At 59.3% G+C, this 67,913-nt stretch overlaps 4 protein-coding genes across 5 annotated transcripts in view; 2 read left to right on the top strand and 2 right to left on the bottom strand.

Moving 5' to 3' along the window:
• Nucleotides 1-2,821, top strand: part of CD72 (CD72 molecule) — a 21,666-nt gene extending 18,845 nt beyond the window's left edge. The window contains exon 8 of the mRNA XM_070743687.1: nt 2,763-2,821. The gene's annotated coding sequence lies outside the window, so the exon portion shown is untranslated. The remainder of the gene's footprint in view (nt 1-2,762) is intronic.
• Nucleotides 2,822-7,539: 4,718 nt separating this feature from the next.
• TESK1 (testis associated actin remodelling kinase 1) lies at nt 7,540-21,863 on the bottom strand. Its single transcript, XM_070743684.1, has 10 exons — nt 21,579-21,863; nt 12,791-12,912; nt 12,414-12,462; nt 12,177-12,323; nt 11,843-11,925; nt 11,665-11,755; nt 11,460-11,543; nt 10,072-10,161; nt 9,535-9,676; nt 7,540-9,129 (listed from the first exon to the last, which is right to left on the bottom strand). The coding sequence occupies exons 1-10, from the start codon at nt 21,804-21,806 to the stop codon at nt 8,174-8,176; spliced, it is 1,992 nt and encodes a 663-aa protein (XP_070599785.1). The 5' UTR covers nt 21,807-21,863; the 3' UTR covers nt 7,540-8,173.
• Nucleotides 21,864-31,023: 9,160 nt separating this feature from the next.
• CIMIP2B (ciliary microtubule inner protein 2B) lies at nt 31,024-35,826 on the top strand. Of its 2 annotated transcripts, none has more exons than XR_011558385.1 (7): nt 31,024-31,154; nt 31,634-31,833; nt 32,153-32,298; nt 32,820-32,995; nt 34,103-34,306; nt 34,455-34,556; nt 34,778-35,826. XR_011558385.1 is itself a non-coding variant. In XM_070743682.1 (7 exons), the coding sequence occupies exons 1-6, from the start codon at nt 31,084-31,086 to the stop codon at nt 34,550-34,552; spliced, it is 819 nt and encodes a 272-aa protein (XP_070599783.1). In that variant the 5' UTR covers nt 31,024-31,083; the 3' UTR covers nt 34,553-34,556; nt 34,778-35,826. The 2 variants fall into 2 exon arrangements, 1 of the variants encoding a protein (XP_070599783.1); XM_070743682.1 differs by having other exon boundaries at nt 32,896-32,995.
• RUSC2 (RUN and SH3 domain containing 2) lies at nt 35,752-55,725 on the bottom strand. Its single transcript, XM_070743683.1, is given in 29 exon segments — nt 35,752-36,690; nt 37,147-37,305; nt 37,673-37,770; nt 37,772-37,900; nt 37,902-38,285; nt 38,287-38,316; nt 38,318-38,478; nt 38,878-38,924; nt 39,726-39,831; nt 39,995-40,169; nt 41,171-41,203; nt 41,205-41,248; nt 41,773-41,916; nt 42,159-42,300; nt 42,303-42,345; nt 43,159-43,217; nt 43,220-43,267; nt 43,269-43,346; nt 43,348-43,410; nt 43,412-43,516; nt 43,519-43,554; nt 43,556-43,627; nt 43,630-43,769; nt 43,772-43,939; nt 48,814-48,871; nt 48,873-49,103; nt 49,105-49,500; nt 49,503-50,791; nt 55,638-55,725. Coding segments are annotated over 28 exon segments (4,551 nt in total). The 5' UTR covers nt 50,718-50,791; nt 55,638-55,725; the 3' UTR covers nt 35,752-36,503.
• Between the last annotated feature and the right edge of the window lie 12,188 nt (nt 55,726-67,913).

The following is a 67,913-nucleotide window of genomic DNA, read 5'->3' as shown; positions in this document are numbered from 1 at the left end:
TGGTTGATGCTTTCTCCAAATGGTTGGAAATAATAGCAATGAACAACATAACCACAAGTGCCACTATCAAGGTATTGAGCAGACTGTTTGCATCCCATGGTTGCCCTGATCTATTAGTGTCTGACAATGGACCACAACTAACAGCCAGGCAATTCGAATTATTCCTAGATGGCCTAGGGGTCAGACATGCCCTCATCTCGCCTTACTCGCCCTGGGCTAACGGGTTGGCAGAACGTTACGTAAGGGTGGCAAAGGAGGCATTGCACAGGTCAGGCCCTGGAGATGTGCAACAGAACTTGGACCAATTCTTATTAACCCAGCACATTACCCCTAACTCGCACACACATGTAAGCCCTGCAGAGTTATTGATGGGGAGAAAGTTGAGGTCACCATTAGACAGGTTAAACCCAAGGTTCTGTGTGAATAATAACCAAATGTGCATGAAACCAGAAAGAGAAATGTATTTGGGTCAAAATGTATATGTAAAATGCTTTGATGGAAATGTAAACTGGATGAAGGGAATTATTGTTAAGCAAAACGCACCCAAGACTTATATTGTGAAACTGGAGGATGGTCGTTTGTGGAAACGACACATAGACCACATTCGGAAACGAACTGAAAACCAATTGCAACAACCCGCTGACTCGGACTCTCCCCCTTCAACAGACTTTTGTACATTGCCCGAACTAAGAAACACGCAAAGAGACTTATCGGGCCAGGGGGAACCATCCAGCGACGCCGAGCCATCCTCGTCCTCCGAGGCCTTCGTTGGGCCCGCCAGGCCAAGTCCGCCGCACCGGGAGAGCAGCGGCGAGCCATCCTCCACAGTCAGTGGCGAAGGAGAAAATGGACTGCGCAGGTCAGCGCGAGAGCCTCGAAGGCCTCACCGATTGGACGACTTCGTCACGTGGCTTTCTTGATGGATGAGTCCAACTATGAGGGGAGGGGTGTTGTATCCTGGAATGGCTACCTTGTAACGCTGTAAATAGTTTGTTCCTCTTTTCCAGCGCTGTCTGAGCCCAAGCAGGAAGTCGCTCCTGATTGGCTCAGACGCGGCCGGCTCTCGCTTTGGCGGGAACCGCAAAAGTATAAAAGAAGCGGTTTCTCCCTGCAGAGCCAGTCGGTACTCGCTGAACTGTCACTTTACCTTGCTGAGCTGTCACTTGTTCTCTGAGCTGAATAAAAGTACCGATTGCTCAAAACCCTGTCTCTGGGTCTACTTCAGTTCGTCCGATGCAGAGCCCAGAAGAAGGTGTTTTGACTCTCCCTGCCCTTCTCGGTGGCCTCTCATAGCCCCAGCTTAGGCTCAGCCTGAGACTCACCGAGACCCCAGACCCTTTCCTTTTTAAAAAAAAATAATCTTTGTTAAATATACGTATTTTTAAAAAAGACAAACAAACATACCACAGGACACGCAGAGAATTAAATATGTACATGTCTGTATCAGGAAAAAAATTGAATACAAAGCATTTAACATAAATGTCAACCATCCTGTTGACTATCGTTTCCTATGGCCTTTTTGTGGCATCCCATAATTGTCCCAATTGTCTTGGCATATTCGGGTTTCTTCCCATGTAGGGTTCAGAGATTTCTGACGATGTTTTGACGAGGTCCCACTTGTCCTCTTCAGGCTGGGGCTTCTGTCCTGGTGCTGGAGCGAACACAGCGAGACCTGAGCTGCCTTCTCACTGTGTTTGCCCTAGCACATGGCCAGAAGCCACAGCCTGAAGAGGACGAGTGGGACCTCACCAAAACATCGCCAGAAATCTCTGAACCCTACATGGGAAGAAACCCGAATATGCCAAGACCTTCATACCTGTACCCGTGAAAATCTACCAAAACATATATACATATATATACATATACACAATGTTCCCTTGACTTCCACAGGTCCGACATTCGCGAAAAGTCTATACCACGGTTTTTCAAAAAAATTAATTAAAAAATACTTCGTAGTTTTTTTTCTACACCACGGTTTTTCCCGCCCGTCATTCATGATGTCATACATCATCGCCAAATTATTGTTCAAAAATAATTATGTTAATAAATATCAGGGTCATTAAGTGTCTTCTTCAATGGTGAGTACCAGTGATAATGGTGAGTAATAATCTAAAGGTGGTTAAGGGAATGGGAAATGGTCATTTAGGGGTATTCGTAGCCCAAAATAGTGTAAATATTTCCACATCTCTACTTTGCAGAAATTTGATTTTCGCGGGTGGTCTTGGGACGCATCCCCCGCGAAAGTCAAGGGAACACTCTCTCTGTGTGTGTGTGTGTGTGTGTGTGTGTGTGTGTAAATATTCCTTTACGGTCTGTCTAATGTTCAGTCATTTAAATAAATTTCAGTCTTATTTATCTTTATTTTTAAGTTTATAATATCTATAATCAGTTTCTATTTTCAACCCATTATTCTTCTTCCAGCTCTGTTTTGTTTTAACAACGATTTGTCTGTTGGTTTCCAGTTGTTGACAATTAGACGTGTGAGACCAGGTGTCTTCATCCATCCGTCTGCCGGATTGCGTGTCACGATTAGTCAATTGTTATTATCATTTATTTATTTATAGTTTATGCCATGCCATGGTTATAGGGGTTTTGGAGGGGGGGTTGATTCAGCCAATTGTACCTCCTGTCCCAGGTTCTGTAGAATTCTGCCTCTTCTTTATCTTGGGACCCCAGACTCTTTCCACCAGCAGGGCAGCAGAGTGGTCTCCCTCCCCTCGCTTCCCTCCCACTGAAAAACATCTCTGCTTTCTTCCTTCAAGGGGCTTTTGAGAGACTTTTTGGACCCACAAATGACCGGAGGTGGGAGAACAGACTGAAGCTGACCGATCGGAGCTGCGGCTGGTGCTGGCCACCGGCTCCAGGGCTCAGACGAAGCCCTCTGCCCAAGAGGTGAATGCCTCCATGGCCGGGATCTCCTTCCTCCAGAACTGTCCGTGAGTGGGCAGCAGAGGCATCCATGGGGGGCGCTGACCGCATGGGAATGGCGGGCATCACCGGGGGGGTGGGGTGTCAGAGTCCTCCCGGCCCTTTTAATGGGCTCCCGTATCACCTTGTTCTTGTTCATGGGAACCGGAGGCTGGTCTCTGTGTTGCCCTCTGGCCGTTTTCACCCCCCCGTAGCAAAGCCCACCCCCACTTCCCTTCCCTGGTTCTAAATAGGGCAAACGGCCTTCGTGGTTCCTCTTTCCTGCCCGGATTCTGGCCACTGCCTATGAGTTGCAGGCCTGATCTCCTCCTCCTGGCTGGGGATTATGGGTCCTAGAGTCAGGTGCCTCTGTGAAGAAGGTCTCGCAGCACTGCTGTTTTGCCCCATGGCCCGCCGTGGGCCCCTCTGGGCTGGAGGGAGGGAAGGGTGGGGTAAGACGGGGCAGTGACCTAGGCAGGAGCTGCCTCGTGTGAACCCCTCAAGGGATGCAGGTCAGCAGGGCTCGAGGCCGGCTCCCAGGGCTCAGGCACAGCTGGGCCGATCCTGGGCCTGCCAGGCGCTTCAGAGTCCGGCGTGAAAGGCCCAGGCCCAGCCTTCCGGGTGTGTGTGTGTGTGTGTGAGGCCACGAGAAGGGTGCGTGTATGTATGCGTGCGCACATACACACACACAGGGTGCACTTGGACCTTCCCTTCCCTTGAGTGCTTACCTGAAATCCTCCCCCCTGCTCTGTCTGCCAGACAAGGCCCCATCTTGAGCCCCCAGGAAAGGAAGACCCTCCCCCCCATTGGTGCTGGAAGGGGTCCTTTGACCCAAGGCCAGCAACCGAGGGCACAAATCCTGGCAGCTGCCCTGCCAGTCACTGTACCGCCTCCCCGCCACATGGGAGGGCACTGAGACTCTGTCCTGCGTCAGCTCCAGCACACCTGCGCCCGCTGACCAGCTGATTTTTGGCCTTGGTCAAGAAAGGCCATTTCACTCTCCAGACGCGTCAGGGAACTTTTCCTGAAGCCCCAAAGGCAAAAAAATCCCCCAACGGACAAACCGGAGCTTCAGGAAAATGCACTCCCGGTGTTTGGGCATTTTTTCCACCTACCAGCTGTTGTGAGCGCTCCTGGTCCCCCTCGGGTCAAGTCAGATCCTGAGGAGGATGAGCCAGGCCCCTCTGGACGCCCTGGGCTGGGGGGTCGCCAGCTGGTGCAGAGAGCAAGAGTGAGGGAAACCAGTAGAGTGGGGGAGTGGTCCCAGTCAGAGGATGAGGAAGAGAGGGGAAAGTCGGTGGATAGACCCTCGCTAGAGGAGATTGCTCAGAAGACAAGAGTCCGCACGAATCCCAGCGACCGGTTAGGTCCCACAGAATGGGCCTTCTCCGGGTCCCGTCGACTAAACAATGTCATTTGGTGGGCCCCAGGGGAAGAGCCTTCTCTGTGGCGGCCCCGACCCTCTGGAACCAACTCCCCCCGGAGATTAGAACTGCCCCCACCCTCCTTGCCTTTCGCAAACTCCTTAAAACCCACCTTTGCCGTCAGGCATGGGGGAATTGAATCATCTCCCCCGGGCCTATACAATTTAAGTAGGGTATGTCTGTGTGTATGTATGTTTTAATAACGGGGATTTTAATGTTTTATTTTTTTTAATCGTTAAAATTATTAGATTTGTTATGAACTGTTTCTATTGTGAGCTGCCCCGAGTCTACGGAGAGGGGCGGCATACAAATCTAATGAATAAATAAATAAATAAATAAATAAATAAATAAAAGGTATTAGTGTGCAGCCTTAGCCTCTCTGGGGTGGGATGTCCCTTCCAGGCAGTATAAAGGCAAAGGATTTTGGGAATTTGGGTGTGGGGTTTCAACGTCCTTCAATGGAGGAGGTTTTAGAGTGGGGGGGTGCTTGAACAAGGCTTCAAAACCAGGACTTCTGCCTCACTGAAAGACATTCTCTGCTGGAGGGAGTTTGCTCGGGACTTTGGTCAGCTTATTCGTGCGCTTCAATGATAAATGGACGTTGCTCTCTACGGAATTCCAATGAGGCCGAGTTTGGCCCCTTTCCCAGCCTTTGTTGATGCTCAGCTCCGGAGAGAGAACTGACCCCCTTTCCCTTGCGGCTCCAGTCTCTGCTTTTCGCTGTCTCTGCTTTTATCCATAAAGAGTTTGGCTTTACCATGAAATGAGGGGTTTTGGAGTCGGTGGGCTCGCTCCGAGGGCCGCGCACAGAACGCCAGCATACTTCATAGTGGTGAGGTCCAGAGAGCCGCATGGGTAGGAACCCACTGATTTTCCCCGGCGTCTCCGTGTGGAAGAAGCCCTCAACTGTGCTTCGGACGAAGAATAAAGGTCAGCATTAAGACCAGGACGGGCAGACGGGCAGACGGGCTTCTTCCACAAGGAGGCGCTGTAAGAAACACCACTGAAAATCAGCGGGTTCATATTCGTGCAGCTCTCTGCACCACATCGGTAGGAAAACCACCGCTGCCCACTAGGCTTCAGGAAGGCCTGGACACGTGCGCAGGGGGCAGCGAGGGTGTGTGTGTGTGTGTGTGTGTGTGTGCATGGGGGGAGGAAGGGAAGGAAGAGTGTGGTCACAAAAGGGTCTTAATAATGTCTGGTCAGATTCGGAGTTGCTGGCCCTCCAACGCTGCTCCAGATGTCTCTTCTGGGACTTCATCTCCAAGGTAAACCAAGGACCTTTCCTGGATCCACTGCCGGGGAGGGGCCACAAAGGCGTCATCCGGTCCAGAGCCCCCATTGAGGCCCTAGTCCAGGCCATTAGCAGGGACTCTGCCGGATTGTGTGCAAGCGAGTCAGGTATTCCCCCAAACGCCCCCTGGGACCCTTCTGGGCCCACCAGGCACTTGGGGTGGAACCACAGACCCTGGGGTGGAGGACTGGGGTCTTAAAGTCAAGCCATAACAGGAAGTGACCTGACCATGACAAGGGCGAGCAGTCTACACCCCTTAACCCCAGATTGTGCCCCCAGTGCCCCAGAGAAACACCAAGTCAAGGGTGTGTCCCCCCCCTCGTGAGTCGGACCCTGCACTACCTGGGTCAGGTCCCTGGCTGTCATGGAAGCCATGAACTCCTGTGCCACCTCCGAGGACTGGCCGGGTGACGGGGCGTTAAAGTCCCCCAAGACCCTTAGCCCGGGGGACGTGAGTGCCAGCTCAGCTGCCACCTCGAGTAGCGCAAGGCAGCTGGGGGGCAGCGCTCACAGGGGACCTGAACAGGGGGGTGGGGATGGGGGGTGGGTGAAAGAGAGCCATGGGGTGAGAAACCCCAGAGTCCCACCCTATGCCGGGACCCCCACCCCTTTTGTCATCACATGGGGCTTCCCCAGCACTGCTGCCCCCTCGCGGGGGAAAAGGCCCAATTTGCCCAAGCAGAGGCACAACCCCAGGAACAAGGGTCCGCACCGCTGCCCCTCCCCGGCTCCCAATTCTTTCGGGGTCCCTCCTTCTGCTAAATCAGGGGCGCATGGAAGATGCCGGCAGGAGCTACCCTGCCTGGGGAGGAAGCAGGTGCGTCAACAGGGGGGGCCACGGCCTCCCTCTCCTCCCAGGGACCCCTCCCACGGGGAGATGGGGAGGACCCGGGTCCTTAAGGCAAACTAGGCCCCCTGGGCCTGAGCACCTGGAGCCCCCTCCCCGAATCCCATGGAAAGCTGCAACTTGTCAATCACCTTCTCAATGAACAAAAACAACATTTGGGAGGATAAGAGTGGTCCCGCCTCCCCCCCCCTCCGCGTTCTTTGAGCCTCCTTCAGGGGCAGACGTCTCTGCGCCTGGCAGCCGAGTTTGGAAGGGTGGGGACAAGAGTGTGTGTGTGTGTGTGTGTGTGTGTGTGTGTGTGAGAGAGAGAGAGACCACCTCTGTGGTAACTCCTACTGTTTTAACCTGAAGTGGCCTGTGGCTGGCTCTTCTCTGGGGCTGTGAGCGTGAAGGCCCAGAAGGGAAACCCCAGAACATCTGCACAACCCTCCCCCCCAGGCTATGCGCCTCGCTTCTGAGGGCTGGCTGGGGGTCAGCAGCAGCAGCGGCCTCTGCGTCTCCCTATTTCCCTTTGGCCCCCCACCCCCCGGCCCAGCCCTCAACTTCTGCTTTCCAGGCCTCCCTCGTGGCCCCCAAGCGGTCAGCTGCAGTTCCTTCCTCTCTGCCGCCACACACACACACACACACAAGGCTGAGGTTGGAGAGAGTGACCCATGCCGGCCTGCACTTTGCAGGGCGCCCCCTGGAGGAGAGAGCCACCAGCCCTCCCAGCCCTCCACGTCACGCCACACAAACTCCCTCACCTGTCCACCTGTGGCTCGTACTTCAGGTATTTTCCCACCTTCTAATTCCTTTCCATTCTTTCTTCCCCCTTTGGTGTGTGTGTCCCCCAGTCCACAAGTTGCCAGTCACACCAAATGATGCACAATTTCCTCCTTTGGCATCAACCGTCCCATGTTGTAGCCGCTCCCTCCGTTTGGTGGTCCTGGGGCCCTTTTCCACCCAGCAACCCTGAGGATCCAGGCCAAAGCCGCCTCCGAGACCTTTGGGGGCCCAGCCACAGACAGAGACGCCCCCCCCCCCAATTCTTGTCTCCTCAGCAAAGACCACCCAGGCCAGGACGGGTGTCCGTGTGTCTGTCATCAGGTTTTATTTTTTTTCAACACATTAAATAAGCTGAATATATTAACAAGTATTTCCAAGTATTATTAAAAACGCAGCTGCCTTCTCTTCTCCCCTGGGGCCAGAGAGAGAAGGGTCAAGACGCACGGCTGACCCACCCCGGACCAGCCCTGCGCAGGGCGGGAGGGGAGGGCCCAGGAATTATTTATCTCCCTGACCCATCCCTCCGACGACACACCCCATGTGGCACTGGGCCCAGGCTGTGCAAGTGCCCCCCCCAGCGCAGCAGAAGGAACGGGGCCTCCCTTGGCCAGCCTCGCAGGGGCAGCCCAAATTCCCTTCACTCCAGCCCCGCCTCCTCCTGCCGCTCTTCTCCTGGGCACCCAGCCCTGGTCAGGAGGCGAGCGCTCCCCCCCAGCACTACGATGGGGCCAGGCAGGGGGCAGCCGAGACCAGCAGCAGCAGCCGCCCCCTCATCGCGCAGAGCCCGGGCTGGGCACCGGACGGCTCCCTCCTGCCTCCCGCTGCGAGCCCCGTGCCAGCCTGCCCCAAGGCCCCTCTTGACTCACTGGGGGTTGGAAGGGCGGCCAGGACGTCCAAGCGGACCCGAAGTGCTCCTCGAGTGCAGGGCCGGCCTCCTCAAGACTGGGCTTCCGGCAACGTCAGGCCCGGCGCCAGGCCCTTGCAGCGCTGCGGGTGCCTCTCCGGGCACTGCAGGCTCTTGGCCTCGCAGTTCAGGTTCTGGTAGCGGGGGGTGCTGGCGGCCGGCCGGTGGCAGACGGAGGTGAAGCTGAAGCTGAAGGGCCCCAGGCAGCAGGCGGGGCAGGACAGCACCTCCTCCTGCTCCATCACGCCACCGCTGCTGCTGCCGGAGGGGGAGAGGGGCAGGGCCGAGCCCGGGTGCTCCGTTGACGCTCCCTCCACCGCGGGCGGCACGCTCAGCTCCGAGAAGGCCCCGCCCCAGCTGTGGGGCTTGCTGTTGTTGTTCAAGAGCAGTCCGTTGGGGGGCCACGGCCGGGGCGCTGACACGGCCGTACTGATGAAACTGCCATTGGTCAAAGGGGCTGTCGCTGGGCCGGTGGGGACCGGGGCAGGGGCAGGGGCAGGACTGTCTGGGCTGCAGTCCATCTGTTCACTGACTGGGGAAGCAGGCGGCTTGGGGGGTGTCTGGTCCGGGAACAGGAGGGGGCGGTGGGGCGGCTGCTCCCGGCGAGGCAGCTCCGGGGAGGCCGGCAGCGAGCGGCACCTGCGCACAATAACCACAGGCTCGGCAAAGTTGCACTGCATCTCCACAGTCGGCTCCGGCGTGATGGGGGTGCCCGGCGGCAGAGGCGAGGGGGGCGGCAGGTCGAAGGTCAGGGAGATCAGGGACTTGCTGGGCGTGTCAAAGAGCTTGATCCTGCCCCCCTGGAGGTCCTGGCGCTGGGAAAAGGGGTTGACGCGCTGCGGAGTGTCGTGGGCACGGGGCAAGGCGGGCGACCGAGTGCGGAACACGTCTGACTGGCTGCGCGAGAGGGGCTGTTCCGGGGTCAAGAGCCGCTGGCCAAGCCGGCCGGAGGGAGTGCTGGGGAAGGAGAGCGGCTTGGCTGCTTGACCTGCAAAAGGAAGGGAGGGAGGGAGGGAGGGAGGGGCCGTGCATTAGAGGCATCTGAGCAGGGCATCTCAGTCGCCCTGTGTGCCACAAAAGCCAGAAAGCCGGTCAGCTGCCGCTGTTCCAAAGGGCTGGGAGGGAACTTCCGTGGCAGACGTGGAAAACCCGGCACGTCCCTCCCCTCCCCCAATGGCCCAGAGGCCCAGGAGGAAAGCCGTCCTCTGCCCCCAACTCTGCCCCCAAGCGTGCAATGCCTTCCAAGGCTGCCCATTCCCCTCCTGCCCCCCTTCGCCCCTTCCCAGCACCCAAGACGGTCCCTGTGATCTCCCATGGAAAACCATACTTCCGGGGGGGGGGGATCCGCCTCTCCACCCCTTGCCCACCCCCTCCCTCTCCCGAGAGAGGATACCGTTCAGCGCAGCTGCCACGTTGCCTGGGAGAGATGTCCTCTCTTGATTCAGCAGGGCCAGGCCGGGGTCTCCTGCCATCAGCATCATGGCCTCCAGGCGCTGGACGACCTCCAGGAAGGAGGGCCGGGCGGTGGGCTCCATCTGGGGGCAGAAGAAGGGGGCTCATCTCTTTTGGGGCATGCGGGAAGCTGCAGGCCTCTGCGTCTCTCTGTGGTGCCCCTGGACCTGTGGCCCCCATGGTCCCTCTTTGGCCTTTCCCGGTGGGGCAGAGCGGGCCTCCCCTCCTTATGAAAGACCCCCCCCAAGAGAGGCCCTGCCCCCATTGTTCAGCCTGCTCTCTGCAGTTGAGTAGCCCCAACACACACACACACACACTCAGCAGCATCATTCAGGAAGGCAGGAGGGCCCTCCAGGCTGCCCAGGTGGGGATGGGCCGCTTTGCCAGGGAGCTGCTGGGCGTGAGGGTCCCCTTTGAGGGCTCTTCTCTTACCCTGGTTCCAGCCCCTCCCCCTTCCTTGGGGGGCGCCAGGACCCACCTTGCAGGAGTGGAAGGCCAGCTGGAGAAAAGCTGCTGGACAGTCGGCTCCCACCAGGTTGCAGAAGGCAGCCACGTCAAGGCCAAAGTCCTGAGGAGAGGAAGGGTGGAGGGAGGGAGGGGCTGAGGAAGACCCCTCCCCAAAGATGCTCTTTGGGAAGCAGGACCAGGGAGCCAGGGGCCACACTGCCTGGACTCACCCAACGGCAGCCACATCTGTTAGGACTCTCTACACAACTGCTGGGCTTCGCAATATATAAACAAACTATCAATGTTCGTTTAAATGAATTACAATGGTACCTCGTGATACGAACCCCTCGTCTTACGAACAACCCCAGATACGAACCCGGGGTTCAGAAATTTTTTGCCTCTTCTTACGAACTTTTTTCTTCTTACGAACCCGCCGCCGCCACCGCCGAGAAGCCCCACCGCCCGGCTGTCGCTTTTTGAAACAACCGGGAGAGGGGGGGTTCTCAGCATCCTCCTGAACCCGAATGCCAAACCTGAACTTCCGGGTTCGGCGTTCGGGAGGCCGCCGAGAAGCCCCCGGCTGTTTTTAAAGGTAACAGCTGGGCGGGTGGGCTTCTCGGCGGCCTCCTGAACCCCGAACCCAGAGGTTCGGCAAAAGTTCGGGTTCGGGAGGCCACTGAGAAGTCCTGCCGCCCAGCTGTCGTCTTTTAAAACATCCGGGGGCTTCTCGGAGGCCTCCCGAACGCCGAACCCAGAAGTTCAGGTTTGGCGTTCGGGTTCAGAAGGACACTGAGAAGCCCCCCGGCTGTTTCAAAAGGTGACAGCTGGGCGGCGGCATTTTTTTGCGGGTTGGGGGTTTTTTTGGTTGCACGGATTAATTGATTTTACATTGTTTTCTATGGGAAACAATGTTTCGTCTTACGAACTTTTCGTCTTACGAACGTCCCCCGGGAACCAATTAGGTTCGTAAGATGAGGTATGACTGTATAACACTATAGCTTTAAGAGTGTTGCAGTTAGCCACAAGAGGGAGCCAGAAGCGTCTCTCTGACTGGGTCTGTCTCTCTCTCTCTCTCTCTGGTTATTGTCGGCTCTTACTGCTTTGTGCTGCTTTGTGCTAAATGCCGATTTCCCCATTGGTAAGTTGAACAAGTGAGTCGTACAGTTTTGCAGATGTTCTGACTGATTTAACTGTGTATGATACACGGGTTGCCCCATGGCTGTGTTAACTCACACCTGCGCCCCCACCTGCCCCCCTCCTTGAAATCGATCAGCTGCCAGGGACGGGAGGGAGGACCCCCCACAGAGCTCAGCCCCCCTGCTTGGAGGAGCCCCCCGCCCACCCCCATTAAGCTCTTCCCGAGGGGCCCGCCAGCCCCCCTCTTCCTGGGGCTGCAGAGGGAGGTGGGGGGGGTCTTACCTCCGTGCGAGGCAGGTAGTCGGGGTCGGCCGGCACTCGCGCGATGACCTCGCAGAGGATGATGCCGTAGGCAAAGACATCCGCCTGTGGGGAACAGAGTGGGGAGGGGGTGCTGCAGGGCCCGAGGGGGGCAGGAAGGGGGCAAGCAGGCATCCTCCCCGTTCTCCCCCCTCCCCTTCTGACCCCTCCCAGTGGGGGGGCTCACCTTCTCGTTGTACAGCTCCCCACGCAGGACCTCAGGGGCCATCCAGTACGGGGAACCCACCACCGCCAGGGGCTCCTTCTCGGCCCCCTCACTGCAAGGAGTTGGAAAGGCTGAGTAAAGGCAGAGCCCCACGGGGGGGGGCTGGGGGGGGGCAAGCAGCAGCCTCCTCCAGACTCACCTGTACGTGGGGATCTTCTCGGCCAGGCCAAAGTCCCCCACCACAGCCGTGTAGCCGGTCTCCTCACACCTGACCAGGCAGTTCTGGGGGGGGGCAGAGGGGGACATTTGAGGGGCAGCTTCCAAGAAGGGGAATGACCAGACCACCCCCACACACATACAGGGACTAAGGAGAGGGTTTGTGGGGGGAGGGGCTTTGCAGGGGGCCAAGAGGCTCTGCTCCCCCTTCTCTGGAAAAGGAAAGCGGGGGTCCGGGCCTTGTGGGGAGGACCCACAGCAGGAGCCCCTCTTTCTGCCCCCTGGCACGGGGGGGGGGAGGCACAGGGGGGGCGCACCTTGGAGGTCAGGTCCCGGTGGAAGAGGCCCTTGCTGTGCAGGTAGCAGAGCCCCCGGGCGATGTCCAGGGCCAGCTTGAGGCGGACCCCACAGGGCAGAGGGGCGGGGCTGTCGAGCAGCTGCTCCAGGTTGCCCCCATTGATGTACTGCAGGGAGAGAGAGAGGAGCCGGTGGTGGGGCCCTCGGTCCCCCAGGAGAGCCGGGCCCTCAGCAGACCCTTGACCCCCAGCACTCACCTCTGTCAGAGCGTGCAGCTGGCCCTGGTGGACGCAGACCCCCATGAACCTGGCAGAGAGAAAGCAGAGGGGCCACTGGCAGTGAGACCCCCGCTTAGGGCCCCAAAGACCCCCCCCCCATTGTCCCCCTCTGTCGTCACCAGTATCCTGGGGGGGAAAGGAGCAGGACCGCCCCCTGCTCTGCCATGGACACCGGGGGCCATGCTCAGCCCATCCCCCACCTCACCCCCAGGGGGTCCTCTGCGCCTGAGATTTGGGGGGGCTCCGGGGGACCCTTCCAGCCATTCTCCCAGTGGGCCCCTGAATACCTCCGCCCAGCCCTCCTCCCCCCAGCAGACCCTGTTCTTCCAGGCAGGGCCCCCCGAGCCCCCCCTTACCGGAGGATGTTGGGGTGGCAGAGCCGGTTCATCAGCTGCACCTCGCGCAACATGTTCCCTCGGTTGCTGGTCAGCTTGTTCATCTTCAGCACCAGCACCTGTCCTGACTGGCGGTGCCTCACCTGGGGAGACAGCCGGCTGTCACTCAGGCAGCGCCCCCTCCCACCCGGCCCCCCCCCCGGCCCACGGCTGGCCCAGAGCAGAAGCCCCACTGGACGGCTCCTGAGTGGCCGGCAGTCCACGCTCAGAGCTCGGCAGGCTGCCCCCACCCTCTCCAACGGCCACGCAGGCTGGCTGTCCCTAGGCTGGGAATCATGGGAACTGAAGTCCAAGCAGAGCTACAAACCCCGCCGGCATCCCAAGAGACCCAAAGCTCTGCAGCTGCCTGAGATCGACCCCCCCACACCAACGGCCCCTCCCCCAGGGGGTCCCAACCGTGGCCCTTGAGGGAGACCCCCAGGACGCCCCAGCTGGCCCCAGGGCCCCTCAAGGGCCACGCTTGGGGAATGGGCTCTCAAAGAGTTCAGCCAAAGGGTTGGGGGGCACAGTGGTTAGAGCGCAGCCCTGCAGAGTTACTTCAGCTGATGGCTAGATCTGCAGTTCAGCAGTTCAAATCTCGCCACCGGCTCCAGGTTGAGGGGGGTCAAAGGAGGACCCGGATGGTTGGGGGCCAGAGGCTCAGAGGGGGCTGGAAAAGCACCAGGTGCTATTGCCGGTTCCGGTGGACAGCAAGGAGGGGGGTGGAACTGCGGCTCCACCAGACTACGGCCTTTAACCTCAAAAATACAGGACATTGTGGACTTAATTCAGCAACTCACTTGCAGTGTGGAAAAGTGACCACCATCTCCCGCTGCCTATGTGGCCTTTGTGCAGGATACGACTGTCTGCTGAACGTTTTTTATATTGGGGTTCCTTGCTTTTAGATTTCTTAAATGTACTATTGTTATTTTAGAGTCTAATTATTAGATTTGTCATTATGTGTTGTTTTTATCACTGTTGTGAGCCGCCCCGAGTCTGCGGAGAGGGGCAGCATACAAATCTAATAAATAATAATAATAAATAATAATAATAATAATAAATAATTTCCACACACACAGATCACGTCATCATACCTGCCCCCCCCAGTCTTGCTGGAGCCCCTCCCCCCAATTGCCACTGGCCCCCCATTTAGGGAGACCCTCCCTTCACATCTGCTGAGGCCCCAGGCAGCTCGGGAAGCGCCAAGTGCGAAGGCAAAGAGGGGGAGCAGAAGGGAACGGGGGGGGGGTAGAATCTACCCCTCCCACCCGGGCAATGGTTTCTCCTGACCTCCCCCCCTTTCTAGCAGAATTGACCATTTGGCCTGGAAATTGCAGCTGTGTTTTCATTGATTTACGGCCTTTGCCCCCCCTTCACCCCCCCCGTCTGAGAGCCAAGATAGCGACGGGGGGGGGGGCTTCGAGCCCAGAGGGCACAGGGGGAGTGTGCCTGCCAGCCTGCCACCCCCCCACTCCCCCCCCTGCTAGGCCGGGTGGGGCTCCCGGGGCAGGGGAAGGGGGGGCAAGCAGGCCAGCGGCAAGAAGCCCCCTCCCCCAGGGACGCCATCCACGGGGAAGAAGGAGAAGGTGGCGGGCCCAAGTGCCCCCCTGCGCCCCCCCTGCGCCCCTCCTCCCCCTCCTCCCCAGCCCCATTCCCAGCCCCCCCAGTGGCCAAGCATGAGGTGGCCCAGGCGCCCCCAGGGTGGAAGCCCCACAGGCTGCTGCCAGGTTGGGGGGGGCAAAAGGGGCCCCTTTATTTATTTATTTATACCTCCTATTTCCGGAGCTGCCTCTCTCACTCTGGGCAGCCCAGCCGGAAAGCACGAAAGAGCCACCTGGTGCCCTGGGCAAGGCAGCTGCCCGGAGAGCCCCGGCCCGCTCCCCCGCTACCCCCCCCCCCCGCCAGCGGAGCCTCCCTCCCCCCTCCCACATTCCTGGGCTCTGCAGCCAGCGTCCATTCCTGCCCTTTTTAGTCCATGCCTCCCCCCTCAGCTGCGCCTGCTCCTCCCCCTGCCCCCCCACTCCATTATGGGAGGGGCCTGGTTTGTGCCACCTGCTGGGGGGCCCCAAGTGGACTCTCTCTCTCTCTGGGGGGGGCGCAGGGGACACACCCTTTATTGTTTATTTGTTCCTTTATTTATTTCTGAGTCCAAAGGTCTAAAGACAAATAATAAGCAAGGCCGGCAGAGGAAACTGAGGACAAGAGATCAGAAGGACGGGGTCAGTGGTGCACTTACACAGGCCCCCCACAGGCCTCTCAGGGGCCCCCTCTCCATCTCCACCCCCCCTGGCCTGGCACGGCCCTCTGCCCCCCAACCCTGGCTGCCCCAAGGAGGAGCCGAGCCAGCAGGGGAGGCCAGGGGTGGCCCAGATGTGGCCTCCTCCGTCCCTGCCTGCCTGGGAGCTGCCCCTGTGGGACAGAGCTCTGGGGGGGGGAAACGGGGGGGACTTTGCAGGAGGGAGGCCAGCGCCTCCCCCCACCTCCCCTGCCAGCCCTGGAGCCCCTCTGCCCTCAGCAGGCACAGAAGACAGGGCCCCCTCCTCCTCCTTCCGGGCCCCCCAGCCGCCCTGGCTGCCCAGACCCACAGCGGGAGGGAGAAGTGCTGCCTGTCAGGAAGGGGGCGGGGGGGGTGCCTTCTGCTGCACAGAAGCTGCTCCCAGCCCTCCAACTGCCCCCCCAAGGCTTTCTGGGGGTCCATTTAAAGTTTGCAGCCCCCTCCCTGCCTGGCCCTACGGCCCCCTTCAGCCCCCAAGGGTGGCCCTGCAGCCCCCTCAGCCCTGAAGCACCGCTGGCAAGCGACAACGGCCACCACACAACGCAACCCCCTCCCAGCATCCCCACAGGAAGTGAAGGCCCTTTTCTCGGCCCAGGAAGGGGAGGGGGAAGCCCGTGAGGAGGGCCCAGCCGTTCCCACCAATGGTCCCCCCCACCCGCAATTCTCCTCCCACCCACAGCCCCCTCCCCCAGGCCAGTTAGCCAGGAAGCTGGGTGGCTGTAGCCGAAGGGCTCCCGTGCCCAGAGAGGTAGCTGCACGCAGGGCCTCCTCCGCAGGGGCCTCCCCAGTTGCAGTGGGGCTGGGCAGAGGCCCAAGGCAGCCCCTCCATCTCAAAAGTGGCCCTTGCAGTCCAGCCTGGAGGGCTGTCCAAGAGCCGTCCTGGGACCCTCGGACACAGTTGGGCGGCCGAAGCCCTTTAGTGGGGCCGCACTGGATGGAGCCACTCAGAGGAGCCCCCACACTGGGGCTGTGGGAGGCCCAGGGCAGAGACGCTGCCTGCTGCAGTGGGGAGAAGCCAAAGGGGGCACCGGGAGGGCCCAGTTTGGAGACAGAGAACTCCAAAGCCCCCCAGGGCAGGACAAGAAGCAATGGGGGGAAACTAAACAAGGAGAGAAGCAACTTAGAACAAAGGAGAAATTTCCTGACAGTCAGAACAATTGATCAGTGGAACAGAAGTTGCCTCCAGAAGTTGTGACTTTCTCCAACACTGGAAGTTTTTAAGCAGATGTTGAATAACCATCTGTCTGAAGTAGTGGAGGGTCTCCTGCCTAAGCAGGGGGTTGGACTAGAAGACCCCCAAGGTCCCTTCCAGCTCTGCTGTTGTTGTTGTTGTTGTTGTTATTGGGCCTTTGGGGGGGGGTCAACCTGGCCTTCAGCTGCCGGGAGAAGGAAGGAAACAGGCAGATGCCATGGAGGGGGGGCCTGGGCAGCAGCCCCACCACCCACATTGGCCCTTGGTGCCACACAGGCTGGCAGGGCCTCTCGGGTGGCAGCACAGCAGCCATGAGGTCCCCTGACCTCTCTGGTCCCATCGGGGACCCCACGAAAGGGCCATCGGGAGAGAAGCTGGGCAGGCTGTGACCTCCAACGGTCATGGACTCCCCACCCACAGGCTGAGAGCGCCACAAGGACAGCCACAGCCACAGCCACAGCCACAGCCCAGTCGTTTGCCACGGCGGGAGGGAGCGTGAGAGGAAACCGGGGGGGCTTTGGTGGGCAGAAGTGAGAATGCTGGCTACCCCACAACCCCCCTCAAGGCATCCGGGTGCTGGTCACATGGCTCAGGGCCACACTAAATACGGGACCGTCTCCTGCCGGACACCTCCCGGCGACCAACTGGAGCCCACGGGGTCGCCCTTCTCCGGGTCCTGACGGCTAAGCAATGTCGGTTGGGGGGCCTGCAGGGAAGGGCCTTCTCTGTGGTGGCCCCAGCTCCTTGGAATCAACTACTCCCCGAGTCCGTCCTGCCCCCACCCCGCTGGCTTTCCATAAGGCCCTAAAGACCGGGCTCTGCTGATAGGCCTGGGGGGCTGTGAGATTGACACCTTATTCTGGCCAAGATATGATTTGACGGGGATGTAGTGGGTTGTTTGGGGTTTGAGGGACTTTTAATCATTGTATTTTAATTTTTTAAAATTTCTGCTGTGAGCCACGCTGAGTCCCATGGGATTGGGGGGAGGCATGTGAATCAGATCAATCAACCAATCAATCAATCAATCAGACATCAGACCAGGAGAAGGACAGAGACCCTGGCCCAGCACAGGCACTGCTGCAGCCCCCTCTTCCCATAGTGTGACCCCCCTTCTAAGAGACCCCCCCTCGGCCTCTCCTTCTTCTTCTTCTCCCCACCCCCACCGCCCTGTTCCAAGCTCAGCGGTGGCCCCTCCCTCGCCCCCAGGGGGAAACCCCTTCCTCTGAGACCCCAGGCCTCTCAGGGGGAAAGGTCCCCCCCCCAGAAGAAGAGGGTGGAGGAGATGGGCTGATTCCACCCCCTCCGTTTGCCCACTGCCTGAGGAGACCCAGTCCCAAGAGCCTCTCTGCCCCCTGCAAGTCCCCCCCCACTCCAGTCACGGCAAAGCTCAGCCCCCCCCCATGCTTGCCCTACCCCAGCCCCTCCCCAGCACAGAGGCCCTGGGGGGGGCAACTGCTTTGGCCCTGCCTCATAACTCTCAGCTTCCACCCTTGAGGGGCCGGCCCCTGCCCTGGTGCCCCCAACACTGATACGACCCCCCTCTCACCAAGACTGCAGGCCCTCCCATTCAACAGCACGGCCCCCTCAACCTACCCCCCCCCAGGAAAGCCTCTTCCCCAGCTAATCCTACACGGCATCCTCCACGGGGGCCCTGGCCGAAGCCAGAGGGGGGGCACCGTGTCCCTCCCCCACGGGGGCCTCGGCAGGCCGCCAGACCCCGGCACCCGTTCGATGGCAGCAGAGCCTGAGCAGGTTTCAGGCTCTCCTGGTGGCCCCCCTGCCACAGCTCCCAGGAGGGGGTTCACACTTGGGCTCCTGGGCATCACCAGCCCAGCTTCCCAGTCGCACGTTGCCCTAAACTAGAAACTGACCGGACAGGGTGGGATGCAGGCTAAGCAGGGGCGCCAACCCCCGAGGAAAAACCTAGCCGGACCCCCCCCCCTCACGGATGGAACCCACCCACCACGGGGCCTTAACGGAGAAGCCCGAGCAGTGTGGACTCAAGCATGCTGCCTCGAGAGGGCCAGCCAAGCCACACGCCCTGGACCTGCTGATGGCGGCAAAGGGATTCCAAGGCCCATCAGCCCAGCCTGGCTGAGTTCAGGGGCAGCGGACACTTGGTGGCCCAGGACCCAGCAAGGCGTCTCCTAGCAACAGCATCCAGCTGGTCCAGGCCAAGGGGAGACCCAGGGAGGGCCCGGCAGAGCAGCCCGACCCACCTCCCCATCTGGGGGCCTGCCCAGCGGCAGGAGAGGGAGGGGCTGCCCAAAGGAAGAAGGGGGGAGCCCCCTCTCCCCACAAAAGCAGCAGCAGCAGAAGGAGTCAACCTGTTCTCCAAAGCAGGACAAGAAGCAATGGGTGGAAACTAAACAAGGAGAGAAGCAACTTAGAACTAAGGAGAAATTTCCTGACCGTTAGAACAATTAACCAGTGGAACAGCCTGCCTCCAGAAGTTGTGAATGCTCCAACACTGGAAGTTTTTAAGCAGATGCTGGATAACCATCCTGCCTAATCAGGGGGTTGGACTAGAGGACCTCCAAGGTCCCTTCCAACTGTGCTGTTATTATTATTGTCTGCTCTGAAGAGCCACCCATTTCCAGGCTGGGGGAGGGGATTCGGAAAAGCTCGTTCCAGAGAGAGATGGACCCCCCCCATGCTGTGCTCCCCACCAGCCAGGGCAACAGAGCCCCCACCCAGGAGTGTCGGCCAGGCGCCTGCCTGCTCAGCCCTTTGGGGTCCACAAGGCCCAGCAGAGCGGAAGCCAAAGCGGTGGAGGAGACCAGCAGAGACTCCTGAAGAAAGGCCCCACTCGGATATAAACCATCCCAAAAGAGTCCACCCCCCCCCACCAAAGCCTACGAAAGGCTCTGTCAACAAAAGAGACCGGGGTCAGAGAAGGCCCCCTTCCAGGGGAGATGGGGCAGACCCACCAGAAGGGCCCTCTGACCCTCCAGACCTCCTTGGGTGCACCTCTCCCTGCAGCCAGCAGGTGGCGATCCTCCCCAGGGAACGCAGAGAATCAAAGTGAGCCCCCCTCTCCCCCCAAATGACTCCCCACCTCCCCAGCCACAAGGGCCCAAAGGGGCCTGGCCCATCTTCTGCCAAAGCCTCCTGGTCTCCAAAGGGGGCAGGTGGCCCCTTCCCTCCTTCCCTTCCCCACACGTAAACCCCCCCACCCCCCACACACAGCCAGAAACACTTCTGTCTTCTCCACCTGTCAGGTATTCACACCAAACGCAGGACACAGGGACACATTTCAATCAATATTCATAACTTTGGCTTCAATGTATCTTACTGACATCAGCACCTGCCAGTCTGGACTTTCATGATCTCTTCACAAGAAAGAAAGAAAGAAAGAAAGAAAGAAAGAAAGAAAGAAAGAAAGAAAGAAAGAAAGAAAGAAAGAAAGAAAGAAAGAAAGAAAGAAAGAAAGAAAGAAAGAAAGAAAGAAAGAAAGAAAGAGAGAGAGAGAGAGAGAGAGAGAGAGAGGGAGGGAGGGAGGGAGGCTTCCGTCTTGGGCTGCCTCTGTCTGCTCTCCTGCCTTGGCCTGAGTTGGGAGTCACTGCCCCCCCGCTCCAGAGCAGAGGCAGCTCCCCCCCCCCCGGAGAGTTGGAAGGGCTGGCCAGCCAAGCGAGGCCTCTCTGTGCCCCACTCCCGAAGGGAAGAATGTGCCTGGACACCAGAGTTTTTGTGGCCCAACTGGCCAAGCCACCGCCTGTCCTGTCCCCCTCTCCTGCCCTCAGGGCCTGGCCCCCCAGCACCCCCTGCTTTCAGCTCAGTCAATCTGAGGCCATGATGGATGGCAAACCCACGGCACGCCTGCCGTGGGTGGCACGTTGCCTATGTCAGCTCCAGCACACCTGTGCACACGGCCAGCTGGTTTTTGCCCTCCGCAGGCTTCGGGAAGGCCTCCAGAGCCCATGTATGGCAAAAAAAACGGACCGTAAGGGCCATTCTGGGAGGCCTGTTGGGCCTATTTTCCAACCCCACAGACTCTGGAGCCTTCCTGAAGCCCGTGGAGGGTGGAAAATGCTCCAATGGGCCTACGGAACCTGTTGGCACTTTCCAAAAAAGGTTTGCCGTCACTGATCTAAGGGAGAGCCCCTCCCCCTCCTGGCATCACAGACTCCGCCCTGTTCACAGCCCTCCTGGGCCTCTGGCCATTGGGGTCCCCCATGCCACCAAGTATGGCTGTGCCACGCAGGGCAACCTCCAAACCGGTGTGTGTGTGTGTCTTCAGAAGACCCCACCCCAGAACACTGCAAGACCTTCTCCAGGGGGCCTGTGTGAAGCCGGGGGACTTTGGCTGGCTGGCCGAGGCTGGCCCTTTGCCCACCGCTGGCTGGAGGCCAAGGCTTCACCTCTGCCAAGGGCTTCAGCAGCTGCCCGGGGCTGCCGGTCCCTCTTGTTAACTCTGCACGTGGACAGAGGCGCAGGCAGTGGGCAAAGGGCCGGAGGGGCCCGAGGGGACGTCAACAGGGAGCGGAAGCTGACACCGAGAGCACCTGTCCCAGCTGGATCCCAAAGGGGGAAACGAGCCCCTCAGAACTGGGGAAGCCCAGAGGATCTCAGAGGGGCAGAGACGCTCCCTGGCAGGCAGGCAGGCGGCGTCACTTGAGGGTCCTGGGCAGAAGGGGAGCATGGCAGCTCTGGGGGGGCAACTGGGCGGCCCCCAACCCAGGCCAGGCGGAGGCAGAAGGCGTTTGGCCCCCAACCCCTTCCCAGGGGGCTGCCCTGGAGCAGGAGGAGCAGGAGAGCCACGGGCCCTGTGGGCAAAGGACCAACCGGGCATCCCCAGAGTCCTCACAAGGGACACAAAGGGTCAACGCCGGTGGGAGTCTGGGGCTGCTTGGGCCAGGAACCCCCCCACCCTCCCCAGCGCCCCGCCAAAGAGGGAGCCCCCGCCGCCTCTGCCTGGGCCGGATGGGAGTCGCGGCTCTTGACCCGCGGAGCCAACCGGGGCTTCAGCCAAAAGGCTGCGGAACCTTCCGGGGCCACCCGGCACCCCGCTGCCACCCCCGGGCCAGGCCCAGCCACCCGCCCGCAGAGCGCAGAGGGAGCGCGGGGTTCGGGGCCCCGGCCGAGGCAAGGAAGCCGCCGCACTTTGGCGATCCGCCCACAGCTCCTTCGCCAGCCCGGCCCCTCCGGAGCCGCCCGGCCGTCAACCGCGCCGAGGCCCCTTCGGCCCCCGGGGAAGTGGGGGTGGCCCAGCCGGAGCGAGGACTAGGCGCTCCTCCGCTGCCCGCCCGCCCTCTCCGCCTCGCTCCCTCCCTGGCTGCCTCCCTCCGGGCGGGGGCTCTCACCTTGAAGACCTCGGAGAAGAAGCCGGCGCCGATCTTCTCGCAGTAGAAGTCGTCGAGGCGCGCCAGAGTGGAGACGGCGCTGCGCAGCGCCCGGTAGGAGGAAGGCCGCAGCCGCCCACCCGCCTGCCAGCCCCCTGGGCCCGCCGCCGCTGCCGCCTCCCCCGCGCCCTCGGCCTCCTCCAGCCGCAGCGAGAGCCCCGGCCGCCGCGCTGCCTTCTCCCGCTCCATGCCCGCGGCGCCCCGGGGCCAGGCGCCAGGCGGAAGGGCGCAGGCGGGCTGCGCTGCGCTGCGCCCCGGACGCCGCGGGCTTCGGCCTCCGGAGGGCTCGGCTGCTCCACGGCCCGCCAGCGGCCGCCCGTCGGAGGCGGAGCCGCGGCGGGCGGAGCGACTCTTAACTCCTCGGCTGCCGCGGCGGCCTCTGCCAGCGCTCGGCGTCCCGGGGGCGGGAGGCGCGGCCAGGCTCAGCGGCGCTCCATCACCGGCGCTGTCCGAGTCACCGGCGCCGTCCGAGGCCCCGGCAAGCTGCAGGCGGCGGGGAGGCCGGCCCCGGGAGGCCCCGCGGATGGAGGCGCTCTGGCCGGGCCGCCCGCCAGAGGTTGGGCCTCGGCACCGGCGCGCGGCGCATCTGGAGAGCCGCCCTGAGCCGCGGAGCAGCCGGGAAAGAGCCTGTCAGAGCGAGGCCCGCGACATCTGCCGGGCTACTGCCCCGTTCGTGGAGCGGCCGGACAGCCTGGGTCCCTGCTGCTTCGCCCCAGATGTTGCAGGCCGAAACAAAGCGGCTCCTGCTCCCCCAGCTGCCCCGGCCACTGGGGGAGCGGAGCCGCTTGTCTCTGCGGTCACCTGGGGGGGGGGGCTGGTGGGAAAGCGTGGCCGTTCCATGCCAGAGGGCCACGTGTGGCAGCCAGGGGGCTCTTGCCCTCCTCTTTTTATGTATTTTACTTTTTTAACATTTTTATTGAATTTTAAAACAGAAACAAGACAGAACAACAAAGTCAACAAACTTGTTATCAATTTACATTTACATTTCTGTTTCTACTGTACTATTTTCCATTCAACTGCTTGGCCGGAGCTCAAGCAGGTCAACCGAGTGTTGTTGGCCATCGGATCCTCTTGTTTGGCCACCTGGCTGCTCCCTGGGTGACGGACGGAGTAGAATTGAGCCTCCCTAGATCTTCCGGGCACCAATAATCCCTGCAGGGGGTCCTGGCTGATGGGCTCAGAGAATCCCAGAAAAGCTCAGCCCCCTCCCCTGACGGCCTGATCCTGTTCCCGCCCCTTCCCAGATCCATCCCTGGGGGTGGGCACCTCAACCTGGGGGAGTGATGTTCATGCCACAGACGGACATCACCCACCCCCTCGGTTCTGAAGGGTGGATGGTGGACACTGGGGCTGCTTCTCTCTCTGGGAGGCCTTGATGGGGTTCGGGGCAGCAGAGACCCGCCAGAAGCCATCGGCCATCCAGGCCTTGGATGGCTCCACTGGCACCTCGCTTACCTGGGAGCAGGTGAGACTGATGGGGACCGGTTGCTGGTGGACAGCCAGGTGCCTGAAGTGGAGCCACCAGCTCTGCCGAGAGGAGAGGGACTCAGCTGCCAGGCACCCACGTCTCCAGATGGACATGGGAGTCCAGGGAGCCTCCCAGCTTGGATGAACGCCCGCAACCTCTGCAACACGGGCACCGGGCAGGGCCTCCTCGGAGTGGCCGATCCCCAGCCGCCAGTCCCAGGCCGCCCCCTGCGCAGCTCCAGGTCACAAAGGGGTGGGCAATGAAAGACACTGGTGGAACAGCGACACGCCTGCGGACTGCTCAAACCGGCCCAAGAAAGCAGGCGCACACACACACACACACAAACGCTCGGCTCTGTGGCATCAGCAGTGGAGACGTGGGTCTGCCCACCCTGTCTGGCCTTGCGGAAGGCCCAAGAGACCAGGCTTTGCCAGCAGGCCTAGCATCCTCCAGATCCACCCACAAGAGATATGCATGGGGGGGGGGGGGTTATGGGTTTTTAATTGTCTTTTTAAATTGTTTTAATAGGAAAGTGAAGACAAGAACAAGGGGGACCAATCTGAGGTGAGTTGCGGGAAAGATTAGAAGCAATGTGGGGAAATATTATTTTACCGAAAGAGTCGTAGATGCTTGGAACAAACATCAGCAGACATGGTTGGTAAATCCACAGGAACTGAATTGAAACATGCCTGGGATAAACATCGATCCATCCTAAAATAAAACACAGGGAATAGTAGAAGGGCAGACGAGATGGACCATGAGGTCTTCTAGGTCTTCTATGTTCATCTTTAGCTGTTTTCCTTCGTTGTGAATGGCCTGGAGTCCTTCGGGGGGGCTGGGTGGCATATAAATTAAACTAATAAATAAATTAAACTAATAAACGACTGCAATGGCTGAAGGTCAGCCAGATGTCCATCCTTGGAATGGATGGAGCAGAAGAGCTTGTGAGGACAATTACGGCCCTCCGGCTGATTGGTTGGTTTGCTTGTTTGTTTGTTTGTTTATCGGATTTATATGCTGTCCCTCCCTGAGGACTTGGGGCAGCTTACAATATATAAGGGACAGTGTTTATTTTTATTTTATTTTTTTTTGTCCAATACACAATAATACACAATAAAGGTTATAGAGTATATAGTAGAGAAGATATAGGAGATATAGGAGAGACTATAGGACAGCGGACGGAAGGCACTTATGTACACCCTTATGCATTTATGTATCCAAATCCAATTAATTAAAATTAATAGTCTAGCAAACATGAAAAAAACAATTAAAATGCTCTCATACCCATTCAACCAGCAAGCTAAGGATACATTTGTCGGCCAGGGGGGTAGTGTCTAATGATGAGGCCCCCAAGGAAATAGCTCTGAGCGGGACAGGATCCAGGGACCGAGGGAGGAGTCCCCAGGGGGGAGGGGTCCTCCAGGGGCAGGAGAGGTGCGGTCCAGAGACCCTGACATCCCAATTCCATTTGCCACCTTATCCGGTGCTGGGGACACTGAAGAAAGCCCCTCCCCAGGGGGCTTCCCTTGGAAAGCAGCCAGAGATTGCAAGAAGATTTATTTATTTTATTTTATTTATTTATTTTGATGGGGGGGGCTAATAGCCCAAGGAAGCAGCCTGGCACCAGGCTTGCCCCTCCCCCACTCCAGGGCTGCCCTGATGGCCAGTCTGACCCTCCGTGCCATCCAAGGTGCCGGTCGAGGCCCTGGATTCGTTTGTTTGTCTGTTTGATTGATTTATATGGATGCTTAGAAAGGCTGCCTTTGCCAGGGAGACCCCCCCCCACTAAACAAAGTGACCCCCGCCTTCTCCAAAGGCCACAAAGGAATAGGGAGAGGAGAGGGTGGTCTGCTCTGGCAGCTTCAGGCCCCCCCCCTTTGCACTGAAGCCCCCAATTATGCAAATGTTTTCATATCCCAGCTCTATTATTATTTTTGAATACCACCCACACGGTCAGAGGCCTTAATAACACTGATGCCTGTAGAAGATTCGGACCACCAATTAATTCAAAATTATAGACGTATCTCTCTTTCGAATTCAGATTATAAATTATGTATATCAATTACGGCTGAAAGAGTTTTAAAAAATCCTAACCAGCACATAGACCGAGGCCAAAACGGCTTCTTAGGAACAACCTGAGAACAATTGTGGGTGTGCTTGTGTACTATGAGGAACATCCGAGTCCTCGGAGAGGGGCGGCATACAAATCTAATAAATAATAAGAAAATAATATAAATAATAAAATAAAATAATAATAATAATAATAATAATAATAATAATAATAATACTGAAAAGCCAGCAGCACTGGTTATCCTTGATGCCCAAAACGCTTTTGACAATGGTAACTGGAAATTTAGGATTTGGCAATTTGACATCATGAAATTTGGGATGAAATTTATAAAAATTATAGAAACAACTTATACAAAACAAAAAAGTTAGAGTTATTGTGAACGGGGAATATATGAAATTACACGACATTGAAAAGCGGGTAAGACAGGGATGTCCACTATCTCCTCTTCTGGCTACATTAACTTTGGAAAGTTTATTGATAAACATCAGAAAAGATGAGAAAATTAAAGGACTATCTATTAGAAAGTAAGAATATAAAATTCAAGCCTTTGCTGACGATCTAGTGTTTATAATAGAAGAACCACTTGAATCAGGACCTAAATAATTTAAAAGATGGAAGAATTTGAGGAAGTAGCTGGACTTAAAAATCTATAAAAATTAAAACAAAAATTATAATGAAAAATCTCACTAAGAACCAGGACAAACAATTGGAAGAAACAATAAATATGCAAGTGGTTAAAAAAGTGGAATATTTAGGAATTTGGCTAACGGCAAAATGCTCATCAATAAAAGAAGATAATTATAACAGAATATTAATACAAATTAAAAAAGGCCTAGCAAATCAGAACAACTTACAACTGTCATCCGTTGAAAGAATATCCTCAATTAAAATGAATATCCTCCCAAGGTTGTTATTTTTATTTCAAGTAACCCCGGTAAATCCTGGGAAAACCTTTTTTGAAGACAAGAAAAACAACCATAAAGTATATTTGACAAGGGCAAAAACACAGGGTAAGATTTATTTATTTTATATTATTTGTTTTGTCAAGTACATATTGGTGGTATACAAAGAGATAACAATGTTTATATACGTGATGCTAGTAAGAGAGAAACATGAGGACGGGGGACGGAAGGCACTTATGCAGGCCCCTCACTGACCTCTTAGGAATCAGGAGAGGTCAATGGTGGACAGTCTAAGGGTGAAGTTTTGGGGGTTAGGGGATGATACTACAGAGTCAGGAAGTGAGTTCCAGGAATCAACTACTCAGTTACTAAAGTCGTATTTCCTGCAGTCAAGTTTAGTATGGTTTACTTTAAGTTTGTATCTGCTGTGTGCTCTTGTGTTGCTGTGGTTGAAGCTGAAGTAGTCGTTGACAGGAAGGGCGTTGTAGCAGGGGATTTTATGGGCTGTGCTTAGGTCGTGTTTAAGCCAACATAGTTCACCTTAAATGATGGGACCTGTCACCAGATAACAAAGAAAGGGGTGGAGCCCCCATTCTGCTGGGTCTCTGGGGGAACTCCAGGGGGCGTGAGGATGGGTCTTTCTGTCTTTCTGGGTCTTGGCCCCCCAGCCCCCTTTTGTGGACGGGAGGGGCCTCTGCTTTCCCCTGTCCATCTCCAGCAACTCTTGGCCTGATGATCCCCTTTCTTCCCTCCGGCTGTCTTCGGTCACCTGAGAGGGAAGGCTACACCTAGGGAAGCTGCCAGTGCTGACCTTACAGGTAAAGGTCAGCGCTCTCTGTTTCCACAAGCATCGCCCCTCCCCCTCTGCCGCTACCAGGCACATGAACCGAAACTCCTGCAGCCGAACGGGAAGTGCAGCAGAAAGAGCAGCCTCCAGAAACAAGGGGGGGGTCAAATATCCCCCCCGCTGCCCCCACCTCCTGCCATTTGACCTGGACGACCAGACGTTTCTTCGCAGCTTCTTGGGTTTCTGGCCTCAAGGAGCAGAAGGAAGACCCCCCCCCCACTGCCCCCTCTCCGGTCTCACTGCTTCGATGGAAGGGCCGGTCTTCCTTCCTTCCTTCTTTCCTTCCTTCCTTTTTTCCTTCCTTCCTTCTGTTCTGTCTGGGTGCCCCCAGACTTCAACACCAACTGGAAAAAGCAGCCAGACACGCTGGTAAAAGCAAAAGCACTTTATAGTTTGAAAAATAAACACAGAGAAAAACCTGTTCTTCCCAACAGGCAGGCTATGAGACTTCACAGCAAAGTCCTGACGGCCAGACAATACAGCAGACTTCTTGCTGGCACACCCACCACTGTAGAGAATAAGACCCACACCTTTCCCCCCCAAGGTTTCAGTATTCAAAGTCACAAACCAGAATTCCAAGACGCCAAAGAGCACAGCCAGGTCCCAGGACTCCCAAAGATAATACTCCACAAGCCAGGAAGGGTGGGTCTGCCTTTTCAGCCTTTCCAGAGAGCACCACACCCAAACCCAGCTGTTGCCTCTTTAGTGCTGAAAGTACCTGGCTAATTGTCCCCTTCGTTGTATTGCTCTTCTCTGACGGAGATCTATGATTGCTTGTGCATTTTCATCTAAGGAATCCAGGCTACTTGCTGGGGAGAGCTCCCCCGAGGGGGACTCTGGCTGTCCTCCCTCTCCCTCAGCCTGAGATTCCTCCTCCCCGTCTGCCTGAACCTCCTGTTCCTCATCCTCCCCCTCTGAGCAGGAAGCCGGCAGAGGATCAGCCGTTCCCTGAGGGGCCTCAGACGGAATCACAACACCTTCCTTCCTTCCTTTTTTCCTTCCATTTTTCCTTCCTTCCTTTTTTCCTTCCTTCCTTCCTTCCTTCCTTTTTTCCTTCCTTCCTTTTTTCCTTCCTTCCTTCCTTCCTTCCTTCCTTCCTTCCGTGTGGCAGTTTCGGACTTTGGGAGGTTTCTTTTGCAAGAGGAGGCGGATGGAAGGGAGAGCAGGGGTCAGAATGAAGTGAAGGGAGGAAAGAAAACCTCTCTGGGCTCATCAATAATGCAGGGGCTGCTCCCTGGAAACCTCAGCTCTAGTGCCAATGGCAGCTCTGGTACCGGTCACCCTCCGTACAGGCACTGCCAATCACCCCGGGCAGCTCTCCAGTGGCCTCCCTCGCCTGAAGCCCTTCCTCTGGGGCCCAGGACTCCAGTGGGTCACTGAATGGCCCCCAGAACTGTCCTCAGTCCAGTCAGACCGCCTCAGGGGGGGGTGGGTGTGGCAGGGTTAAATCAGACCCCAGTCAGTCTCCTCAGAGAGCCCCGAAGGTGAGTCGGTGGGCCGGTCTTCCTTCGGCCCTCCAAGGAAAAGAAGGGAAAGGGGCCACGGCTGCCCAACGGAGGAGTGGCTCAAATCAGGCTCTTTCCAGCCGGACACAGCAGCCGAGCTCAGGACATTGTTCAAAGCAGAGTACATCTAAGCCCCCCTCCCCGTTCAGTGGGGGTCTCTGTGCTGGCAGCCTCTGGCCCCCCACCTGCAGGTCAGCCCTTCAAGGGGGGAGGGGCAGGGCAGGAAGTGGCTGCTGAGAAATCCCAGGACTTTTCATCTGGGATCCAGAACCAGAATCGGGGAAGCCAGGGTTTCCCTCCCCCTCCCCTCCCCCTTCTTCTAAAGAAAGCGGCTTAGTCCCCTCCGATGCCCCCTCCCTCCCTGGACTTGGCCCGTGTTTTGCCGCTGGGCCTTCTGACCTTCTCCACGGTCCTCTCGGTGGTTCTCTAGCCCACTTGCACCTGGACACCGGCTGTTGCCTCCCTTGTCCCTGGGCAAATACCCCCCGTGTCTCCCCTGCCTCACAGGCAGATGGTCAGCGCCAGCTCAGGAAGCTCCAACTGCCCCAGGAGCTGCTGGTCCAGTTCTTCAGAGGAACCGCTGAGTCGGTTGCCTGTATAACTGTCTGGTTGGGTTCTGCAACCCAACAAGACCGACACGGACTTTGGAGGAGAATCAGAACTGCAGAACAAAACATTGGCTGCCCACCTGCCTCCCATTGAGGACCTGGAGACTGCAGGAGTGTAAAAGAGGGTGGGGAAAATATTGACTGACCACCCCTGGCATCCTGGACACAAACTGCTTCAACTCCCACCCTCGAAACGATGCAATAGGGATGGAGAAGCTTCTTTTTCCTTGGGTGCCAAAAGCGTTTGCACACACACTATTGCACACACACACAAGTGCCCACACCCATCATTCAATGTCAAACACCCCCCTGTGCATGCACATGTGACCGCCCCCCGTGCTGCCACGCCTGCCATGTATGTGTGCATGAGCCCCCCTGCTCCCCCGTTTCCCGACTTCGAGAGGGCCCAGTGGCCCCCTTCCTGCTTGGCATCTCAGGGGGGGGGAGTCCAGCCTTTCCTGCCCGAAGGGAATTCACACCCAGACCCACAGCCAGCAGGGGGCATCAGGGCTGGCAAGGTTTCCCCCCCCCCGAATGGCTGCTCCCTTTATCCCTCTTCCTGGGGGGCGTGTGGCCCCTGGATCTCTGGCCCCCCTGACAGGACTGTGAGCAAAATGAATGAGTGGGTCCAGACACGGGTGGGGGGTGGCATTCATGGGTGAGGGTGGGGGTCTCAACTGCAGGGCAGGGAGAGCAGCAGATCCCGGCCGGGTTAGTGCATGGGGGGGAGGCTGGGCCTGTCGGTTGCAGACCCCCCCCCCCAGGGCAAGTGATGGGCTTCCAAGGGCCGGCAGAAGAAGCCCCCGGTCCCTGTGGAAACGGGGCGGCCCCTTCCTGTGGTCAAGGTTTTCTTTCTGAGGCCTGTTTGCCAAGTGCCGAATGCCTCTCTCGGGCACGGCCGGGGCCCCCGCTTCTCCAAACAACGCCCCCTTCCTCCAGGCAGCCCTTCCCTGGAGCCTGGGAGGAGGCAGAGGGTCCTGGCCGAGAGAGGCCACTGGAGGACCCGCCTCAGACCAGGGGCTGGAGACGAGGAGGCCTCCGGGTGCCCATCCTCATCTTCATCATCATCACAACACCAGAGTGGGAAGGGACCTTGGAGGTCTTCTAGTCCAACCCCCTGCTTGGGCAGGAGACCCTACACTACTTCAGACAGATGGTCATCCAGCATCTGCTTAAAAAGTTCCAGTGTTGGAACATTCACAACTTCTGGAGGCAACTTCTGTTCCCCTGGTTCATTGTTCTGACTGTCAGGAATTTTCTCCTTAGTTCTAAGTTGCTTCTCTCCTTGTTTAGTTTCCACCCGTTGCTTCTTGTTCGACCCTCAGGTGGTTTGGAGAATAGCTTGACTCCCTCTTCTTTGGGGCAACCCCTGAGATGTTGGAAGGCTGCTATCCTGTCACCCCTGGTCCCTCTTTTCTAGACATAAACCCAGTCCCTGCAACCGTTCTTCCTGTGTTTGGCCCTCCCGTCCCCGAATCCTCTTGGTTGCTCTTCTCTGCCCTCTTTCCAGAGTCTCAACAGGGGCCACCGCAGGAGGAATGCTGGGGGAATCGCCTCGTAGTGCTCACCTGTGGGGGGCTTCAGAGGGCTGTGGGCCAGTCTGCTACTAGCACAGCCTAAACTTGGGTTTGAGTCCGGGGGAGGGTGAGTGGGGGCTGCCCTTCTCTGCTCTGCCCCAGGACCCTCCAGCCTGCCCGCCTCCCGGCCTCCAGGGCTTCTTTCCCTCCTGTGGCCTTTGTGCCCCCAGAGCCTTGCAGGCGGCTGAGCCAGGAATCCTGTGGGGCAGCCCTGCCAGTGTGACCCTCCCGGAGGAGGAGAAGGGGCTACCCACGAAAGGCTGGGGGCAGAACTGAAGGCGGCCAAAGTCTGCCTCCCCCCCTCCTGTGCCAGGCTCAGCCCCGGCCTTTGCCCCCCCCCCCCTCCACACACACACACCACCTGGGGAACGCCTGCCTGGCGACAGTCTCCCAGGGCAGCCACAGCAGCTCCCTCCCCCTGGGCTCCTCCCCACAACACACGGCAGAGCCTTCCCAACCGGGGCTCCTGTCAGCCGCTCTGCAGCTCGATGGCCCCGACCGCGTTTGCCCCCAAGCTCAGCCCGGTCCTGATGACCCCGGAGCCCCACTTCCTCCCTGGGTAAGAGCCGGGCCCTCTGCCCCCCCTTCTCTGAGCAGAAGCCCTCGGCCCGGCTTTGGGGCAGCGGGGGCACCGAAGGGACGAGCCCCCCACCGGCAAGCAGGCAGGGCGCGGGAGGGGGTCTCTTCCAGGCACGCAAGCAGCCCGCCGCCCACCGGGGACAGAGCGGCGGGGAGGTGCGGGAAGCTGGGCGAGCAAGTCCTGGAGGGGGGGGGGGGCAGATTCCTGGCGTGTCCAGAGCACCGGAGGAGCCGCGCTGACCGGGGGGGAGGGAAGAGGCTGGCCCCCTCCCTCCGCCCACGGGGACCCCGCAGACACCCTCCCCGGCCAAGAGGGCGGTGGCGGGCGGGCTCTGCGCCCCGGCTCGCGGGCAACTTCAGCCGGTCCCGGAGCTTAGCGGCGCAGGGCTGGGGGCGAGGGGGGGGGCGCAGAGGAACGGGAGCGCTGACGGGGCGAGGGGGGGTCTCCTGTCCCCGCAGCTACGGCGGCTACTGTCCCCGCTACAAGTTCGCCCTGGGCCAGACTTACGGAAGGCTGACCTCGCAGCTCCTGGCCGCCCCCAGCCGCTCCGGCCGGCTCCTGCTGCAGCCCAACTGCGCCCTCCGCGCCCCGAAGGAGCGCCCGGGGCCAGGCCGGCGAGCTCGGGGCAAAGGCTCCAGCGGGGTCCCCGGCTACACCGGTAAGTGGGCGCTGCTGCGGCTGAGAGGGCCACGCGGGTCAGCCGAAGGTGATGGGGGGAGGGAATAGACCTTCTTCGGCCTCTTGCAAGTCCGAGCCCTCACCCCCATTTTTGAGCACTCCGCGACCCCCTTGCAGAGGGGCCAGAGGCCCCAGTGCCAGCAAGCCACGCCTCCCTTTATCTGGGGGGGGGCGGGACAGGGTCAGCAGCTGGGGCGGCCCAACTGCCTGGAGCAGAGGACCCGGGTACGGACCGCTTCCTGGCTGAGAGCCCAGAGCCCCGCGCCCCCCCTCCAGCTCTCCGCGGTGTCTCCCGGCAGGATTCATCCCCCGGGCGCAGCACCACTTTGCCAAGACCTACGGGGAAATCTGCAGGGAGGCCTGGCTGGAGTTTGCCCCCGAGCAGGAGCCGGGACCCCGGGGGGGCCAAGCCCGGGAGGGGACCGGAGCCCCCCAGCTGCGAAGCGTAAGTGGAAGGCAGGGCAGCTGGGAGCCCTGGGGGGAGGCCGGCGGGGGGGGGCTTCCAGAGCCTGTCCTGGAGGAGGGCTGGATCCCCTCACTGGGGGGCTCTCCTCCAGCCCCGTCCTGTAAGGGGGAGAGGGGCCGGGCACGGCTGGCTGTCCCGAGGCTTGGGGCAGAAAGAGAGACAAAGAGGGGACCAGCCTGAGCTTCCCCTCCCCTCCCTCCGCAGACCCAGCTTCAGGGGGGCATGGGGGGGGCCTCCAGTTTACAACTTTCCTAGCATCCGACTATGGGTCCAAAGCTCCCTCCCTCCCTCCTTCCCCGATGCCTTTCATTTCATTTCATTATTTTACTATATACATATAATTATTATTTATTATTTTATTCATTTTATTTATTTATTTATTTATTCGTCCACATCCGTATAGATGAGCATAGACAGATGGGCGCTGGGGAGAGCGAAGCGTTGGGGGAGGGGACGGAAGGGCCTCCTGAGAGTGGCCTCTCTCTCTCTCTCTCTCCCAGAGCAGCAGGGAAGAGACCTCTGCCAGGTGCCCAGCGGCCTCCAGGGTCTCACCTGTCCGTCTCTGCTCTGCCCCAGCCTCTCCCTGCCCTGCCCACGACCAGGACTCCTGCCGCCGCCCCCCAGGCTTTCAGCCCCCCAGGAACGGACCTTGCAGTGGAGAGAGCCTTCGTCCCAGGTCAGGCTCCAGGGGACTCGGGACCCCCGAGGGGAGGACGGAGCGGGGGACATCTTCCTCAGTCTCACCGGAGAGAGGCTCAAGTGCCCCTCCCCACCAGCGCAGAAGAGACCCCCCCTGAGGGCCCCCTCCCCTTCTTCTGGCCTGGCCCCAGCCGTCGCTCCCACTGCCCCCCTTTCCTGGCTGCCACAGCGTAGCCAGAGCCAGGGCCGCAAAGCCTCTGTGGGGCTCCCAGGGCTGGGGTGGGGGGCTTGGGGCGCCAGGCAGAGCAGTCGGAGGCAGCCGGGGAGCGGAGGGGCTTGCAAGGGAGACCCCAGCAGAGGGAGAGGGAAGGCGGAGGCACCACTTAGAGCAGGGATGGCGAACCTCTTTTTCCTCGGGTGCCAAAAGGGTGCGTGTACGTGCTGTTATTGCATGCGCACGAGTGCCCACATCCATAACCCAATGCCCCCTGCACATGCACGCATACCCCCTTCCCACTGTCCTGCCCCCCTGCGCATGTGCGGACCAACCTCACCCACTCCCGTTTCCCGGCTTCCGGTGCGCCGGCTGGGCTCAATTCTTTGCTCCTCCCAAAGGCTCCAGAGGGCTTCTTGGAGTCTGCGGAGGGCGAAAACCGCCTCCCTCGCTCCCCCACAGGCCCCTCGGAGGCCAAAAACGCCCTCCCAGAATCCCCAAACAAGCCCAAACACAGCCGGCAGGTGCACACATGCGCGCTGGAGCTCAGAGAGGGCAATAGCTGGTGTGCCAGCAGACAGGACTCAATGTGCCCCCTGCAGCACCCCTGCCATGGGTTCGCCATCCCTGACAGTGTTCTCTGAGAGGCCACGTGTGTGGGAAGGGGCCAGGTTGCCTTCGGAGGAAGAGGGTCTCTCGTGGCCATCAACCAGGGGGGGCCCATTGTATCTGTGTTTGGGGGCTCAGAAGCGAGAGGGTCTTCTGTCCTAGGGGGGAGCTGACAGAAACACCCGACTGGCTGGAACCATCACCAATCAGCCAGTGCTGAGCCAGGAGTGCCCGCCTGCAAGGGAGGGAGGGGGGCTGGGCTCCCTTGCAGGAGGGTCCCCGAGGGTTTAAGCTCCCCCCCCCCCGGTCTCCGCCCCACAGGATTCACGGGCTTTGTGCCTCGCCTCCAGTTCCTGATTGGAGCAAGCTACCCGGTTCTTGCCCACCGGGCGATGGTGGAGTTTGAGGAGATGATGCAGAAGACGGGGCCGGACTCTTCCCAGAGGGGGGGTCCCCTCCCGCCCCTGGCCAAGACGTACCCCACAGATAGGGGTCTCCTGCCCCACTACAAGGGCTATGTGCCAGGTGAGTGCCCTGCCCCCTTTATCTCCTTCCCCCTTGGGTCACCCCTCTCTGCCAAGCTCTGCCCGGACCTCGGGCGCCGATGGGATTAACTGCGGCTGTGGGCTTGCCCACGGCGGTCACTCCTTTCCCCCCCACTCTCTGAATGCAGGTTACAAGTTCCAGTTCGGACACACCTACGGTCACCTCACCCGCAATGCCCTGGGCCTAAGCACCCTGGAGAAGCAGGTGCTGGACGTGACACAGTAGAGGAGTACGTGCCTCCCTCGCCGGGCGGTTCTGGGTGGGCTGGGGCCATGCAAAGCAGGCCCTGTGGGTGGGTGCCCCTTGGCCATTCCCCCTGCTCTGCCCAAGGGGAGCTGCCCCTGGACAACCCTTTGCAGCACTTGACTCCCACTCCCAGAATTTCTCAGCCGGGGGGGGAATGGGGAGCCGGGCTTGGGTGAGGGGCATTAAGGCCTTTTGCCCCCTCAGAAACAAGCGATGTCCAGCCAGCAGGTTCTCCTGCCCAAGCAGCCTATTGAGAGAGCTGAGGGCCCGTTTGATCCCAAGAACCCGAAAGAGACCGGAATTCAGCTGCCCATGTGGACCCGTCGGCACACCCATCGGACAGGGGTCCTGCCTTGCTGGCGTTAGATCCAGACCACCCGCCTTCTGCCCCCCTTTGTCCGTCTGGCTGATAGCCGCCCACATGGTGCATTGGGGGCACGTAAAGGCCAACCTGCCTTTTTTGGGGGTTCCTGAATGGTCCCCTCAAAAGAGTCACCACCAGCTCAGCAAACTCCTTCCAAAACCATGCTTCTCAAATAGTGGGGCGGTTCCCCCTGGGGGGTCACGGAGCGATGTCAGGGGGGGCGTGTGACCCCAGGGATCGTGCTGTTTTGGCCGCAGGGAGGAGGGGGTTTTTGCACCGAACAACAGCACCCAGCAGAGAGCCGGAGATGGGAAGTGCAGATCGCAAAACCTTCAGAGACACCGTGGAAGAAGGTTGAACAGGGACGCAAAGAGGAGGAGAGAGACGGAGATAATGAGACAAATGTAAGATGAGGAAACAGGACGATGAAGCGTAGGTAGCGCTTGGCTTCCTTGCGACTGCGGTGGGAGGCGAGGGAAGACCGGCGTGTTTGCTGTGTCCAAAAATGTTGCCAGTGGACGGCAGGAAGCCAAAGGAATCAAGGCCTCCCTTAAACACACGACACCCCAGTCATGCTGAGAAGTTTTTTCAGCAAACACGTCTCGAAAATTGCAAACAATCGTCCCAGAAGAGACATGGGGGGGTGGGGTGTTTGCGTGAAATGTTTACTTCTTCCTGGGGGGCGGGGGGCGTAACAGAAAACAATTGGGAAGCACTGTTCTGAAGGGAGCCTCCAGAGGGCTCTTCTTGTGTGGGGGGGAGAGGGGGGGCAAAGAAGCCGGGGGGGGGGAATCACCGGGCTGCGCCAAGGGAGTTCATAATCAGCACCTTTTTTATTAATACGTGTCATAAATAAAGAAATAAATAAAGTCGAGACACCCTGTTCTAACGCCGGAAGTATAAATTAACGATGGCGCCACCCTCACAACACCGGCAGGACGGACGCCTGCCTCCCCCCTCCCGGGGGTCCTTGGAGGGGACAAATACTGACTGGCACAGGCTGTGGGGGGAGCCCCCTTCCTCCCCACCCAGGCTCTGGCCCCTCCCCCACAAAACCTCCTCCCCATCAAATGGCATGAGGTTCCTCCAACACCCACCCAACCTGTCCCATGGGGGGCCCTCTCCTGGGCACCCTTCTGGCCTCAAAGCCCCCGCCCTCGGTGTGAGAGCCGGCCGGACACACTCTTCTCCGACTGGTCAGCTGCTCCTGCAAAGACCGGCCGCAACCGGCTCCGTCTGCACGCAGGCAGAGACCGTCCTGCTCCCACCGGCGTCTCGCCCGCCCCTCCCTCCCGCCCTCCCCCTGCCCAGCATTAATACAGGTTAGCACGCAGCCCCCCAAGTCCGGAGCAGGCCTTCTGGGGTCCCGGTGGCCCTTCACAGAGCCCCCGCTTCAGTTTGGACAGGGCGTGGGGGGTACCATGGACACGAGGAAGGGGAGGGGCGCATGCACAAGAACGTTTGGCCACAGGAGGAGGAGCACCACCCCCTCGTCCAGGGCGGGCAAGAGAAGCCGGGTCCGTGGCTGAGTCTCGGCAGGTGAGGAGCTCCGGGGCCACCCGCCCGTCAGTAGTCGGCATCCTCCGGGTGGGTGACGTACATGATGGGCACCAGCCCGCTCTCGGCTCCCTCCCGGCGGCTGCACCGGAGCCAGTCAGCGTCCACCCTGCTCAGCACCCGCAGCACGTCTCCCCTCTGGAAGCTCAGCTGGCCGGCCTCCGTGGCCACGTGGTGGCAGAGGGCCTTCACCGCCCTGGGGGAAGAGAGCGTGCCCACAGGGGTCGGGAGGGCACTTACCCACCCGGCCTGCGCCCTCTGCCTCCCCACCTGCGTGGGTGGCGGGGGTCTTGGGTCTTTTATGGCCTGCACAGAGCTGCCCCCACCCGTTACGAGTCCTGCTGGCTGCAGGGGAGCATCTGTGTCCCCCCACCCCCGCCAGAAAAAAAATCCACCCCCTGCCGCTTCCTCCGCATGCCGTTCTCAGGCCCTCACCCTGCAGGGGGGCTCTTCCGCTAACCCTCCCTGAAGATGCCTGCCAACCAGAAGCCCCTCCAGGCCAGGAGGTCCCCCCCCGTCACAGGTGCGCTGCCCGAAGAGTTGGGGACATGCAGTGCCTCCCTGCAGTGAGGCCCATGCCAGACGGGGCTGGTCCAGGGCCCAGCAGCCCCATAGCAGAGCCAGGCCACTACGGCCCTCCAAGCACACTCACCATGGGGCACCAGGGAAGGCCCTCCTGTCCGATGGCTGACCTTCGGCCACGGGCAGCTGCTTGGGTGCCGCCTCAGCCTCTCGCCACCCACTGGCGCCCACCGTCTGGGCCACCAGCTGGAAGACAGAGCGATCCAGGCTCAGCCAGCCGGAGGGCAGCCTGCAGAGAAGGCAGCGGTAAAGGCCGGGGCAGCGGTGGGAATGGCCAGCTATGGGGGCTCTGGTGGAACCCCCACCCCCAGCACGTCCCTTGCCAGTTGAGAGGGCTGCTGCATCCCCCCCACCCCCTCCAGGCTCCGCCCTGAGCAGCCAGGCAGCGCAGCCCCCCATCTGGCCCAGCTCAGCTCACGGTGGTCCACAGAGGAAACTGGGATGGCCCCAAAGCGACTCTCGACCCCCCCCCCTCAGGGTGGGCCACCAGGACCCCTCCGCCCTGCCCACAGCTCAACAAGGGGGCTGCAACCCTCCGATTCCTCCCCTCTCCCCTCCCTCAGCAGAGCCGGAGCCCGACCGCCAGGGGACGCTACCTGTTGGCCTGTTTGGGCCCCTTGGGCGCCTGGCGGGAACCGAAGAGGTGGGCCCACTTGGGCTGGCCACTGCTGGGGTCGTGGGCGAGGGGGCCGCCCCTCCTTCCCTGGGGGCGGGGTCACCTGGTCCTGCTCCCTGTTGTGCTTCAGCTCCGCCAGCACGGCATCCGGGGGGCTGCCCATCCAGAAGGGCCGCCCCTTCTCCTTGCTCTGCTCCGTGGCCGGGGGGGCCCGGCTTCCAGGGGGGCTTTGCCTCCTCGCCTGGGAGGCCCTCTCTGACTTGGGGGGCTTCTGTGGGGGGTTGGGCCTCCGCACCCTCCACGACCCCCTCCCTCGGGGGAGGCGGGCCCTTCCCACCCTCTGCCGGCCTGGGCCCCGCCCTCTTCCTGCGCTCGTGGGGGGCCAGGCGGGCAGCCCCCGGGGAGCCCTGGATGTAGACCTGGGAGCTCTGGCTGAGCTGCAGCCACCAGCTGGCCTGCCGGTCCTTCTTCCGCTCGGGGGGCCCCTTGGCCGGCTCCGCTGCTCCCTCCGGGGGGGCCGGGTCGCGGGAGCCCTCGCGGGTGCGCATGAGCTGCAGGGTGGAGTGGGCGGAGAGCAGCAGGCCCTGCTGGCCCGCGCAGGAGCTCCTTCTGCCGCTGCTGCCCGCCAGCCCCCCTGCAGCAGCCGGTGCTCGAAGAGGAGGTCCAGGCCGAAGGGCAGCAGCGAGAGCGGCTGGAGCAGCAGCAGCAGCTCCTCGAAGAGGCCCCGGCAGGCCCCCCGGGTCAGCGGCAGGAAGCCCGTCGGCTGGTAGTGTGCCTGCAGCACATCTGGAGGGGGAGAGGGAGGGAGGGCCCCACCTGTCACCAGGGGCCCCAGGCAGCCCCATCCGGGCCCTCAGAAGGGGCCCCGGGCTGCTGAGTTCCACCCACCACGGGGCCAAGTGTGGAGCTTCTCTGCTGTGGGGACTTCAACTCCCAGAATGCCCAGCTAGCAGTCATTGGCTCAGGAATCCCGGGAGTCAAAGTCCACAAGGCATAGAAGGGCCCGCTTGGCCCAGCCCCGATCTACCCACCCCCCAGCCCTGCCCCCCCTTGGCCTCCCTGCCCCCTTCCAGGAGTTGCCGAGGTGGTCAGGAGCCTTCTGAGGGCCGGGCCACCGCCTGGGCAGACCCTGACCCACCTCAGCGGACGGCCTTCCCCCACTCCGGTCAGGAGCCAAGGACCTACCCTCGTGGTTGTAGAGGTGGTTGAACCAGAACTCCAGGGACCGGAGGCTGTTGGGGGAGAAAGCAGAGCGGGTGGAGCATCTGGACACGGCTGCGTTGCACAAAGAACCAGCAGGGGACTGGGGCCGGGCCTGCTGACCACAGTGATATAGGGTGAAGCTGCTGGCTAGGAACCGGGAGGTGGCGAGTTCTAGTCTTGCGGGCTCAGGCAGGAAGGCCAGCTGGATGACTTTGGGCCGGCCCCTCTCTTTCAGCCTACCTCACAGGGCTGTTGTTATATTAATAATTAATAATAATAATAATTTATTGGATTTGTATGCCGCCCTCTCCGTAGAGAGGGAAATGTGTGGCGGGGCCACTAGGTATGTTTTCAGCCTTGATTTAGACCAGTGGTTCTCAACCCTTCTAATGCCTTGACCCTTTAATATAGTTAATATAGTTCCTCCTGTTGTGGTGACCCCCAACCATAAGCCTAGCGCCAATTCTCCCAACAGAGCTTGAAGCTGATTGGCAGGAAGATCAGAGGGACACCCCCACTTTCAACACCTGATTGGTCGGATTGTAGTAGCCTGCAGGGCTGCACTCTAACCACTGCGCCACCCCAGCTAAAGGAGGCTCCTCCGTCCGTTCCCGGGGTCGGCCTTTGCATTCTGGCACTCTCGTTGGTGGACTTCAACTCCCAGAATTCCCAGCCAGCACGGCCGGGTCAGAGACCATGGCTGGCTGGGGAATCCTGGGACTTGCCCCCTCAAACGTGGCGAGGTTGAGTAATGCGGCTTCAGGAGGGCTGTCCCCCTCATGCTGCCCCCTCCCCAGGGGCAAAGCAGCCCCCCCGCTAGCCCTGCCTACTTGAGGAGGCCGAAGATGAAGGCGTTGAAGCGCATGGTGTGGCTGGTGAGCTCCGGGTACTGGCTGACGCGGCTGTAGAGGCTGTGCAGGACCTTGGTGGCGGGCCCTGCGGGAGGGGATGGGGCGTCATCAGAAGGGGGCAGGGTCCCTTCAGGCATGGGCTGTGTGCGCCAGCTTCTCCCTCCGGGGGAGGCCCACAGGCCCAGCAGGGGTGGGGGCTGGCCGTTGCCCGGAGGTAGGAGGGCAGGCCGGAGCCCAGAGCCCCTTACCCAGCTGTGTGGAGGCCTCCACGATGCTCCAGGGGAGGTTCCGCCTCTGGCCCACGATGACGTCCAGCACGTAGGCCTTGAGCCCGTCGCCCAGGACATCCCGGATGGCCGGACACAGGTACTTCAGGATGAGATGCCCCACGTTAGGGCTCACCGAGCTGTTCCCCAGTTTGGCCTGCAGGAGAGAGGAGCGGTCAGAGTAAGTTTCAGAGATTCCTGATGACGTTCCGGTGAGGTCCCACTCGTCCTCTTCAGGCTGGTGCTTTCGTCCTTGTGCTCAGGCGGACACAGCGTGGTCTGAGCTGCCTGTCTATCTGCCTGTCTGTCCATGGTGCCCAATTCCCTCGGGACACAGAGCGTCTCAAAACAACAATAAACACGAATGGATATAAAGGCATTTCAATTTAACGCCCTCGCAGTCGTCCATATGTATATTCGTGGGCCGACCTTGCTAATAACCCCCCAAGGCATGCCAGACCTTTACGGCTTTCCAGAAGGCCGACAGGGTCAAGGTGGCCTGGATCACAGGAGAGTCGTAGCAGCCACAGAGAAGGCTCTGTCCTGTGCACCTGCCAGCCAACTGTTTAGCCGACGGGACCCGAAGAAGACCAATCCTGTTGGGATCTCACTGGTCACTGGTAGGTATGCGGTAGAAGGCGGTCTTGAAGATTCCCTTCCCTCCCCCACCTCCACAGCCCTCCCCCCCAGGTCCAAGCGTTTCCCCTCCCCCCTCCTCCCTGCAGGGTTGGCAGAGGCCTCAGCAGGTTTTTGGGGTGGTTGCTGCTCTTTTGAAGGACCTGCCAACTGTCCAGTGGGGGAGTGGGGACCCTCCAGGCAAACCCCGCTGGGCTCGGCCCCGGGGGACAGGAGAGCTTTCAAGGGAAGGGGGGCGGAGCGGGAGGACAAGCCCTTGGCCACAGCAGTCCGGTCTGGTTGCCCACAAAGGTCCACCATGCTTCTTCATTGTTACGACCGGCCTGCTGGACTTTCCTGCTCACCTGCTCACCTGTCCCGGGGCAGGTCCCCCCCCCTTGTCCAGGGCATTTCCCCACTTCCTGCCACCTTCCATTGTCCCAAGGTGGCAGGGCCACTGGGACACACCTTAAAGGGCCATGATAGGGGAAGGTGGAACGGAGGCACTGAAGGGAAAGGAGGCCAAGAGGAGAGCCAGCTCACCTTCACTCCAGGATCCCTGCTGGTCCCAAAATGGGGCCACAATGAGGTCCACGGACATGTTGATTGCTTTGACCAGACCTGCTGGGCAGAAGGAAGAGAGTGGGCTGAGCTTGCCCCTCCCCCGAGCAGACCCCTCGGCCCCTCCATCCCATCCAGGACTGTGGTGGTGGGGGCTCTTTCTGGCTCCAGAAATGGGGGGGGGGGATATTCTGTGTCAAATGATCCCTCCTCTCTCTTCCTCTCAGCTGAGAGACCCTAAAGACCCTTCCGTCCAGATGCCCACTGCAGCCACGCCTTGCCTGCCACACGCATTGAATATGCTGCCCACGCCTAACATTTGTGGGGGGCCTCCCTGACCACACCAGATTCCTACCCTGTCTGAGGATCCTGTCCCAAGCCCCCCCCACCCAAAAGACACGTTTCTGCTCCGGGCAACGACTCTCCAGCCAGGCTGCCGAGGTCGGAGGGCGCCACAGGCCGAGCCTTCCTCACCGCCCTCCATCCTCTACCTCTGCTGGGAAGCCCCCCCCCCAGCACATATGGAAGAAACCTTGGGAGGGTGCCAGGACCCCCCTCGTCCTCCCCCCGCCCAGGAGACCGACCCTTCTTCTGCAGCAGATCGACAGAGACGGACTCGGTGTTGCCGTCAGGGGAGAGGCAGAACTCGGCCGGGGGCTTCTCGGCCAAGGAGAAACAGTCGGGGAAGAAGTCGGGGAAGCCTGGCTGCGTCTCTTTCATCGCGAGGCCTGCAAGACGGGGGGGGGGGGGAAGAGGGGGGGGCACGGCACACCCACCTGGTTACTTGGCTGGCCTCCAGACAGCCTCACATCAACCACCTCCGTCGTAGACCCCCGAGGGACCCCAGGCCAGGCTGGGGAAGATACCAAATGGGGGAGGGAGCAGGGGGCACTGCTGCCCCCCCCTTCTGACCCATGGCCCCGGGGGGAGCCAGGGAGGGGGAGCCTGCAACGGCCGAGGCCCCACCCACCGTGGAGTCTGGCCCCGGAGTGGCCCACCGGCATCTCCAGCAGAGGGTTCCTCCAGGGCGCCTTGCCCTCCGGCTGCTTCCAGTCCAGGCGGGCCGCTCAGCCCGGCCAGCTCCGATCCAAGCCCAGAGGGTTCCTCCGCCTGGGTACTCCCGCCACTTCAGGGCTTGCAGAGAGAGAGGTGGTTGGCTATGGCCACAACGGGGGGGGGGGGGGGGGAAGCCGAGACAGACGGAGGAGGAGACAGAGACAGGCAGCTGTCAGCAGAAAGGCAACAGCAGCAGCAGCGGGAAGCATTTGAGGCAGGTAAACACACACACACACACACACACACAGCACGCAGGGGAGCAGCCTGGCCAGCGCCTGGTGGTGTAAGGGGAGGTGGGGGGCGTGGAGGAGGCCTTGCCTACCCAACAGAGGCCTCTACCACCCCCTCCCATTTGCTTCGGGTGACAAGAGTGGCTGATGGAGCCCTCCCCTCCCGGCAGGTGGCCAGAGAGGCTACTTCCGGCCTCTTAAGGTCCATGGCTGTGGACTGATACATTTTCAGGCTCCCTTATAAACCCTCAACTACATGGGGTAGAACAGAAACGCCTCCGCCCCAAAGTTATTTACCTGTAGGACGGACACATTCACGGACTGTTAGTACTATGTGCATAACTACTTGGGCTTGGCAATATAGAACACAAACCAGCAATGTGTGCGTACATGTATTGCTTTAGGAACCAATGTTACGGACTGCCACAAGGGGGAGCCAGAAGCGTGATTCTCTCTCTCTCTCTCCGCTATTCTCTGCTAGTTTATCTTGGTGACTATGCTATAGAACTTGGCATTCAAATGAGGGTTTAATGTGTTTGTAGTCTTCGGAGAGGGGCGGCATACAAATCTAATAAACTAAACTATAAACTGTAGGCTGAACAAGTGAGCTTGTAGTACACACAAACACACACACAACAGGTGTCACGGGCATGCCAAGTTAACCCTTTCCCTGCAATGCCCCACTTACCATTGAGGGGCCGGGGGATGCCAACGCCAGAGGAGCTGAAGCTGGCGGTCCTCGCTGCCCCCCGATCTTCCAGTGGGGGTCACTGTGGCTCTCCACTCTGGACAGGGCTCCAGCCACTGGACATCAACGGCAGGAGGGAGCCAACGGGGAGCCTGTCCTTGGCCAGTGGCGCAGGGGGGGCCTGCTGGGGGTTCCTCCTTCTTGGCCACAGGGGAGGGGCTCTCACTCTGCTTGTGCTGGACACCGGACACCAGACGTCCCTGGGGGGGCACAGCTGCCGGCAGCCGGAGAAGCTCTGGTGCTGGGCAGGAGGTTGGCCGAGGCTGGGCAGGACTTGCTGCGTGGGGGGCTGCGTCTCCCGGGGTGGGCGAGCAGAAGGAGGACCCCCCGCTTGTGGAAGGAAGGCACGTTGTTGTTGTTGCGCACCGGAGAGTAGCTGCCCAGCGGGGAGAGGCGGGGTGGTCTCCGGGCCCCGGCCCCCTCTTGGCATGGCCATCGCCCAAGGAAGCCGCTCCGTCCGCAGAGCGCTGGCCTTGCCCCACCGGCCCCTCGGCAGAGGTGGAGGACTGGGAAGCAGAGGAGGGAGGCCGGGGGGCCGGAAGCGAGCGGCAGCCGAGAGGCTGTAGAGCTGGGAGAGGCTGGAGGCCAGGTGGCTGTGCAGGGCCCGGCTCCTGGCTGGCTTGGGGAAGTGGTGCTGGAAGACGAAGGGCTGGATGGGCAGGGTGGTCGGGCGCTGGTCCTTGCTGTAGCGGACCACCCTGCCGTCCGCTGCGCCACCTGTGGGAGGGAAGGAGAGCAAAAGCGACACTGCCCAGCGGATGGACAGATGGACAGGGGCACGGCTGAGCCCAGCCCTCCGCACTGCTCGGCCCGAGGGGACGGCATTCTGGGATGGGGAGGGCACTGGAGGAAAGGCCAGAGGGGGACGTTCTCCCTGAGGCAGGGATGGCGAACCTTCTTTCCCTCGGGTGCCAGAGGAGTGTGCACGTGGGCTATCACACATAGGCGAGTGGCCACACCCATAACCCAATGCCCGGGGAGGGCAAAAACACCCTATCCCACCCCTGGAGGCCCCCTAGGGGCCAGAAAACGGCCTGTTTCCCAACTTCTGGTGGGCCCAGTAAGGTTGTGTTTCGCCCCCCCCCGGGCCCAAAGGGACGGTGAAAATGCCCTCCCGCATCCCCCCCCCCCTTGGATGGCCCCCCCAGAGCCTCTGTGCGAGCCAAAATTCAGCTGGCCGGCACACACACGCACGTTGGAGCTGAGCGAGGGCAACGCCTCACATGCCAGCAGATATGTGCGGCTGTGTGCGGTTTATTATCTTTTGCTACTTTGTGTTGTATATATGTAAATAATACTTTGTTAAATACAGTACTAAGTCTGTGTCTTTTACTGGCTGGATCACACAACTACACCACTGCAATAACTCTGCTGTGTGTGTGTATTTCGCACAAGGCTGCACCGAGACAGACTAACATTGGTTATGGGCCCAGTGGTGGCAGAGTGGACTGTAGTTTGTTAATGTGGGGTTTGATTTGGCCAGCATTGTATCACAGTTAGTATTTACAGTTAGACATACTAACAGCTCTGCAGACCCCACCTGTGCCCCCCGTGCCATTGGTTCGCCATCCCTGTCCTGAGGTTCCTCTCCCGGACCCTGCCAGGTAGGGAGACACCCCCCCCCCAGGGAGATATTCCCCAGCACGACAGCTCAGGATGCCAGGGGAAGAGGCTCAGGACGGGCCTCCCCTGGGCCCGAACCAGAATTCGGATTCAGAAGGGCAGTTCGGGACCCCTGCCCGCCTGCCAAGCTGTCTCCCCCCTCTTTGTGACAGGGGGACATGGGGAGGCATCCTCAGCCAACAGGGGGCTTCCCACTGACGCAACTCAAGCAGGTGGACAAGGGAAGCCTCGATTTCGGAGCCCCTCCCACTCCCCTCTTCCAAACTCCCAGGCCTGGGCCTTACGGGTTGCGTTTCTTAGTTGGGGGTCTCGGCATTTGCCCTGTCACCTTTCGTTATGTGAGTTCATTTCTCCACCCTGTCATAAAACTGCTCTGAGTTTTCATTCTGTGGCCCTGGGGGTCAGTTTTTCCATCCTAATTCAAACAATTCATTTAAGAATAAATAAAAAATGTAGACGCTTTGCTGAACTTTCTCTATATCTTGTCTGTCAAAATGTAGACTTGGGCTTCCTAATTTCTTATCCTGTCCTCAGAGAAGAAAACCCCCCCAGCCCCCCCCCCCCCAGGGTCAAATGTTTCCACTTTCATTTTCCAAACAATGTCTGGGGGAATGTAAATATATTCCGGTCACTTTAACATAATGTGTTCAGTAAGAACCTACAGACAGTATCATAACGTCCGAGCATTTGCTTTGCTTCCTTTCACAGGGTCAGCTGCCTTTCTCTTTTCGCTAAATGTTATTTGGTCCGAGAGTGTTAATTCTGCCGGCCTGGTTTCCTGGGAGTGAGAACTGATCTGTAATGGCATTTTGGAACATTCGCCCGTAGGAGCAACCCAACTGGGACTGGCAGAGACTTGTGGCCGTCGGAACTCCCAACACTGCGAGACGTTCTCGGAGACGGACGAGGCTGTCAAAGTAGTGACGACGCTAGAAACTTCCCGCCCGCCAGTCTTGCAAGAGGCACCAAGTGGGAACAGGCAAAAAGTTCTTTTGTGACCCCCCCCGCCCCCACTGTGAATTCACGAGTGACAGTCTTGAGCCGGGTCCAAGGGAGCTGGGACCAAGCCAGGAACGGACAGTCTTGGGAGAGGAAAGCGGGAGGTCCCAGAGGCTTCCACTGTGAAATTTGACAAAGTGTCCAGTGGTTCTGTGTGGCGAATTCGGCCGTCCTTCTGGCTGCCCAAAGGGAAGCCCCCCTCAGCTGTGCAGCTGCCCTCAGGAGACGAAGGGGCCGCTGGAGGGACCTGCTTTGGTTAGAGGTCAGGGAGACAAGACCGGCCCTTGTGGGTCGCACCAGATTGGGTTGCCAGGCGTGCCCAAGCAGCAGCCACCTGGCCCAGGGCGAAAGCGGCCAGGCGTTTCGATGCTGACCAATGAAGCAATGGTCTCTCATGGTGAAGACGAAGGACGGGCAACTGACGATGAAGTTATGGAGAGGCCTTAAACCAGGGGAGTCAAAGTTGTGGCATCCCACTGTTGTCACGCGATGCATCCTGACTTCCCCACCATTGGATAAACCAGGGTGGGCGTGGCCAGCGTGTGACGCACAGGCCGTGACTTTGACACACCCCCCCCGCCTGCGACCAAACGCAGGCGCCCTCCACCCCAAAAGAAAGGACAGAAGCTCAGAAATAAGAAAGGCCCCTGGGCAGAGCATGAGGTTGGTCTATGTGCCACGGCTGCCATTGCCACAGCCACCTTCCTAGATGCTAGCTGGGTCACCAAAGAAGAGACTTGTAGCTGACCACAATAAGGTCAAGAGGGGATACAGGTGACACACCCGGCCATTTTTGGTGATATGCCTGGCCTCCGTCTGGACCCTCTGGAAGCCTCTCAGCCACCCAAAAATTGTGCAAGTGTTCTCATGCGACTTTCTGATGCTCCCAAGGCCCTGTGGTGGCAGGGCCTTCTTGAGGGGCTTCAGAGGGTCCAATGGGGGCGGGGTGTTATTATTATTATTATTATTATTATTATTATTATTATTATTATTAATTAGATTGGTAAGCCGCCCCTCTCCATAGACTCGGGGCGGCTCATAACAGTGATAAAAACAATACATGGTAACAAATCTAATAATTAAAATCTAGAATAACAGTTTTACATTAAAAGAAAAAAACCCCAATAGATAAAATACATACACACAGTCATATCATGCACAAAATCAACAAGGGGGGGATGTCTCAGTTCCCCCAGGCCTGATGACAGAGGTGGGTTTTAAGGAGCTTACGAAAGGCAAGGAGGGTGGGGGCAGTTCTAATCTCTGGGGGGAGTTGGTTCCAGAGGGCCAGGGCCGCCACAGAGAAGGCTCTTCCCCTGGGTCCCGCCAAGCAACATTGTTTAGTTGACGGGACCCGGAGAAGACCCACTCTGTGGGACCTAACTGGTCGCTGGGATTCGTGCGGCAGAAGGCGGTCCCTGAGATAATCTGGTCCAGTGCCATGAAGGGCTTTATAGGTCATAACCAACACTTTGAATTGTGACCAGAAACTGATCGGCAACCAATGCAGACTGCGGAGTGTTGGTGTGACATGGGCGTATTTAGGAAAGCCCATGATAGCTCTCGCAGCTGCATTCTGCACGATCTGAAGTTTCCGAACACTTTTCAAAGGTCGCCCCATGTAGAGAGCGTTACAGTAGTCAAGCCTCGAGGTGATGAGGGCATGAGTGACTGTGAGCACTGACTCCCAGTCCAAATAGGGCCGCAACTGGTGCACCAGGCGAACCTGGGCAAACGCCCTCCTCATTGATGTATCTTTTCTTTTATGTTCACTGAGAGCATCTGCACCAAAGACAAATTCCTTGTGTGTCCAGTCACACTTGGCCAAGAAAGAATGCAATGCAATTTTTATTTCTATTTCCATTACAGTGATACCTCGTCTTACAAACGCCTCGTCATACAAACTTTTCGAGATACAAGCCCAGGGTTTAAGATTTTTTTGCCTCTTCTTACAAACTATTTTCACCTTACAAACCCACTGCCGCTGCTGGGATGCCTCACCTCCGGACTTCCGTTGCCAGCGATGCACCCATTTTTGCACTGCTGTGATTCCCCTGAGGCTCCCCTCCATGGGGCACCCCACCTCCGGACTTCTGTGTTTTGGCGATGCTGCAGGGGAATCCCAGCATTGCAAAAACGAGCACTTCGCTGGCAACGGAAGTCTGGAGGTGGGGTTTCCCAGTGAGGGGAGACTCAGTGAAATCGCAGCATCGCAAAAACACAGAGGTCCGGAGGTGGGGTTTCAAGGACTTCGGTGTTTTTGCGATGCTGCAATTTCACTGATGCTCCCTTCGCTGGGAAACCCCACCTCCGGACTTCCATTGCCAGCGAAGCGCTCGTTTTTGCAATGCTGGGATTCCCCTGCTGGGATTCCCCTGCAGCATCGCAAAAACACGGAAGTCCGGAGGTGGGGTTTCCCATGGAGGGGAACCTTAGGAGAATCCCAGCAGTGCAAAAACGGGCGCTTCCGGTGGCAAAAGGGGGTGAATTTTGGGCTTGCACGCATTAATCGCTTTTCCATTGATTCCTATGGGAAACATTGTTTCGTCTTACAAACTTTTCACCTTAAGAACCTCGTCCCGGAACCAATTAAGTTTGTAAGACAAGGTATCACTATATTTCTATTTCCATTATTTCTATTTCTTTTCTATTCCTGTTCTATTCAAATTCTATCTAAAATCCATCTAACCTTCTCATCTTGACCAACTTGGGGGCTTCTCCTGCAACGCCCGGTGCCCGAGGATGGGCCCTGGGCATTGGTCATCTGGTCATCAATCGCTGCAGAAACTTCCACGCTCTTCCGTGTCAACAGCCAGGGAATAGCTCTGGGCCCCAACCTAGCAAGCTCTTGGGAGCAGTGTATTAACAGAGGGGCTTCTCCTGGCCAACCCCCCCCCCCCTCATTTCCATCCTTAACTGGCTGTGAAAAAGAGGCCACTGGGCATTCAAGGGCAGGGGGGGGGGCTTACCATCAGCTCGGGCTCGGATGTCCTTCTGGCCGAAGATGCTGCTGCCACCGGCCCCCCGACTCTGACACCGCAGAGAAGAAGAGCTGTCCGTCCTCCTCTTGCCCACAAGTGGACACCTCCCTGAAGCCGAGGGCTTTCCTGGCGTCTTCGCCTTCGGACCGTGCCAACGGCAGGGGTGGGAGGCTGTGGCTGTGCCGCTCCTGGCTCTCCAGAAAGACGGAGCTGTCCCTCTGGCCCTCGGGGATGGGCGAGAACTCCAGGGACGAGTCCTGGCTGCTCCGAGTGGGGGGGCGAGGAGCCGTTCTTCTTCCGGCCCTTGGCCAGCTCCGCAAAGGAGGTGACCCGCTTGGGAGGGGAGCTCTGGAGGGCCAAGGAGGGACTCTCACTCAGCTTGACCGGACAGCTCAGCATGCGCTCTAGGGAGCCCAGCCGGCCGGAGGGGCTGCGGTCCAGGTGGCGGTCATAGCTCCGTGAACGCTGCCTGCCTCCGGCCAGGCTGGGTGGGGAGACGTTGACGTAGACCTGTCCTTCGATGGCGTTCTTCTCCAGCTCCTCCTGGGACTCCTCCCGGGAGCCCTCCGTGTCACTCTCCTCGGGTCTCTGGAAGAGGTAGTACTCGGTGGGCTGGAGGGGGCTGCCCCTGGCCTGCTCCTCGGAGCAGCTGGTGATGGAAGAGCCAGGGGGGGCTTGGGGGAGGACTGGGAGGACAAGTCGCACGTCACCAGCTTGTAGTAGTTCTGGGTGGCCACCACCAGTCGCGCCTGGCTCTGAAAGCAGGCCGTCAGGTCGGAGCCATCGGACGGGCACGGGTCGCAGAGCGGTGGGTAGGAGTTGCAGTTAGCATCCAGGACAGGGGAAGAAGGGTGGTGGCAGCCGCAGGACTTTCCGGGCCCCTCCAGGTCCTGCAGCTCTCCGGGCATCTTTGATTCTTGGGACGAGGAGTGCAGGTCAAGGTAAAAGGCAGCCATGTCCGACTGGCTGCCCGAGGAGGAGTCGCAAGACAAGGGGCCCGAGTTCAAGTTGGTGTGAGGGTGGCCGTGCCGCCTCTGGTAGAGGGTGCTGAAGTTGACCAGGATGCCATCGGAGCTGTTGCAGGAGGAGTCGCTGACGTAGCCCATCTGCTGGTCTAGGGGCTCCGACTGGCTCGAGAGGCTGTAGCACCGGCAGCGCTGAAGCTCAGAGTTGGAGCAGCTGCATGTCCGGCTACGGACGGCCTCCGGGTTGTTCATCAGGTCGTCTGACTCGCTGGCCCACTCCTGCTCCAGGGAAAGGCTGGAGGGGTCCCCACGGTGGCAGCTGTACTCGTCCAGCTCCATGCATTCTGCCGCTAGGGGGCCCTTGTCCTGAGCCTCCTCCTCGGTTGCCAGGCCAGCGCAGCCCTCCGCCACGTCTACCCGGTGGCTGTCACCCCAAGGCCTCACCACAGGGCTGCTCCCATGCAGATGGAAGGGAGGCAGCGCCGGCTCGTGCAGGCGGAAGGTGGACCGGCCCTCATGCAGATGGAAGGACTTCTGCCCCGGGTCGTCCTCGCTGAGATCCCAGGCCTCACCATCCCTCAGCAGGAAGGGGTTCTGGCGCCGGGGTGCTGCTGCAGGGGCAGCCAGGGTGGAGGAAGGGCTCTGACCACCCGCAGGCTCCTCTTCCGGAGCCCCGTCTGAAGCTCTGAGGAGGCTGCTGTAGACCAGCGAGTCTGCCTGCAGGAGGGCCCTCTCGGGGAGTGAACTGGTCCGTCTGACCCCCAGGTCGGAGGGAAAGAAAGGGTTGGTGCGCTGGCTAATGCTGCCGCACTGTCGATCCGGGATCTGGCAATGCACCAGTGGAATATGGTGCACGATCAGTGTTTCTCCTGTCAGTTTGGGGGGGCTATCCATCTTCGGTCCCATTCGCCAGGGCACCTGTGGCATTGAAGCTACCCATGGAGGGGACCTGCGAGACACAGCAGGCTGGCAGAAGACGTCTCCTCAGGGCAGCCCAAGACCTGGCAGAGGCAAAAACAGCAACCAGAGTCACTCAGGGCACACCCAGCATCCAGCAGCTCTCCCCACCCCCGCCCATACCTCGGAGGACGCCTGAGCAGCCCCTGCTCAGGACTTTACAACGGGACCTCCCACAGGGGACGGGGACAGGCAATTCTGAAGGGCTGTCTCCCTACAGGAGCCTCACCAAGCATACTCCAACTTGTCTGGTGCCTCCCTTTCACACAGGGCAGGGTGGGGGCCTCAAAGGCTCCTCTGGTGACTCTGGCCTGGGAGCAGGCGGGGTCTTGGGGACCAGTGGATCCATCTACACTAGTGTCATGGGTTAGACAACAACCCAATCCCGGCCCAGCAAGGGAGAGATTGGGGAGCAATCTGATGGGGTTGGCATTCTCACAGGAGGGAGCACAATTGGTGTGTTTCTGTTAGTATTGAAGTGACGGGAGGTGGGAGCCCCACAGGGAAGACAAACGGCACTTGTGGGGCTCTTTGCCACAGGAAGAGACGACGCTTCCCTCTGGAAACCCTTCAAGAGAGAGAGGCCAGCGGGCCACAGCAGCAGGTCCACTCCTCAAGGGGCATGTTGGGGGAGGGGGGCGACTCACAGGCCCTAGCCCATAATAGCAATACAGCATTTAAGGTTATGTATTGCTCCACAGCGATTTTACAGCCCTCTCTAACTGGCTCACAGACTCCGCCTCTTGCCCCTAACAATCTGGGTCCTCATTTGACCCCCCTCGGAAGGACGGAAGGCTGAGTCTCAACCTTGAGCTGGGGGTCAGCTTCGAACTGCTGAACTACAGCTAGCCGTTGGCTGAAGAAGCCTGCAGCGCTGCGCTCTAACCACTGCACCACCCTGGCTCTTAGGTGGAAAGGAGGGAGGGGGGAATAGCAACAGCATTTAGACTTATATATCGCTGCCTCGTGCTTTGACAGCCCCCTCTACACGGTTGACAGAATCAGCCTCTTGCCCCTAACAATCTGCCCTTTATTTATTTTTTTAACTTTTTTTATTATTTTATTTAACATACAAACATTTAAACATCATACAAAACGACATTAAACATTTACGATTTATATTTGACCCCCGTCGGAAGGACAGAAGGCTGAGTCCACCTGGAGCCTGGTAGGATTTGAACTGCCAAATTGCAGTCAGCTGGCAGTCAGCAGAGGTAACCTGCAGTACCGCAACCCAACCACTGTGCCACCCTGGCTGATGGGCGCCACAGAGACAGGAGGGGAGGAGCTGTCATGTGCCCCCCCTGGCCAACCCGTCTTCAGGAGCTGCCCCCCAGCCAGGAGTGGGTCCTCAATGCTTTGGCTACCGGTCCGGGGGCCCATGTCAGGCGCATGCGCAGAAGTGTCCCGGGCGGGTGGGGGGGACGTGCTGGGCAGACCCTCCCGCCACCTCTGCCACCAGTTTGGGAGAACTGGGCCAAACCGGGAGAAATAGAGTTGGAAGGGACCTTGGAGGCCATCTACTCTAACCCCCTGGCCAAGCAGGAGAGCCCCTAGCATTTCGGACAGGTGGCTGTCCAGTCTCTTCTTGAAAGCCTCCACTGATGGAGCACCTACAACCTCTGGTGGCAAGCAGTTCCACTGGTTAATTGTTCTAAGAGTGTGGCCCTGCAGGCTCCTTCAGCTGACTGCTAGCTGTAGTTCAGCAGTTCAAATCTCCCCACCGGCTCCAGGTTGAGGCTTGGGGCCCAGAGGGTTGGGGGCATTATGTGCTCACTCTCTGCAAACCGCCTAGAGGGGGCTGGAAAAAAGCACCGGGAAGCGGGATATATATCGGTCTAAGCGCTATTGCTGCTGCTCTTCTCGCCGTCACCTCCCAATTAGTTTCCAGCCATTGCTTCTTGTGCTGCCCTCGAGGGGGGGAGGGGCCACGGAGCTCAGGAGCAGGCAGGAAAAATCCCCTGAAAGGCCGTTCACCTGCCACAGGGAGGGGCTGAGGGGGGGTGGCAGGCGGGAGGAGGGTGCAGGGGTGGAGCCCAGACTGCCCCCCCAAGCCCCACCGGGCCCCCTGCTGCTGGTGTCACCCCAATAGGGCTGGTGGCGGCAGCCGTGGGCACCCGGCCAGCCCCCTTGCCAAGAGCCCCTCCAGGAAACAAGCCATTCCTCACGTGGGGCGCTGGCTGCCCCCTCGATCCTGCCTGGCCGTTGCCTGCTGACCAACCTTCAATCTGCTGCCCCCCCCCCCAGCCAGCCCAACTCTGCCGGGCACCCCCTTCCTTTGGCCTGCAGGCCCCGTCTGGGAAGGGCTCTGCCGAAGCCTTAACCACCTCAAGATGGGGGGGGGGGGGTTTCTTGGCCTTTTTGCTTAATCAGGCCCTGTCATCATGGACACATATATCCTGGTCAGCCACCCTGAGCCCCTTCGGATTGGCCGGCAGAGAAGACAAACAAGCAAACAAACAAACAACTCCATTTTGTGGAAACAAGACCCAAAATCCAGCCAAGCACAAAGGGGGGGGGGTGTCCAGCAGCCCCCCCTCCACCTTCCATCTTCCAAGGAGTCCTCGCCTGCTTTCTCTGTAGGGTGCCAGGGGAGGGGGGTGGCTGCTGATAGCTCTGGATCCATGGCTGTCTCCCCACCCCCCGTACTAACCCCACTGCTTGGCTTATGCTGGGGCTCCAGAACTGCCCATCCAAGGGGGAGGCCTTTCTGCCCCCCCAGCTCACCTGAAGGCCCCCAAGGCCCAAGGGATGTGGTGGGGGGAGGTATTCCAAGCAGGTTGCTGCCTCGCACCCCCTTCTGCTGCTGCTCAGCCCCCCCCCCCCGGCTGCCCCCCCCCCCAATTTCAACATGGCAGCTTTTTCCTCTCGTTCCCCTTGTTTCTCTCTGGAAAGCTCGGCCCATTCGGCCCATCCGCTGCTCCGGCCCCTGGGGAAGGCCGGGAGGGGAAAGCTGGGCAAGGCCTGGCTGCAGAGGGAGGGGGAGGGAGGGGGGGCTCTGCTCCAGCCTCCTCAGTGGAGCCTTTCAAGCGGGAGGGGGCCCTGGGGACGTTCACACCCTCCCTGCACCCGATTCGGTCACTGGGCAGAGCACAAAGCCTAACATCCCTCCTGCGAAGGCTGCCCCCTCCCACACGGCCACCCAGGAGGGGAGGGGCACCTGCTTTCTCCCCAGAGCAGGAGGGGGCATGCAAGGAAGGAGAGTCCCCCACCTCTGCTGGAGAGCCCTCAAGAGGAAGCTCTCCCCCAAAGATGACACAACGGCCCCTCCCGCCTCCAGCCACCTAGCAACACCATGGCCCCATGGGCTGTCTTGTCCTCCTGCCTCCCCCAAAGGTCCCCCCCCCAGTCTCTCTCCACAGGGCCAAGGGAGGGCAGCCTGGGAGGGGCAAGCTGGCTCTCCACCAGCCCCCCCCTCGTGGAATCAGGCGAAAGGGCCGCAGGCTGGACGTGCCTTGGATACCAATGAAGGCAGGGAAGGCTGGCCCAGCTGAGGGGGGGGGGCTCCTGTCACTGCTGACCCAGCTTTGCCTCTCGGGAAGGTCGGCAGCATTGCTGTGGTGCCCAGTGGATTCCTCCCCCCCCCGCCCTTTCCTGAGCCCCCCAGCAAAGGAAGCGCGGCCTGGCTCAGAGCTCCAAGGGGAGGCTGGACGGTGGGCCACCTGCAGCCCCCCCCCATTTTCTGAAACCTTCCTGATGCATCTGAGCAGGCCCTTCAACCACCAACCCCCCCCCCAGCTCCCCTGGCAGGGCAGAGAAGCAGGAAGCAGCGCCCCCCCCGTTGGGGCCAAGTGGGCTCAGGTGCAAAAAGCCCAGCACTGGGGGTGGGCAGTGCCAATCAATCAGCCCCCCTTCACAGTCCAACCCAGGAGTTGAAGTGGGGGGGCTGAGGAGGGAGGGCAGCTCTTTGGCTTCTGAGCCAGGCTGCCCCCCTGCCCCTGACATCCCCACTGGCACTTCCACCTGTGGGGGGGGGGGCAGCAGCAGGGCGGGCAGAGGCCTTCAGGCCCCTCTGGCCAGTGGTGGGGCCTGGCAGGGTTTGGGGGCCGGGTCTGGACCAGAATCTCTCTGCGTGCAGCTTCCAAAGGCTGGGAAGAGTCTCACAGGGAGGAGGGGGTGGGATGGGACCCCCTAATTGGGGAGCAGGGCCACAGCTGGCCCCTTTGCCCCATTCAGGGCTCCCCACTGGCCCTTCGCTGGCCCACTCGGCTCACACAACACCCTCAACACTAACACAGACCTGCAAAGGGAAATTCCTTCAGACTTCCCGAATTTTGGGGGGAAGGACAGAGGTCACCACCTCCAGAGAGTTTTCGCCTCAAATTTCTAGAGTCGCCCACAAACCTCTCCTGGTGGTCCCCCCCCCCACGTCCCAACCACACCCAGCTGAGGTTCTTCCTCAGGCGAGATTCCCGGAGCCCCCTTGCTGGACGGAAACTTCGGGGAAGCGGGACAGGCGCTCCGGGCCAAAATAGCGGGCCCCAACGGCGACCGGCTGGACGCTGCGACCCCCGCAAGGCAGAAGCGAACCCGGCCGGACGCACCCAGGTGACAGCCCTGCAGGACCGCCGAGGCCATCGAGTCCAGCCCGCGCCCCGCCAGCCCCTCCCGCCGCCTTCGGCCGCCGCTCAGCCCCGGTCCAGCCGCCCTAGGCAGCCCATGGTCTCCGCGGCCGGCCGAGCAGAGCGCAGAAGACGGGCCGCTTCATCCCCTCTTGGCCGCAGCCCCGCCGCGCCCTCCCGCCCTCCCTCCGTGGCTCCTCTGGCGCAGCATCGCCCTCCGCGGGCCCCGCGCCGGACTCCGCAATGGCGGCGCAGACACGCCCTGAGCAGCAGCGCACAAAGGCGGCCGCCGCCACAGCAGCCCCCCGCCCGCCCGCCCACCGCTCACCTCGGCCCGACGCCCCCGACCCCGCTGCCGCCGCCCGCCGCCTCAGCCGGGCATCCTGGCAATGCGGCGGGGCTGCGCAATCCCGCTCCGCCGCCCCCGCCGCCGCCGTGACGTCGCCGCCCGCCCGCCGCGCAGCCTCGGCGGCAGAAGGGAGGCTCAGCCGGGCCCGGGCAGCGCCAAGGCGGGGGGAGCGGCGGGGCTGCGGCCACCGGCGGGGGAGGCGGGCGGCGAGGAGGCTGCGGCGGAGCTCGCGAAGCGCCCCGCACGACCCCCACCCCCGGCTCTGTCCCAAGCGGGCTCCCCGGGCGAGGGACGGAGGCTGGCGGTCAGCCTGGCCCAGCTGGAGGGACCCAAGCGGGGCCGGACCCATAAAAAGGGTGCCCGGGATTACTCGGGACTCGTCCAAGCCTCCGGGGGACCCTCGGCCTCCCATCGCTGCGCAAGCAAAGTTGGGAGGGCAAAACTCCCGGTGCCTCTCAGCCGCATCTCACGCAACCGACAGCCGGAGGGAAGGAGGCCCAGCGGGGAAGACAGGGGGCGGAAGGTCAGCTCCGGCCAGGCGGGTGTGTGTGTGTGAGGATGGACTCCCAAGGCCGGAGGTCCACATGGTGGAAGGGACCCCTGAACAAGAGCCCCCGGGCGAGAAATCAGAGGGGCTGCTCCTTTGGGGGGGGGGAGAGATCCAGGGCATCTCTAGGGCTGCGGTGGACTCGAGAAGAAGGGACTGGGATTCTTTATTGGCCAAGGGTGATTGACCACACCTGGAAGTGCTCATAAGTGCACATAAAAGGACCAGGAACATTTGTCAAGAAGGATCCAGAGGTGCCACCCTTAAGGGCTGTGCCGGGGCTCAAAGCAGGGGGGGGCTTCACAAGGTTGATGGGGGGGAGAAGAAGGGAAGTCAGTGGGCGAGAGGGGTCAAGGAGTGCAGGAGCCGGGAGAGCTGGGAAGGCAGCCACCGATTTCTGGGCTCCTTAAAAAGACAGAACCACCGCTGACCCTTTAATTCAGGTGAAAAAGGAAAAACAGAACCCACCAGGACTTCCACAGCCCCATAGTTATTGCTTATTCAATTTATATGCCACAGTTTCAATGTTACAGTCACTCTGGGCATAAAAAGATGAAAAAGACAAAACAAAACAATTAAAATTTTATGACTCAAATCAAGAAAATGGACCAGGACCTCCTATCCCATCAGCCACCCCCCAACTCACAATAGCTCAATCTGGAGCCCCAGGCCAGGTAGCAGAGCCAGGCTGGGAGGCTCTTCCAGAAGGCTAGGAGGGGGAGGGCAGCTATTCCAGAGGGTGGGGGCCACAGCAGAAAAGGCCCTTCTCCGGGAGCCTGCCAGCCAAAATTCTTTGGCAGGCGGCATCTGAAGGGAGCCTCTTCCGCTAAGCAGTGGCACCCACAGTTCCCAGCTAATTTTCTTTCCACGCCTTGGGGGTGGGGGCTGTATTGGTGAAACCAGGCTTAATGGCAGCGACTCTGAGAGGCATCTGGGAGTCATAGTGGACAGCCAATTAAATAGGAGGCCACTGGGCGGCAGCAGTCAAAAAGGCCAAGGCAATCCTAAACGGAATTTACAGAGGGATACAATCAAGGGAGATACTAATGCCACTCTACAAAGCCTTAGTTAGACCACACCTAAAGTACTGCATCCAGTTTTGGTCACCACATTATTAAAAAGATGCGGAGACTCTAGAAAGAGCGACAAAGAAGATGAGGGGACTGGAGGCTGAAACCTATGAAGAACCCTTGCAGGAACTGGGCACGGCAAGTTTATTGAAAAGAAGGACCAGGGGAGACAGGACAGCAGCCTTCCAGTATCTCAGGGGTGGTCACCAAGAAGAGGGAGTCAGGCTATTCTCCAAAGGTTGACCTGAGGGTGGAACAAGAAGCAATGGGTGGAAACTGACCAAGGAGAGATTCAACCTGGAAATAAGGAGGAATTTTCTGGCAGTGAGAGCCATCAACTGGTGGAAGAGAATTTGCCTTCGGAAGTGGTGGGAGGCTTTTGAGAAGAGACGGGGCTGCCATTGGTCAGAAACGGTGCAGGGCCTCCTGCTTGGGTGGGGGGTTGGACTAGATGACCTCCAGGGCCCCTTCTGTTCATCTGTCCTTCCCTGCAGAGAAGCCCCCTCCCTGAAAGACCAACTCGGACAGAGCTTCAGGTTGGGGCCAGTGGGGGGACTCAGTCCGTTCGCAACACTTTGGAAGAACCAGTCGGTCGCTTTCGGTGCAGTTTGGTGCAGTGGTTGTTGGAGGAAACCAGGGGGGCAGAGGGTCCCACCACTGGACTGGACCAAACTGGAAAGCGGAATAGAGTCGCTGTTCAAAATCCATTCTGACCCTTCCTTGAATGAGTCTGTCTGGGAAACCCAGCTGACCCAAGGAGATCTTTCCAAAATGAAGCATCAGAGTCACTTGGTCTCCCCAATCAGCTGAACCCGACCTGAACAAGGAGGGGGGGCAAACACCCCACGACCCAAGGCAGCCACAGGGCCCCCCCCAACCTGCAGGATGTGTGGGAGGGGAGAGAGGCAGCGAGTGCAAATCCTGCGGGTGAGTCTCTCCCGGCCAGAACCAACCCGAGGCCCCCGCACTGGCCAAGTGGCCACCCTGAGCCACTGCCGGTAGGGCCGGAGGCGGGTGATGGTGGAGGCCCCTAGGAAGGAGGGAAGGGAAGAGACTCCCGGAACAGCCCTGCCTGCCAACCCTGACTCCCCCATGGGGTCACCATCGGTCAGCAACGCCCTGCTCCCTGCGACGTGGGCTGCAATCGGCCACTGCCATCGGCCACGGCCCAAAACCAGAGAGGGATCACTTCATTCTGCCCGGCAGTGTCTCTTCTGACCCCAGGTCGCCCCCCCCCCCCCCGTAAGGAAAGGAATGTGCAAAGGCCTTGCAAAGCAGAGACCCTCCACGAGGTAACATGCCCCATCACACCCCATTACACTCGGCTGGTGTCACGGCTATTTGCCTCCCATGCAAAATTGTGGTCTACAGTCACTCAGCTGCAGAGGCTGCTCCCTTTGTTTGTTTGTTTGTTTGTTTGTTTGTTTGTTCGTTCAGCCCCCTGGGGACTCTGGGCGCCTCACAGCACAAATGTCAGACATCAACCATAGTCCTGAAACCTCTCAAAACAGTTTAAAAACAAGTTACAATACATTTAAACAGTTAAACCCCTTAAACCCATTCATGGGTGGATCTCGCTGGTTACCCCCATCAGATCAATGGCCCCAGGCCTGTCACAAAAGCTGCGTGGCTACCACTTTCCGGAAGGCCAGTAGGGGCACGGCAGTCCGGCTCTCAGGAGGCAGCTGGTTCCAGAGAGCCGAGGCAGCCACAGAGAAGGCCCTGCCACACAAGCCCACCAGCTGACACTGTTTGGCTGACGGGACCCAGAGAAGACCAACCCTGTGTGCCCTGACTGGTCTCTGGCAGCCGTGGGGCAGAAGGCGGCCTTTAAAGGTCATGGCCAACACCTTGAATTGCACCCGGAGACCAATCGGGAGCGAGCACAGAGGATTGGTGTAATGTTGGTGCACCCAGGCTAGGGGCTCCCATGACCGCTTGCACGGCTGATTCTGGGCCAGCTGTAGTCTCCAAGGGTAGCCCTCGAGGGTAGCCCCATGTGGAGCCCGTTGCAATAATCCAGCCGTGAGGGGACAAGGGCCTGATTGACCGTGAGCAGAGCCTCCTGGTCCAAGCAGGGCCGCCATTGGTGCACTAGGTTCCTCTAGCCACAACTGTCAAGGGTTGGTCTTCTCTTAGCGGTGAGTCCAGGAAGACCCCCAAATTGCGAACCTGTTCTGAGGGGGGCAATTCCCCCCTCCCCCCGAGAACCAAGGATGGACAGTCAATGCAGCCCTTCGGAGGCAATGCCCACAGCCACTCGGTCTTGTCAGGGTGGAGCCTGAGCCTGTCGACTCCCGTCCAGACCCTCACGGCCTCCAGGCACCGGCACGTCCCACCCACTGCTGCACTGAACTGACAGGGGGGGTGGAGAGAGACAGCTGGGGGTCATCATGTTGCCAGTACCTCACCCCGTGTGGTCGGATGATCTCACCCAGTGGTTTCATGTAGACCAGGGGTTCCCAACCTTCTTTTGGCCGTGCCCCACCTAAGGATCTCTAAAATCCTGAGGCCTCCCCCCCCCCGTGGCATATAATTATGCAAAAAGTGGACTATTCACATGGAGGAAGCCTAAAAGGCCATTAACTTGGTTTAAACAAGGTTCCAATGGCCCCCATTAAAAATGAAATTGCCCCCCTGTGGGGCATGGGCCCCACGTTGGGAACCACCGATGTAGACGTTACGTAGGAGAGGAGAGAGGACCGAGCCCTGAGGCTCCCCACAAAAGAGGGGCCTGGGGGTCGACCTCTGTCCCCCTGCCAGACCAGAACATCTGGGCAGCTGTGGAAGAGAGCTGGTGGCCTTAGGATTCAGTCCCTGGCCAGAGGGCAGCCCCGTTCGGCTTCATGGGCAGCAGGGCCAGGAGTGCCGGGGGAGTCACCAGGGCTGGGAGCGATTCCCCTCCGGTCGGATGCCAGCAGGGGGGGGGGCTGCAGAAGAGGAAAGGAGGGAATTCCTGCCCTGTGACTCGGTGGGTGCCCTTCTTCCGGGAAGGGGCCTGGAGCCTCTTGCCGTGTCCGGAGCCGGCACAGAGGGAGAGGGGCTCCTGGCCAGATGGCTCCGCCGGGCGTTTGCCGCCAGAATCCCAGGGAGGGAAGCCACCGTTCCTCCCCGGCTGGGGGACAGGAAGGCATCCTTCAAGGCTAGGCAAGGCATCATTTGTCGCCTAGCAACAGGCCCTGATTGGCTGACTTGGCTCAGTGCCCGGCTACTGGCTGCCAAGGCAGGCCCTGATTGGCTGGCACTTCTTGCTGAGCAGCAGCCTTAAAATAAACAGGCCCGTCCCTCCCCCTCCCCACCCGACCCCGCTGGGCAGCCGGGCATCTTGGCTGGGCTTGAGGGGGGAGGCAGGGAGGGGCAGAGGCCTTCGCTCCACTGGCGGCTGGAGGGGCGGAAGTGACGCCGGCCAGAAACAAGATGGAAACAGCGTTTTCGCCCCCAAAGGCAGCGGAGCAGGAAGGGGGGGGGAGATTAAAGGCCACACGGTCCCTGTCAGGGCCCCCTGCCCCCCCAGAAGATGCCCACCTGCTTGCATGGATTCCTACGGGGGGGGAAAGCTAAGGGCATGGAGCCCCCCCAAAAACCATTCCCCTCCTTCCTGCCCCTCCCAGGTCCATCCTCAGGAGGAGGGAAATGCTGGGGGGATGCAAAGAAAGACCCAGAGCGCCCCCTCCAGGAGACAGCCCTGCTCCCAGCCTTCCCAGAAGCCCCCCCCTCCCCGGTATGGCCCCACAGCCAGGCAGCAGGACCCGGCCCCTCCCTCCTGGCCAGAGCCAAGTGCAAGGACCCCTGGAGGAGACCCTCCCATCCTGGGCCTGCCTTCCCAGCCCTCCTGGCCCCCTACCATGGAAGGAGGCCCCAAACTGCCCTGCAACCCCAGGCCCCAGTGGCCGCAGGGGACAACAGGGGGGGCGCCACACGGTTAACCCAGCTGGAGTGGTGCCTTCCGCCCCCGCCCCCCGAAGCGCACAAGGCCGCCCCCGGTCCCTTACGTCCTCGGGGCCAGAAAGCGCCTGCCAGCATCACAGGGAAAGCCCCACCCACTCCCTTCACACCCGGGCTTTGCCAGTGGGGCTGGCTGTGTGTGTGTGTGTGTGCGTGAGTGTGCGGTGTGTCACTACAATCCACCATTTAGGAGTGAGTGGCACATAAATACAAGAAATAAATAAAGACAATTGACAACTTAGAAATTCTGACTTAACTATAGTTCATAAAATCATATACCAAAATGTCCTTCTAGTTAGTGACTACTTCACCTTCAACCACAACAACACATGAGCACATAATAGATTCAAACTCAATGCAAATCGCTCCAAACTCGACTGCAGAAAATACGACTTCAGCAACAGAGGGACCAGCACCTGGAATGCAGCCCCTGACTCTCTGCCTTCTTCCCCAAACCCCCCAAAACCTTTAGCCTCAGACTCCCTATAGTTGACCTCCCCCCTTTTCTAAGGGGTCAGTAGGGGGCCTGCATAAGCGCACCATTTGTGTCTACCGTCCCTGCCTTAATGTCCTGTTGTCTTCTAGCCTTACTTTTTATCCTTACTTTTCCAATGTGATACTTATACAAATTACCATCCTATAATTGTCTGACAAATATATATATAAAATAAATAAATAAAATGAATAAAGTCACCCAAGCAGCAGCAGAAGAGTCAGTCCTCTTTGCCTGCCACTCCACCCTCTCAGCTGAGCCAACCCACTTCCCCACTTCCCCTAGAGAGCCTGGGGGGTGACCACAGGCTGACCACATCTCTGGTCAGTGTGGGAAAGCAGAGGCTGATGGAGAGCAGAAATTGTGCCCTCCAGACCTCTTGAAGGGCAGCCGGGAGCCGGCAGAGGCATGGGAAGCTGGCGAAGGGGATGGCACGAAGGCCGTGGGCGACCCCTCCCCATCGGAAGCCCCGAGGGAGACCCAGCGGAGGGCCTCCAACCTCTGCCCCCTCCCACAAAGCAGCTTTTGCCATCATGAGCCACCCCCAGAAGTCGCCCCCCACCCCTCCCCTCATCCAGCCACATTGTCCTGGGAAGCCGCGGAGGAAGGGACCCCCACACTCCCAAGCCCCCCTCCGCTACCCAGGTTTCCTGTGAGGAGGCTATGGATTCTGTGCAAACTTTGCAGAAAGTGAACTTGGCTGAACTTGCAACCTGGATGAGGGAGGGTCCCCTGCAGAAGGGGGGGGGGCTTGCTACCTTATCATCAGGAATTGAAAGGCACCTCTGGCCATTCGAGGAGGGGTGGGAGCAGGAATGGAAAGGGCAGCCACGAGTGACCGGTTTCTATGTTTCTAATAACCACCTATGATACACTTGGCATCCCTGAATCTGTCTAATCCTGCCTTGAAGCTCTCCAGGCTGACAGCTGTCACGACCTCTTCTGGAAGTGAATCCCATCAACCAAGGACCCTCTGGGGGAAGAAATATTTCCCTTGATTTGTCCCCACTTTCTTACCTGTGAGCTTTAGGGAGGGGCCCCTCGTCCTAGTATTGTGTGATAAATATTTTTTTCTCTATCCACCTTTTCTATCCCATGCAGGATTTTATACACTTCGATCGTCCCCCCTTCAACACCGTCTTCCAAGGCTGAAGAGACCAAGGCCTTGCAACCTGGTTTCCTAAGGGAGGGGCTCCATTTCCTTGGTCATTCTTGTGGCCACTTTTCTGCACCTTTTCCAGTTCCATTCTGTCCTATAGTGGACCCCCTCCCTTCCCCAGGCGGGTGAGGCCGGTGCTGTGGACGGAGCTGCGGAGCTGCTCAGAGAGAGCAAAGTGTTTGAGGAGGCCCCTCGGGTCCTTCTCACTGACAACCGCGGTGTGGTTTGGGTGGCCCCTCAGTCTGCTGGCCACACTCAGGGGGTGGCCATTCATTCTCTGCCTCCACCCAGAAAGCAGCAGCCGGCAGAGCCCCGCAGGGTCAGCCCCGGCGTCCATGAAACACTCGGCATTTTGACTGGGCACTCGGATGGCCAACTCGACAGGCAGCTCATGAAATTGATGGATGACCCCGAAGGGAGAGGCACAACAGCCGGAATGGCCGGGCAAGGCTGCCACCTGACCTGGACGGGCTGAAGGGCCGAAGCCGAGGGGAGCAAGGCGGCCTTTGACAGAGAAGGAATGCCAGGAACGGACACACACAAACACACACACACTCAGAGGGAGCCGCGTGGCCTGTCTGAGGAGGACCTGGATGTGGCAACCACAACAACAACAAGCCGAGCATGTGACCAGAGGAGTCGAGTTCTCCCAACACAACACGCTGTGGGGGGAAGGAGGGCTGGTGGTTGGCAGCCCCACGTTGGGGAGGAGGCCTTGGCTGCCCTCCCTGACCACAAGTGGAACCTGAGCCAGGACATCTGAGGCCGGTGGCTGGAAGAGCGGGGGGGGGTGTTTTGGGGCTGGGAATTCGTCTCTGGAAGACCCACGTGGGACCCTCGGCTTCTCCCCATGTGCACCTCTGGAGCGCTCCGAGTGACTCCGGGCCCCATGTTGCTAGCGAGAGGGTGAGAGGCTGGAGGAGGGTGCTCCTCAGAAGAAGGAGAACCGAGGGAAGACCCGGGGGCCCAACGGCTGAAGGAACTGGGGAGGGTCAGCTGGAGGAAAGACCCCCATGAGACAGGACGGGAGCGTCCAGGCACCCTGAGGGTGGGCTGGGGGAGGGGATCGGGCCCTAATTTCCAGGACCAGGAATAAGAGGCCTAAGTTGCAGCTGTCTGGACGTCATCTGGCTGGGAAGGAAAATCTCTGCCGCCTGGAACCGTCTGTCGGTCTGTGAGACGGAGGGTCCTTCCCCTGCCCCCCTCACCCGGTGACCAAGGAAGGACCTGCTCCAACAGGGGCTCGGGTGGGCGGGGGGAGCCCGGCCGGCCCTGCAGAAAGCAGAGCCCAGGGCTGTCCGGCCCAACCGTCCAAGAGCCAAACCAGAGCTGTGATTCACCAAGGCACCAGGTGGAGGGAGAATGACCGCTGGGTGACTCACCAGACTCCGCCCGTGCTTCCTTACTTGCTCCCCAGCACCTGCAACCTGCCCCCAACATCCTAGCAGAGCCTGGAGAGGTCGGGGCAGCAGGAGGAGAAGCCGTTCTAATGGTCAGCCCAGCAGAAGGGAACCCAAAGGCCCCAACGAGGCTCCTCCTAAGGAAAGCGTGCTGGGCCGACAGCCTTCAGCCAAGCGGGGGGAGGGGGGCGTCCATCCAGCCAGAGAAGGTCCTTAAACATGAACCCCTCTGTTCTGCCCCATTGATGGATGGGGCTTTCGAACTTTGTATTTTATGGTTGTTTGCTGCCCTGAGTCCGCAATTCATAAATGTGCACAAATAAATAAATAAATAAATTCTTCAGCACTTGGTCCGACTGTTCAGCTGGGCTTGGTATGAGCCTCCCGAAAATTCAAGGGTAAAAAATTCACACACACACACACACACACACACACACACTTGAATATTTTAGATCAATGTTTTTTATCACAAAATTCAAAAGAAACAAAGCACCCTTTTTGTATGGCAAAGAGCACTCTTCTCAAAACAACCTTGTAGGCTGTAAAAACCCCTTAATCAGCCCTTAAGTACGTAGCTAGCAGCTGTGAAGAAACATCACAGCCCTCCTTCTTCCACGAGTTGAAACACACACGCTTCGCTCTGCCTTGGTTTCAAAGTCTTGAAAAATCAACAACCAGAGTCCTGAAACAGCAAGTCGTGGTCCAAACCAGTACGATCAGATAATCTCCACATTGTGAGGCCAGCACACTGCCAATTTAACAGCAGCCCTAATTACTTGAACCCCACACAAACACAGGTGGACTCAATTATCTCCTGTAATACTCTTGAAGCTGTTCACTCCTATGCATAGCTCTACGCATGCGTGGGTCTATCATTAGTTCCTCATCCGAATCGACCGAAGATAATGGAGATTGGCTTCCTGGCTGTGTGCCAAGCCCCCCTCTTCCAAGTCACCCCCACCTTCTTCTTCGTCCGAGGAAACTGCACTACCTGACTCTGTCGGCAATAAAACAGGCCTATGACATGTTGATGTTTCCCCCGCATCCCCCTCCTCAGTCCTTGGGGCAGGAGCTGGGCCAGAGCCAACCACAACACCGACGAGGACCCTGGCTGAGGGGGGAGGGGATTATGTCCTCAACAGCTGCCCTCTGGCCTGAGGAGCGCCAGCCTCACCTCCAGGGAGAAGAGAATGTTTGCTCCCTTTCTTCTTACCCAGAGATACCCACAAACACAGGTGTCCCCCTCACCTGCCCTGTTACAAGGGACCCATAAGCACACTGTGCCTACTGACCCTCTCCACATCTTCCCATGTGCTGAAAACCCTCCCGTGCATACCTGGTTATACTTTGACTGTCATCAGACAGACAGACGGACAGATAGATAGATGGGCAGGCAGGCAGGCAGGCAGATGGGTGGGTGGGTGGAGGGGGGGAGAAAGAGAGAGATGGATGGATGGATATTGTAGATACATAGATTAGATAGATAGATAGATAGATAGATAGATAGATAGATAGATAGATAGATAGATAGATAGATAGAGATAGATAGATAGATACATAGATAGATACATAGATTAGATAGATAGATAGATAGATAGATACATAGATTAGATAGATAGATAGATAGATAGATAGATTAGATAGATAGATAGATAGATAGATAGATAGATGCATAGATTAGATAGATAGATAGATAGATAGATAGATAGATAGATAGATACATACATAGATAGATACATAGATTAGATAGATAGATACATAGATACATAGATTAGATAGATAGATAGATAGATAGATAGATAGATTAGATAGATAGATACATAGATACATAGATTAGATAGATAGATAGATAGATACATAGATTAGATAGATAGATAGATAGATAAGATAGATAGATAGATAGATAGATAGATAGATAGATAGATAGATAGATAGATAGATAGATAGAAAGAAAGAATGTGGGGGAAACATCCACATGCCGCAGGCCTGTTTTGCTCCCGATGGAATCTGCTGATGAAGCCTCCTCTGACCAAGGAAGCATGAGTGACAGGGAAGAGGGGAGTTTGGCAGACAGCCCAGGAGGAGATCAATCATCTGTATCATCTTTGGATTCTGAACAAGAATTAATGACACATCTATGCATGCGTAGAGTGATGCAAAGGAGACAACAACTGAAGGATTATCACAAGAGAAAATGAGGCCACCTGTGGTTGGGTGGGGCTCCAGTAATTAGGGCTGCTGCTATAAATAGCAGCATGTGGGTTTGGCCAGTTGTGAAAGAGTATCTGATCACAGTTCATCAGGAATCCTGGGTTGCTGGTTTCTGGACTTTGTTGATTTTTCAAGATTTTGAAACCAAGGCAGAGCTGTGTGTGTGTGTGTGTGTGTGTCTCCTCCTCCCTTCCTTCCTTGGAAGAAGAAGAGGTGTGAAGTTTCTTTGCAGCTGCTAGCTAAGTACTTAATGACTGCTTAAGGTTAATTGCACAGACTACCCAGTTGTTTTGGGGCGAGTGCTCTTTGCAATACAAAAAGAGTGCTTTGTTTATTTTGAATTTTGTGATAGAGAACATTGTTTTGAATTTTGAATTTTCAAAAGTGTGTGTGTGTGTCTGAAATTTGTACCCTTGAATTTTCTGGAGGTTCCTACCAGAGAGCCCGCCAGAACAGATAGATAAGATATGTAGATAGGGATGGATGGAGAGAGAGCAAGAATGGCCAAGGTGGGCGATGGCCTGGTGATCTGGATTATTCCATCCCCCAGGGGGGCCGCGGCAGCCCAAGGGGGGGCGGGGGGGTTGGGGCAGCCTCTTTTCCTCCGCGGGGGAAAAGCTGCCTTGGACACCCAAGGAACGGGGGAAATGAGAGCCCGAGTGCACCTCGGCGGGTCAGCCGGCCAAGCAGGACAGCCCGGCCGGAGTCGCTTCCTCCCGCGGAGATCCGGGACGCAGGTGCGGCCTTGGGGACCCGGCGCTGCCCTCAGAAGCTGGACTGCGCCGGAGGGGGGAGTTTCCGCGGGGTCGCCTGGCTCCGCGCCCCCCTCGCCCCCCCCCACGACTCCCCCCTCCCCTCCCCCCCCTTGCCCCCAGTGGGCCGTTCCCGGGCTCCGCGAGCACACCCCCCCCTTCGGCGGCCCGCCGTGGTAACCTCCGCCCCCCCTCCCGGTCACTCACCGCGCGGCCGTCCTGCAGAGGGGCTCCGACGGGGCCGGCCGGTCCTGGGCGCGCCCCAGCCTGGCACGCGAGGGATGCAGCGTCGGCGCCAAGAGCGGCCTCCGCCCCCCCCCGCCCCGCCCGCTCGGCAGACCCCCCCCCCCCCTCGGCTCCGAGGCTGGGAAGGCGACGCTCGGCCGGGGCTGCTCTTGTCCACCCCCCCCCGAAAGAGCCCGGTCCCCCCGCCCCTCCCGCTAGCCACAGAGCCATCGGGGCAGCCCCAGCACCAACCGTGGGGATCCCCCCTTGGAGGACCCAGCCGCCTCCTGCCTGGTGCTGCCGCCCCCTCAGCCTCTTCTCCCGCTGGGCGGGCAGCTGCCGATCCCTCTGGGCTGGTGGTCCTTGCAGGCCCCCTCTGGGAAGGGTTCGGGGGTGGGGGGACTACTTTCCCTGATCAGCTGCCTTTGCTGTTGGGCCCCCTGGAGAAGGAGC

The sequence above is a fragment of the Erythrolamprus reginae genome, chromosome 2 (genome assembly GCF_031021105.1).
Source record: "Erythrolamprus reginae isolate rEryReg1 chromosome 2, rEryReg1.hap1, whole genome shotgun sequence".
NCBI classification, from domain to species: Eukaryota; Metazoa; Chordata; class Lepidosauria; order Squamata; family Dipsadidae; genus Erythrolamprus; species Erythrolamprus reginae.
This window is presented reverse-complemented; position numbering and strand designations above follow the sequence as displayed.

Coding starts and splice junctions, on each gene's coding strand:
- TESK1 (XM_070743684.1), bottom strand. CDS start 21,806: ATGGAGCGGGAGAAGGCAGCGCGGCGGCCGGGGCTCTCGCTGCGGCTG. Junction 12,913..21,578: donor TCTTCTCCGAGGTCTTCAAG/GTGAGAGCCCCC, acceptor CTGTCTCCCCAG/GTGAGGCACCGCCAGTCAGG. Junction 12,463..12,790: donor TGCCACCCCAACATCCTCCG/GTAAGGGGGGGC, acceptor TCTCTCTGCCAG/GTTCATGGGGGTCTGCGTCC.
- CIMIP2B (XM_070743682.1), top strand. CDS start 31,084: ATGGCCCCGACCGCGTTTGCCCCCAAGCTCAGCCCGGTCCTGATGACC. Junction 31,834..32,152: donor CGGGGTCCCCGGCTACACCG/GTAAGTGGGCGC, acceptor GTCTCCCGGCAG/GATTCATCCCCCGGGCGCAG. Junction 32,996..34,102: donor GGAGAGAGCCTTCGTCCCAG/GTCAGGCTCCAG, acceptor TCCGCCCCACAG/GATTCACGGGCTTTGTGCCT.